Here is a 72,089-nt window from a genome sequence, read left to right on the forward strand (position 1 = left end):
TTCTAAAATATTTATAGCAGTTCTCTTTGTGATATCAAAGAACTGAATATTAAAGGGATGCCTGTCAATTGGGAAATGGCTGAACAAGTTGTGGTATATGATTGTGATGGCATATTATTGTGCTACAAGAAATTATAAGATCAATGATCTTAGAAAAACATGGATAGACTTGCATGAAATAATGGAGTGAAATGAGCAGAACCAAGAGAATATTGTATACAGTAACAGCAACATTGTTGTTATAATATTTTATACAGTTTTCAACATTCTTTTTCTAAGATTTTTAAATCCAAATTTTTCTCCCTTCCTCCCTTCCTTCCCTCCTCCCAAAGCCAGCAAGCAATCTGATACAGGGTATACATTACAATCATGTTAAACATATTACCACATTACTCATGTAATAAGGGAAGAATCAAAACAAAAGGGTATAAAAAAACACAAGAAAGAAGAAACAAAAAACCCCACAACAAAAGTGAAAACAGTATACGTCAATCTGCATTCAGATTCCATAGTTCTTTTTCTGGATGTGGAGAGCATTTTCCATGATGAGTCTTTTGCCATTGTCTTGGATCATTGCTGAAAAGAACTAAGTCTATCACAGCTGATCATCACACAAAGTTGTTGTTCTGTACAGTGTTCTCTTGGTTCTGCTAATTTCTTTTTCTTTTCTTTTCTTTTCTTTTTTTTTTGGACAGGGCAATGAGGGCCAAGTGACATGCCCAGGGTCACACAGCTAGTAAGTGTCAAGTGTCTGAGGTCGGATTTGAACCCAGCTCCTCCTGAAACCAGGGCCAGTAATTTATCCACTGAGCCACCTAGCTGCCCCTGGTACTGCTCATTTCACTCAGCATTAATTCATATAAGTCTTTTCAGGTTTTTCTGAAATCTGCCTACTCATCATTTCTTACAGAAAAATAGTATTCCATTACATTCATATACCACAACTTGTTTTGCCATTTCCCAATTGAGAGGCATCCCCTCTATTTCCAATTTTTTGCCACCACAGAAAGAACAGCTATAAATATTTTTGTACATGTAGATCCTCTTCCCTTTTTATGATTTCTCTGGGATACAGACATAGTACTGGTATGCATAGTTTTATAACCTTTTGTACATGGTTCCAAATTCCTCTCCAGAATGATTGGATCAGTTCATAATTCCACCAACAATACATCAGGGTTCCAATTTTCTCACATCTTTTCCAACATTTATGACTTTCCTTTTTTGTCACATTAGCCAATAGGATAGGTATGAAGTAGTACCTCAGTGTAGTGTTTTTTTTCTTTTTGCAGAGCAATGAGGGTTAAGTGACTTGCCCAGGGTCATACAGCTTGTAAATGTCAAGTGTCTGAGGCCAGATTTGAACTCAGATCCTCCTGAATCCAGGGCTGGTGCTTTATCCACTGCACCACCTAGCTGCCCCTCAGAGTAGTTTTAATTTGCATTGCTCTAATCAGTAGTGATTGAGAACATTTTTTTTAATGTGGCTATAGATAGCTTCAATTTCTTCATCTGAAAACTGCCTATTCATTTCCTTTGTCCATTTCTCAATTGGGGAATGACTTGTATTCTTATAAATTTGATTCAGTTTTAGAAATGAGGCCTTTATCAGAAACACTGGCTGTAAAAATTGTTTCCCAGCTTAATGCTTTCTTTCTAATCTTGGTTGCATTGGTTTTGTTTGTGCAACCCCTTTTTAATTTAATGTAACCAAAATGATCCATTTAGAACTTCATAATGTTCTCTATCATCTTTGGTCATAAATTCTACCCTTCTCCATAGATCTGACAAGATTCCTTCCTTTTCTAATTTACCTATGGTATCACCCTTTATGTCTATATCATGTAACCATTTTGACTTTATTTTGGTATACAGTATAAAATGTTGGTCTATGCCTAGTTTCTGCCATTTTCCAGTTTTCCTAACAGTTTTTGTCAAATAGTAATTATCCTGGAGGTTAGAGTCCTTGAGATAATTACACAGGAGATTGCTAAATTCATTTACTGTTGTGTTTTGTGTGCCTAATCTATTCCACTGATCTACCACTCCATTTCTTAGTACCAAATAGTTTTGATGGTTGCCACTTTATAATATAATTTTAGATCTAGTATGACTAGGCCATCTTCCTTTGCATTTTTCATTAATTCCCTCGATATTCATGACCTTTTGTTCTTCTAGATGAATTTTGTTATTTTTTTCTAGGTTTATGAAATAATTTTTGGTAGATTGATTGGTATGGCACTGAATAAATAAATTAATTTTGGTGATTATAATTTTTTATTTTATTAGCTCAGCCTACCCACGAGTAATTTGTTTAAATCTGATTTTATTTCTGTGAAAAGCCTTTTGTGATAGTGTTTATATAATTCCTGGGTTCGCCTTGGCAGTTAGATGCCCAAATATTTTATGTTGTCTGTAGTTATTTTAAATGGAATTTCTCTTTCTATCTCTTGCTGTTGGGCTTTGTTGGTCATATAAAATGCCGATAATTTTGTGGATTAGCTATAATGTTTTAAGAACAGCTTTGAGTGAATAAGTTATTTTGACTACTATAAATACCCAAATTAACTGTAAAGGACATATAAAGGAAGACACTATCTGCATCCAGAGAAAGAACTGATAAATCAAATATGTATAGAATAATTTCATATATATACATATACATGTGTGTACATGTGTGTGTGTATATATATATACATACATATATATATATATATATTTACACACATATTTGTGCCTAATAGCCATGTGGGGAGGAAAATTTACATGATAACTATATAACATATTTAAAAGGGAATATATATATATATATTTAAAAGGAATAGCACATTGTACATAATAGATTTGTCGTTTCATGTGCAATCATCTTTTTTATTATACTATGTAAGGAAATGCTTGTTTTATTCCATAAATTAAAAAAACAATTTTAAAAAAATTAAACTCAAAGTTCACCCTCTGAAAGAGCCCCTTCCTACTCCCCACTTCCCCTACCTATCCACTGTTAGTCCTTTTCCTCCTTCCATTTACACTGCACACATCTTATATGTACGTAGTCATGTACATGTCATCTCCCATTATAAGAACGTAAACTCTTTGAGGACAGAGACCTGGCTATTGCCTCTATTTGTAATCCTGGTTATTAGCATGGTGCCTAAAATAGAGTAAGCACTTAACAAAGGCTTATTTACTGACCGACTAAAGAGAGTTAAATGATACTAAACATACTTAAACATCAGATTTCCACCTATGCTGAGCTACCTCAGCGGTAACCTTGGAAAAGCCACATTTGATCAGGTCATCTTGCACAGATGAGATTTTATTTACCTTATGAAAAGAGAAGCCAATATTCCCAAACTCACAAAGGACTTGTGACACTCAGATTAGTAGCTTCCTGGAAGAATAGGGCGTTAATAATACAATTAGACATTTTCAGTCTCTCCACATAAGAGTCAGAGCCCTCTGCCTAGACAAACTTATCCTTTAAGAGTACTGACAGGTGAGCCACATTTCTGGTTGACTAATTGTAAAATCCCTTCACTTTCACATAATGTAATATTTCTCACATATTTTAATTTCTTTAAATGTGTTTCAATTTTGGAAAAAAAAAGTGTTAAGTAATCGAGTTTGCTCAAGTTTTCCACTTGCTGATATTGACTGGGTCAAACACTTGAAAATTATATTAAGTGGCTTGGATCAAAGTGAGTCAAATTGATTTGGAGCTTGTTCAATGCAACTTATAGCCCACCTCCACCATACTTTAAGCAGTTTTATGAAAAGATTAATGCTTATAGCAAACTACAGATGCTTCCACTCTCACAACGAATTAAATCTTGGGCTCAGTTTCAGAAGCTAGAGATTATAGTTAGTGAAAATTAAGACATAAAAAAAGCAAAAAGCAATACCTTGGACTGTGGGGAAGACAGATGGGCCAATCACTCAAAAACAGGGGAAGAAGAGGTGTTAGTAACAGTACAACTGTTAGTGCAATTGCTTTGGGGAGAGGACTTTATGGTGCGTCTGGGCAAGGGACAAAGGTCATGATGGGCAGTGAAGGCTGGTCAAAGACTGCTAAGCACCAGGGCTACCGTCTCCAAAAGACACAGGACCAGAGGTCTCTTCTTCCCTGGAGAGGTCATTATCCCCTCCCAAGATGTTGATAAAGACCGGATGGTCTCAGAATAGTTCCATGTGATAAAAGGTTCACTGAAACTATAAAAGAGAATATTGAAAATACTAATTCAGTGGTAGCATACACATTCATTCAATAAATATTTACTGTTTCTTATGGGTAATACATGGTGTTGGTACTAACAGGTTTGGGAGACATAAAAAAGTGTAAGACTAAGTCCCTGACCTCATGTAACTTACCTAATAGAAGTAAAACAATAATACAAATAATTTTAAAACCTAGGAGAATGTGAAAGAAAACAGAAAAGGTATAAAGTACCATGGGAAATCTTAAGAGGTACAGTTTATTTCAGTATAGGAAGAAATCAAGTAACATTGCTAGTATTTAACTGAATACACAGTGTCTAGAAGAAAAGAGTTAAATATAATTAGAACCTTACTACCCTATAGTCAAGAAGCCCTTCCCTGACTGGGAATATAATCTGGTCTACACATCTTATGAGGTTCATGATGTGAATAGCAAAAATTTAGAAGGAGGAAGGGAATGATTTTGGCAAATGACCGAAGAACCAATATCTATGACTTTCCAGGTTTTCAATATTGATTCAGTTCCATATGTCAGACTGCATATAGCACATATTCCCTGCCACATATTTTTGTGGCCCTTTGGTTATAGTTTAAGTCAGAATGACCTATCACATAAAGTCATGTACTCTGATTATTTAGAGAATTTGGGATTTTTTTCTCCCTTTTTGCCTGAAATTTTATGATCTTTTTTTTTTTTTGACAGGTCGAGCAGTTTGACTTTATTAGCCAAAGGCAGGTCTGCCCCACTAAGTGCTCTTGGGTGGGCAGGTTCGCTTCTTCTTCACCACCACTGGCTTCTGGCTCTGCAGGATGGCACTGGCCCGGCGCAGAGTGGTCATGTGCAGATCTTTCTGGTGTTTGTTCTTGTGGATGATGTGCCAGGCGCTGTTGAACATGGCCCGGGTATTTTTGTTGATGGTGGTCCTCACATAGGAAATGGCAGGCTTCCTCTGACCTGCCCGGCACTTCAGCACCACCACGATTCCCTTGCTGTCGGCGGCCGGCTCGATGCCCACCGTCTTCCAGTAGATCAGCCCATTGTAGCGGAAAGAGTTTCCGGGCCTTGAGGTTGTGCTTGGTTCTGTACGTCTGCTTGTTCTGCTTGATGAGGAAATTGGAACAGTTCCGGTGGACCATCCACTGCAGATGGGCCAACATGGCGGTGGCGGGGGCAACCTCAGGCAGCGGGGGCTGCTCTTGCAGTGACTACCGGAAACAGAAAAGCCAAATCTTATGATCTTTAAGGAAAAGCATATCACACTTGTTCTTTACAATGGAATTCCCAACAGCCTTTGGCCAAAAGCAATATAGCTCTGACCTGACATTAGTCTGACATACTGAGAAATATAGAGAATAGAAATTAATAATACTTATCCAGACTGATTTGGAGACAGAAAACATTCACAGCTTTGAGATCATTTTCTTTGCTCACTCCAAGTGGGCATAATTATTCATTAGATGGCATCTCTTCAAGGAGAGCTTAATTTGTGGCACAAGCATTGAGAGATGTGGGCATGGGAGGGGGTTTCCTAGTCATTACTTTCTTAATCCTTGATTACTTCCACTCACCACACAGTTAAAGCATTCTGAGGGCCCATTCCCTAAAATAGAAGAAGCAAATCCTTGACAGATGAAGGCAATGAGTTAAAATTCCACCTATGATAACAATAACACATCTCTAGAGCACCTTAAGATTGAAAAAGTACTTCTCAACCATAAACCAGGAAGGTGGACAAGTACCATTATACCTATTTTATAGATGAACAAACTAAGACTCGCAAAGGTTAAATGACTTATCTAAGGACATGGCACATAAACAGCAAAATCAAGATGCAAACCACTCAAATCCCAGTACTCTTTTACTATATGAGGCTGCTTTTAATGATAAGACTAAAAGGCAATGAAGAATAGTCCAAAATGGGTTGAATTTGGAGTCAGATGAGTTGGGTTTGAATCTTGACTTACTAGCTGAGTAACACTGGGCAAGGTACTAAAGCTCTATTTGAATTAAACACCACCATATAGGTAAAAGAATGTCAATACTTCCTTTGATACTTGCTGGCTCTGTGGCCCTGTGATTAAACTTTATTCAACTCATCAGTAAAATGGAGGTAACAAGAGCATCTACCTTATAGGGTTGTTATGAGAATCAACTGAAACAATATAGGAATGAATATTATCTTGCAAACTATAAAGCACTTTATAAAGTGTTATCATCATCATCATTATTACAAATAGTGGGGATAAACATGAAATGAATACAATGTGGTTATGGGAACAGGGATACTAGCAGTTGAGGGGATGAATACAGTATTAGTCAGTGTGTCTTGCTTCTAATGGTATATCATGACAAGGTTATGGTTAAGATGGCAGCCATTCACCCAATTCCCATTTTGTCATGAGGCACCACTCTGTCACCTGGGCTATCTTAAGGTACATAGATTTTGTTTCCATAGGAAGCAACCCAGAGTCTTCACTGATGAAGGAGATTTTCCAATATTTTATCTTATTTTCCTATCTTCTTGTTACTTAATTCCTTGTTTTCTCCCTGACTGGTACAGCTTAAGCTCTCTGTACTTAACTAGCCACTTTTTTCAACTCCCAGTTCAAGGGCATAAAACTTCTGAGCACCAAAGAAGGGCAGGTTATTCACAATGGAGAGACCCATATATCCTGTGATTTCTCTCCATTTCAGCTGTCCACAGTAACCTGCTACAAGTAAATGTTAACATCATACCTGATAAGGGCTTCTCCCATCATCCCTAGGGAAGCAGCTGAGTTCCTGCATAACCCATCATACCTTATTTGAAAACTGTCTTGAGAGTGGTAAATAGGCCATTTTTTCCACCCTCCTGGGACCCAACCCATCAGTGTCAATACAAATTGGAGAGGAGGGCAGCCCACAAGAATGACAATTATCGGGTTTAAAGATGCTTTATGGGTCAATACTCATAAAATCATAGGTCCCAGGTGCTATACTCACCTTTTATCAGCTGATAAGGAGGTACAGAATTAGTTGGTCAAGGGCAACTCTGTGCTGACCAATGTTTAACAACTGACTCTAGAGAAAAAAAAATGAGACGTATTCATAATAAACCTTTAAGTCTAATTTGTATTATTAACATTTTCTCCACCATTTTTTAAGCCTAGACAATTAAAAAAATTGTACTGTTTGTCAATTTCCAAGGTAAATTTCCAATTTCCAATGAAAAATTTAATAATCTGCACTCTCAACCCACAAGCTGGATCCAGGACATCCCTGATCAGGGGCCAACTCCCACTTCACCTCCCCCCACCTCCTGCCATATGCACAGACATAACCTGGGGTCTCTTTGTTCTACCTTCACAAAATGAAATTCCCTTCCTGGTTACTTCTCCCCTATTATGTCTTCTTATATTAGAATTAAAGCTCCTTGAGGTTAGAAATTTGTCTTTTAAAATTTTTATATCACAAGCACTTAGCACAAGGCCAGGCACAAAGTAAGTACTGCAAAAAGAACTTATTTGTGATATAATGAATTGAAAAAGAAATTATTTTTCTTTTGTTCATTCCAGTTATGCTCAATGGGTTCAAATCAACAGGACTGAACTGCCTATGTCTTAGGTCACAAGTATCAAACTCCGGGATTAAAATGTAAATGGGAAATGATTGACAAAATAAATAAAAATACAATGTAATCTAGATAATGTTAATTTGAAGTTTTCTCAATTAATATGCAGTGGCAGGCATTCATTTCAATTTGAGTTTGACACCACATTCTTATGTTACCACTGAAAAAGTAGCAGATGTGGTTCTGAGACCAGTTTCTGAAAAAACACTGTGATGAATAGTATTTCATGACTGAAGAAAGGCAAGTGTCCCGTTTTTTTTAAAGCAGAAAAAGGTAGTTTTGCAATTATAGGTTAGTGAAATCACCAAGATTTCCTCTTTTCTTTATCCTATATTCTTGGGTGGAATGGTCACTTGTCCACAAGAATCTCATTATTTCCACCCCACCAACCAGTTTCTTGCATTGGCAAAAAAAAAATCAGATACAAAATAGAATTTTCTCTTCTTGTTTCCTCCAACTTTTGAAGGATAAAATTATCACCAAAGCAAATCAAGAGGTTATTAACTATTCTACTCTGGGGAAATAGAAAGCTTCAGCAGATGTCTGGATAACTGAAGTCCTTCATCACTTCTATACCATGCCTCTGTGTCATATGTGATGGTTTCCAAAATCTCAATCTATTCCCTCTTCCTGTCCATGTGGTCTGAATCATAATACAAAGACAAAAATCTCTTCTGAACCTTCCTACTTTTACTTCCATTCAAATTGAAGGGTTACTGGCTGGGTAAAATGACACCACTACAGATAACATTCACACCATAAAGGTGGTAGAGGGATTCTACATCAGGTGTCTAAGGAAGTAACCAAGAGAGAAGAATACTGTCCACTAGCAATTGCAACTGTCACTATGTCTCATCAAGCTGGTTGATAAGGCATGGCACAATAGGAGTGTATCTGAGCTACCAAAAGATGAATTAAAGGCAGTGTTGCACTGGTTTTTGGAGTTGGGGGACATGGGTTCAAATCCTACCTGTCATTTACTTCTTGTGTGATCTTGGTAAAATATCTTAATCTCTCTAGCCTCAGTTCCCTCTTCTATAAAAATGAGATGTACTTAGGTCATTCCTAAGACCCTTTCCAACTCTGAATCTATGACCTTAAGTATGGGGTAGAAAGCTGTCAAATTCATTAAAACCAGCCGTTTAATCCTATTTGTCATATCATTCAGTTGTTTGCCTGCCAATCTACATTTGGACCCAATTTCAACTCAAGTCTCCCTCCTACAGCAGTTATTCCCATTAATGGACTCTATTAAACAAGAAAGTATTATGCTTCTGATGACAGTAGTCATTAACTAAAAGCAGCCACGTGGCAGAGAGGATAGGACACTGGATTTAGAGTCAGGAAGACCTGAGATTTGAATCCTGCCTCAAATATTTACTAGCTCATTTATCCTAATTAAATCACTTAACATCTCCTGGCCTCACAGTATCCTCATCTGTAAAATGGGGATAATAATAGCACCTACCTCACAATGTTATTATGAGAATGAAAATATAATACCTGTGAGATTCTTTGTGAACCCTAAATTGCTATTTAAACGCTAGATGCTGTTATACTAGTAGTTGATCTGAGTTTTTAAGCTTTGGCTCCACATTGACAGATCTCATGCCTCTGCTGTGCTGATAGTCAGCAAATTCCTGCTCCTCTACTACATGTTCCCTAAAACTAACTCTATCCAATGGAAAGAACCCCACTTATAGGACCTGATGTAGCAGAATGATGGGGACCAGAAAGTTCAACTTATTCTGCAGGACTTTTTAAATTACCTATTCAAACTTGATCCACTGTGCTCAAGAAAAGGGCAGACATCTCCAAAAATGATGATAATAAGTTGACAAAGAAAACATGAACCTTAAAATTATCATTCTCAAGAGATCCATACCCTGTTTGATCCATAATACTGAGCTCAGCTTTCATATTTTTTATTAAGAAAGAATGGTTCGGGGCAGCTAGGTGGCGTAGTGGATAGAGCACCAGCCCTGGATTCAGGAGTACCTGAGTTCAAAATCCAGCCTCAGACACTTAACACTTACTAGCTGTGTGACCCTGGGCAAGTCACTTAACCCCAATTGCCTCACAAAAAAAAAAGCCACTTAAATAAAGAGACCAAAAAAGAAAAAAAAAGAAAGAATGGTTCATTTCAGGCTAGAGAGGACAAAGAAGTTCACACGAAACTAAATGTCATAGGAGTATATGAGTACCAAATGAGCAGTATTGATCATTTATCATTCCTGTTACTCGTTTTCATAGCAGTTAAATGACAAATTTGTGTGTGTGTGTTTGTGTGTTTTAGTGAGGCAATTGGGGTTAAGTGACTTGCCTAGGGTCACACAGCTAGTAAGTGTTAAGTGTCTGAGGCCGAATTTGAACTCAGGTCCTCCTGACTCCAGGGCCGGTGTTCTATCCACTGCACCACCTAGCTGCCTTTTTTTTTTCTTTTTAGTTAAATAACAAATTAATACAGTGTTGGCCCTAAACTCTGAATTAGTCTATTACTATTTCTCCAAAGTTCAGGAAAATTCCTATGATATTAGGCCCCTAAGCTGAGCTTCCCAGTTACAGAAGTCCTAGAAGTTCTAGGAAAATACTCATTTTTAAGTGATCATCTGATTCATTAAAAAATAAATTTTCTATTGATATTTCTTTTTTTACATTACCTGCATTTTCTACTATGTAATTCTCCCTTGTGCTATGTAATTCTCCCAGAAAGCCATCCCTTATAATAATAATAATATTTTTTTAAAGAAAGGGAAAGGGGAAGTTCCACACAAACTAACCAACATATGAAAAAATCTGACATTATATGCAGTATTCCAAACCTATAGATTTTCTATAAAGTAGTAATTTTGTGACAATAAGTTTAGCTTATTTTGTTGTTCTCTCCATTGATTTTGTTATAGTTATTATGTATATAATTTTCCTGGTCTCCACTTTCTATTAGTTCATTTAAGTCTTCCTGTGATTCTCTGTATTCACCATATTCATTGTTTCTTAAAGCACAGTAATATTCCACTTAATTCATATGCCATAGTTTGATACCAGTATTTTCAACAGAAAGACTTCTTGACAGTGAACAGACTAATATCAACTGGAAATAGTACAAAGCCTTTGTAAATAAAATCCATATCCTCCTCTGGCTCCATTCTGGGCCTAGGTCATGGTCTATCCTTAGCGTTGGTCCAATATATGGTTTTTAACTGACTAGGTCAATGTATGCATTGATCGATTAATTCACCAAACTGTATTACTAATCTGAACAATATTATTTTTGACAATATGATTTATTTGTCTCTCTCCTGAGAGACCAAGGGTCACATAGGGGAGACCTCATAGAGTTTAAGGCAAGGAGAGTCTTAATGACACTGATGAACTCCCTTAGGACATATAGGGTTCCTTGTTTTATGCCTCACTTGTTGTTAATAGTTAGCAGGTCATTAAACAAAGTTATCACTGAGGTCACATCTGCCATCGAACCTGGTATGACTTTAACAAAAGCACCAGTCATCTTGTTGGAGGAGAGGCTCTAAGATAACATTCAAGTTTACTGAGGCCCAAAAGTAAAGCTGGCCAAGAATAAATCCAGTAGGATTATATGTAGACATAGAGATACATGTGTATGTTTAGATATATATGTGTGTGTGTAAAGGTATAAGTACATATGTATACATGTGTGTACATTTGTATACATGCATGTATATATGTGTATATACACATATATTCTATGCCTCTTGCTCAGTTGTAGGCTGGTAAGAATCAGCCAATGAACAAAAAATATTTGTAAATCCTGGCCAACTTTTTTTCATATTTTCATCAAGGATACCCAAGATACAAAATAGGTCAGCCTCACAAATTCTTTTATAGGGCTGAGATGGCTAACCCATGTATCTGTAATTTCCAATGTCTTCTCACTCACCAGCAAGGGGTAGGGTGGCAGAGGAGTCAGGGGGATTTGGCATGGTTAATGTTACTGTGACCTTTGCCATTTAATTCAATTCTTCAAATATTTTTAAGAGCTTACTACACCAGGTAGTGAGCTAGGCTGAGGGATGCAAATAAAAATGGAACTGTCCCTGACCACAGGAAATTTATTATTTTACTTGTAGCACCTAGGCAGCACAGTGGATGGAGTTCTGCGTCTGGTATTAGGAAGACCTAAGAGTAAACTTCACTACCTGTGTGACTCCAAGCAAGCCATGTATGCTTTCTCAGCCTCAGTTTCCTCAACTAGAAAATGGGGGTTATAACAGCACCAACCTCCCAGGGTTGTTGGGAGGATCAAATGATTTGTAAAAGGCTTAGCATAGTGCCTGGCACATAATTGCTTAATAAAAGCTTGTCACACACACACACACACACACACACACACACACACTCACCTGGGAAAGGGGCAGAAGGTTACAATGTGTACACAGATATGTAAATGCATAATAGAATGTGGTTCTTGAGCTAAGATTTGAAGGGTTCTAGAGCTTATAGTGGAAGAGGCATGGAGGGAGAACCTCCCAAGCATAGGAGAGAGACTGAAACATACAAGTAGCAAGAAATAGAATGTCATGGGTGATGAACAATAAGCGAGTCAGTTTAGCTGTAATGTGGAATACATAAGGTGGAGTAACGTGAAATTAGTCTGGCTGCTGCCAGATTTGTGAAAGGCTTTAAATGACAAACAGAGGAGTTTGTATTTTATCCTAGGGATGTTGTTGTTGTTGACTTGGGCATGAATTAGGTTTCAGCAAGGCCGTTAAACATTATCTTGCCTAACTGGGAAACTGAGGCTATCCTCATTCTCTCTGATTCGGTTACTTAGGGTGAACCACTGAAGCTTCTGGGGGGCAAGGAATGACATTGTCAGACCTATGACTTAAGAATGTCCATTTGACAGTTATGTGAAGGATAGACTGGGGAGGAAAGAAGGTTGTGGCAGGGAGACCAATTAGGAGGCTATTAGCAATAGGCAAGGAAAGAGGTGATGAGGGCCTAAACTAGGGTGGTAATCATATGAGTAAAGAGGATATATATATATATATATATATATATATATATATATATATATATATATATATATATATGTATATATATATATGTATATATATATACACACACACAAACACACATACAAATTATATATATATATATATATATATATATATATATATGTGAATGAAGAGAGACAGAGAGAGAAAGAGAGATGGGAGATGTAGGGGGGAAATTAACAAGCCTTGGCAACTAATTGAATATAAGAAATGAGGACGAGTAAAGAGTTGAATATGACTCCTAGGTTGCAAACTTGGGTAGCTACCAATCCTGAGCAAAAATATAGAAGTGAGGAAGAGAGGGGGGTTGGGGGAGAAAGAGAATGAGTTCTACTTTAGAAATGTTCAGTCTGACATACCTACAGGACAGTCATGGGGCATATGAAGAACAGAAAATTGGTGATGTGGACTGGAACTAAGGACAGAGATGAGATATGTAGATTTGGTAATCATCTTCATAAAGATCATAATTAAACCTATGGGAGTTGATGAGATCACTGAGAGCATATAGAATGAAAAGGCCAAGGGCAGAACCCTAAGACACTCCCTGAATAGGAAATGGAGCACAGATGATGATCCTCCAAGGGAGGAGGCAAAGTCAGACAGGTAAGTGAACCAGGGTAGAGCAGTGTCATTGAAACCCAGAAAGGAGAGAGTATCCAGGAGGAGTGGAATGGCCAACAGTGTCAAACGCTGCAGAAAGATTGAGAAGGGTGAGAACTAAGGAAAATGTCATTGGATTTAGTCATTTAAAACATTGTTGAAAACCAGCCAAAGCATTTCAAGATAAGTGGTAGTGTCAAAAGCTAGATTACATATAGTTGAGAAGTGGGAGGAAATGGAGGCAAGAAGTGGATATAGACAACTTTTTTTCTTAACAGTTTGGATGTGAAAGGGAGAGCAGATATACAGTGGTCATCATTAACCTATGAGGAAAGAGGGTCTAGTAAAACTTGGGGTTTTTCATGGTTTTTAAACTTTTTTTTTGAAGGATGGATGAGATCTGATCATGTTTATAGATACCTGAAGGACTAAATTGATCAACATTAAAGATTAGACAGAGGACAACATCTAGGAAGAGTAGGAAAGGAGGGGATCAAGGGCACAATTAAAAGGGGGTTAGACTTAAGAAGAATAGTTTTGTCTTATCAGAGAATAGAGCAAAGGAAGAGAGAGTTGAGATGACACTGAGATTTAAGCTGTAGAACTGAGGTAGGGGAATGGAACTCATGATATGACTTCATTTTTTTCAGTAAATTATCCTCCATTGATTTCTTCAATTGAATAGGAAAGGCAGAATGGCAGTGCAGGTGACTCGAGAAAAGAAGGGAAGCTTAAAAACAGATACTAGGTAGTAGAACAGGGAGGCAAAGAAAAATAAAAGCCTTAGAGTCAAGAAAACCTGGGTTCAAATCTTGCTTCAAATTCTTACTAATTGTATGACTACAGACAATTCATTTAGCCTCTGTATGTCTCATTTTGCTCATCTGCAAAATAAGGATGTTAGACTCAGTAGCATTGAAGTTTCTTTCCAACTCTAAATCTATCATGCTATGATTGACAATATAGTAGGGAAAGTTCAATGAATATCAACCAACACAAATGTATAGTGAACCCAGTCAATGCATCTCACATCTTCCAGGGATGTTCAGTAATGGAGGGGAGTTGAATAAGTATTTATATAGCACCTACTATGTAGCAGGCACTGGGCTAAATGCTTTACAAATATTATCTCATTTGATCCTTACAACAACCCTATGACATAGGTGCTGTTATGATCCCCATTTTCCAGCTGAGGAATCTGAGGCACCCAGAGGTTAAATGACTTGCCCAAGGTCACACAGTTAGAACAGGTCATCATGATTCCAGGCCCAACACCATCCACTGCACTACCTACTAGTTTCTTTGCCTAGAATAGAGAGGCTATTGTGGGGGTAATCTAGGCCTGGAGCTTGGTGACGTATGAGTGGCAATAGGATAAGAGGTGAGCGATTTCAAGGGAAAGGATAGTATAAAATTCAACTGGTTAATTATAGTATTAAGATTGTAAAGAGAGGGAAATTAAGCCTGGGAATGCATGGTAGACTGGAGAAACAAAAAAGGATGGACAGCCTAAAGGTGGTCATGAAGACAAAATAAAAAGTTTAGGAGGTTAAGACATAGTGAAAGATGGAAGGGCAGGAGGCTGGTTCAGATAGAGGAATCTCACTGTTTTAGCTCATGGAAGTGGAACATTTGCAGGCAATGATTAAATCAGAGGTACTTTCATCCTTGTGGCAAAGATAGAGTGAAGATGTTACTCATTGGAGTAGAGGAAACTGACAGAATGAGTTTGAGGGGCATTAACATCTTATCGAAGTCCCCAAGTATAAGGACAGGAGTCAGGGTGGCAAGAAGACTATAGGCAAGACCCTGAACGCCAGGGAAAAATTATCTAGAGGCTAGTAGAAAACCACCATTATGATATTAGTAGTATAATATATTTGGATGGAGTAGACTTCAAAGGAGAAGAAATTCCTGAGTACCTTTTTGAGAGGAAGAAGGGTCAAGTCCAATTGCTGTACATGGAGGGAATTAATATGAGCTAGGGCTGGACAAGTTTGGTGGCACCATATTGTGGAAGATTTCAACTTCCAGATGAAAAATGTAAACATTACCTGATTAGCAATAGGAATCCAATTAAAAGTTCAACATAGAGGACTGACAAAATTTTCTACTGCTTATAAATTTGTGTGTATCTAACTACTCCCCAAATTAGGAAAATTATCAAAAAGGAGATAGGCTGAGAAAATCTCTTTCGAGAATGAAAGTCTCCTGCAGAACTAGAAAGATGTATCTCACTGGGAATTGTCAGGGCCTGAGTACTCAATATGATAACTGGTGTGAAGAGAGAGAGAGAGAGAGAGAGAGAGAGAGAGAGAGAGAGAGAGAGAGAGAGAGAGAGAGAGAGAGAGAGAGAGAGAAAGAGAGAGAGAGAGAGAGAGAGAGAGAGAGAGAGAGAGAGAGAGAGAGAGAGAGAGAGAAAGGCATTTTCTTTCTAAGGGAGGCAAGGTAGCTGGAAAAGATCTGTAAACAATAACAAAGACAAACTTCATTCACACCAGAGTCAGGATTTAGCCGGTAAAAGACTTTCTAGGAACCTGTAGGTTTCTCCAGTATTTAAAGGAAATGGTAACTGGCAGAGTCAGTGCTTAATTTAAGAAAATCTGAAATATAAGAAGGGGATGTCAAAGGAAGGTCAAGCTATTATCACTTAAAGCCCCAAGGAAGAGACTGGTGATAAGGAATACTTAAAATATTTGACTGTCCAAAGCCAAAATCAAACAATCAAAACTTCTGCCCCCAAAACATATCCAAGGACTTAAGCCATAGGCACTACCCCAACTCATTAGCCATCCTTAGAACCTGCTTTCATTAGCACCTGCTCTGAGTCCCATAAGCAATTAGCACTCCCCTCCAGGTAAGGGAGTGAAGACTGATTCCCCAGAGGTGGCTTAACTTCCTCAACCTACTTTAAAATTAGATTTACTCTGTTACAAATCCTACGTGTTAAATGAGTAAAACTATTAAACAAGGAATGCTGCTGGGCTAAATGGCTGAGCATTTAACGGTTCACCACAGTATTACCATTTTTATGGTCTATTAAGGCAATTGGAAGAATATCAGTTGTATGAAGAAGCAGGTAATTTATGTACAAGTTTGATAAAGAGCCGTATGTCTGAGTAAAAAAGTAAGGTTCCCTTTTGATCTAATACAAGTCAAGATGGGGACTTTTGGAAGAATAAGTCAACATCAGATCCACCTCATGTGCTTTTTATGACTGTCACTCCCCAGATCTGTGGGGGGTTATCTTCTATTTCATAGCTGATGTGATCATAAGGAATGATGATATTTCATGCTCTGATCCTCCGGTGTTTGTAAGCTAGCCTGGGTAAAGCCAGAAAGAGGAAGAGGAAGGACTCTTTTTTTCCCTTAAACTCCCATTCACAACATCAAAGAATTTCAGATTCAACAACCATCTAGTCCAATTCAAACTTACATTATAACATCCCTGATGAGAGGGTCATCCAGCTTCTGCCCAAAGAAGTCCAATGAAGAAAGACCTCCTGGGAAAGCCTGTCAAATAACTGTAATTAGTAGAATATATTTTTCCAGATATCAAGACTAAATACGCCTCTTTGCAACCTTCCCCCATTGCTCCTTGTAATTGTAGTCTCTGGGGCCAAACAGCGCCAACCTAATCTCTCTCCCACATGACAGCTTTTGAAATACTTGAAGACAGCTATAATGTGCCCCCTAAGTTGCTGCCTGAAACTTCTCTACTCAAAACTAAAGCAATACACACTCTTGCAACTTGTGATTCCTTCCATCTAGCACTAACCCTTAATGGAGCCTAAAGAGAAGAATTCACCTTCTCCTTAGTTTTCACTGTGATGAACTAAGTTGTAGTCACTGGTCATGCATTTCTGTTTATGCAAACAGGATGGGGTTTCGAGGGAGGGGGCAGCCCTACATGCCAATTGAAGTCATTTAGAAACACCTGACTTCATTATCTGTACTGGGAATGGAAATTGCATTTGAGGTAAGAGAACGACTTTTCACGGTGTAGTTGTTTCATCACAACAGGGGAGATACAGGCAAATGTCACATGGAGAGCAACAAGGCAGAATCCTAGGTCCCCAAGAAGCTGTATTGTGCACGGCTGCATCAGGGAGTTAGTGAGAAGCAACAAACGGCATAAGCAGATTCCAGGAAGACAACACTATGGTTACAGTCTGAGGACTTCACACTTTGAAAATGGAGCTCTTAGAATTTTTATGAAGCAGAGAGACTAAGGATGTAAAGGGGGGCAGTGGGAGAGGAGGCAACAATCCCCAAACAAACAACGTGGCCATTCATAAAGCTGAGATTCCCCCCCAGGTTGCTAGCATCCGGAAAACTGTGTCTCCTCTGGTGTCAACTAGGCGGGTAGGGGCTACACAGTACCTTCAGGCCCTGCTTAGTACCAACTCTTATTTGTGTCTAATGGTAGCCATTTGTAGGGCTGGGGGTAGGGGGGAGGAAAAAAAGGAATTTACATAATAACTTTATTTTATACTTGCAGTTTCATGTGCAACCATCTTTTAGAAAGTATACATAAATCATGCTTTGTTTTATTCCATAAATTAAAAACAAAATAAATTTAAATTTTAAGAAAGCTGAAAGCCGTAAGCATAAGAGAATGGATGAGTTTCTTCATAATAAGTGCAGTAGGTTCAGTCCTCAAACCTTATTATTGACAGTACTGATCCTCACTGGGCCTGACCCACCCCCTGCTTCAAGCATTGCATATTTTCCTTCAATGATACTATAGGAAGGCAACACATTGTAATGAAAAGACCTGTCTCCAAATCATTACTTTACCTCTCATTTTAATCTCTCTGGGCCTCAGGGTCCTCATCTATAAAATGAGGCAGTGGCACTAAATGATCTTTAAGGTTTCAAATAGTGCTAAAAATTCTACAATTCTACTCCTTACCTAGCTTCTTTGTCTCCTTTCCACTATCCTAACTACTAGTGAGGTCAAAGTTCTGCCCTTGGCTCTTTCTGCTCTTCTCTCTTCCTTGAAGAGCTTTTTCACATTTCTTATCTCAGCTCTTACTTCAATATCAATGGTGCAAATCTATATCTTCATCACCGACATTGCTGGTGATTCCCCATTCCTAAGTAACTGACAGAAATTTCCACCTGAATGCTTCACCATAACCTTAAACACACGTATCAACATGAACTCATCGTGTCTTCTTCCTTGAACCCAAAGAAGAGACATTCCTAACTAACCCATTTTCATTTCTGATTGTTCTAGGCACTCCCATTCTTCAAGCTATGGTATTATGGAGAGTTGTGTTTGGTTTTTTGTTTTATTGGTTTCTGTCTCTGATACATTGGTATTTATCTTCAATGCATTACCAATTTATGTTACTATATCTTTACTTGAATTTAAACCATAGGGTAATTTGGTTAGAAGCAGAAAGGTCTTTTAGAGGTCAGCAGGTCCAATTATCTTTTATTTTTAATTTTTAAAATTTATTTTATTTTTAATGTATGGAATAAAACAAGCATATCTATAATAGTATAATGAAAAAGATGATTGTGCATGAAATAACAAATCTATTATGTACAATTTGCTATTCCTTTTAAACATATAATAAAATTATTGTATACATTTCTTTTTTTTCCTTTTTTTCTTCTTTCCCACCCACCCTAGAGATGGCCACCATTAGATACGAATAAGGGTGTATGTGTATACATCCATATGTGTGTGTATATATACACATATATGTATGCATATATAAACTCTATACACAATTCTTTTTATCAGTTCTTTCTCTGGACATATTTAGTGTCTTTCTTCATACGTCCTTTATGGTTAATTTGGGTATTTATAATAGTCAAAATGAATTATTCACTCAAAATTGTTCTTAAAACAATATTGCTGTTACTGTTTACAATGTTTTCTTGGTTCTGCTCATTTCACTATTCACTATTTCATGCAAGTCTTCCCATATTTTTCTAAGATCATTAAGCCCATCAACTATCTTATCTTAAATATGAAGAATCTGAGGTTCAAAGTAGTTGAGGATTGTCTGTGGTTACACAGATACTAAGTGTCAGAAATAGGAGCAGTTCTTCCTGAATACTCTAGCCAGTGGGTCAGTTTAACAAGCATTCATTAAGTGCTTTCTAGGTGCCAAACACGGAGCTAAATGCCAGGGGTACAAAGAAAAGGGTGGAAAAAAGTCCCTGACCTCAAGGGGCTCACATTTGAATGCAGGAGATAACACACAAACAACTATAGACATAAAAGATACATAGAGTGTAGACAAATGGAAACTGCAAAGGGAAAACAAGATTGGGGGAGGATCATGAAAGAACACTTTTATAAAGAAGGTGGAATAGGAGCTGAACCTTGAAAAAATCCAGGGAAGCTAGGAGACAAATACTAAGAAAGAACAAAGTGGATCAGTATTGCTGGATGGTAGTGTACATGGAGGAGAGTAAAGTAACAGAAAACTGGAAAGGTAATATGAGGTCAAGTTGTGAAGGGCCATACAAACGTTTTTATACTAGATCCTGGAAGTAATAGGGAGCCACTAGAGATTATTGAGTAAGGGAGGGACTTGGTCAGACCTGTACTTTAGGATAGTTACATTGGCAGCTGAGTGGAGGACAGAATGGATCAGGGAGAAACAATGCAGGGAGACCAACTAGCCGGTTATTGCAAGAGTTCAGGCATTGGGTGATGAGGACACTCATCAGAATGCTACTGTGTGAGTGATGAGAAGGGGATAGAAAAGAAATGACAAAGGTAGAAACAACAAGGCTTGGTAACAAGATATTCAATTTTTAAAATATTTAAGTGACTGCTAGGTGCCGTTGATACAAAAAGAGAAAACAGAATGCTTTCAAGGTGATTATAATGCATGTGTGTGTGCATACACAGCCCCACCCAAGCAAGAGTGGTCCATGTATGGGAGGGGTGTGAGGGGGTGGGGGGTATTAAATGTCTCTCCCACTTTACTGTATGCTCATTAGAGAAAGGTAAGTCACCAAGACTTACTTTGCATTATAGTCTCGACACCTTCAATCCAGCCTACAGTCTTGTAGCTAGGTGGTACAGTGACAAAAAGCATTGTACTCAGAGTTAGCAAGGCCATAGTTCAAATTCAGCCTTAGGCACTTCTTACCTTTGTGGACTCTAGGTAAGTGACCCTAAGTCACTTAACCTCTCTCTGTCTCAGTTTCCTCATCTATAAAATGGGAATAATACAAACCTCATAGGATTGTTGTAAGAGTCAAATGAGATAACATGTGTAGAGCATTCTGCAAACCTTAAAGTTACTTGTATTATTAATATAAATGTTACTTGTATTATTATTCCAATAAGCACTTAATGTTTGTTGAATGAAACTAGTACAATATAGTATTTGGAAGTCTGCTGGTCTTTGTAACTTTGACTAAATAAGAGATCTTTGGCTGCAACCACCCTCATCAATTTTCATAAACCTCCAGTAAACTATAAAGTTAATATGGAATCAATTATTTTAATCACAACAATGTCAACTGGCAGCTAATGCATCAATTACAAGTTTTAAGTCTTACCCACCAATAGAAGGGAAAGGTAAATGGGTCTGCTTCTCTCACTGTCACTCATTTCATGTAGAAAATGGGTTTTAATGAATAATTAGTTGAACATAGGTCAATGAGCACATCTGTAAGATAATGTTGAAACTTCTTCATATTCCTCCAGAGTTTAAATGAAACTACTGATTAAAGTAATTTAAACCCGAAATAAACATTTGTGCATTAGCATGCCAAAGACTGCCCTGTGACTATGTGGAAATCAGAAGTAATAGAGTAGTCTAAAGAAAGGAACTCTGAACTGGGTATATTCAGGAAACATGGGGTGATAGTCCTGTCAAATCCACATTAAAAATCACTTAAGCACTTACATTCAAAGCACTTTGCTAAGTCCCTTCACTTCTGGATCTGCGTTTCCTTACAGATAAAATGAGGGTATTGGACAAAATCCCCTGCAGCTCCAAAATTGTATGAATTGTGCTTACCTTACCAAATTATCTGTTATTCCCGCTCCATCAGGCATAAAAGAAAAATGACTCTAGCCCCAGGTGCAGAGGGAAAGTAGACAAAGTTATATTGTTCATAGTTTACCCCCACCCAATGACCGTGTTTCCTCCAGCAGAATAGAATGTATCTTATTCAGTAGAAATAAAAAACGGCAAAAGATTGCCCATTGCCACCTTGTTCGATAGCCCAAGAAAGCACCTTATCTATGTTCTCCATCCAATCATAAACTTAACATGCCAATAAGGGCAGTCCCCTTACTCACTATTCCTCTCGCACACAACACCTATTCCAATCTCTTAGTCATTGTTCAGACTGTTCACCTTTTCTCATAATAATAACAACATTTATATAATGCTTTGAAGTTTGCAAAGCACCTTTCAGGAGCTATTTCATTTAGTCACCCCAACACCCTTGTAATGTAGGTGCCAATATTACCCCATTTTATAGGTGAGGAAACTGAAGCTGAGCTAGTGAAGTGACTTGCTCAGTATCAAACAGCTAAAAAATGTCTCAGGGAGGATTTGAACTCAGGTCTTCCTGACTCCATGTTCAGCATTTTATACAGTATTTCACCTAGTGTGTCCTTTGAAAATATATGGGAGTGGGGGCAGGTAAGTGGCCCAGTGAATAAAGCACCAGCCTTGGATTCAGAAGGACATGAGTTCAAATCATTCATATATCTATATATATCTATATGTGTGTGTATGTATATGTATGTATATGTGTATATATATGTGCATATATATATACACGTATATATATACATATATATAAAACTACTTATAAATTAGAGGCTATAGCACCAGTCTTTGGCATTAAACATTTATTAAAGCATATTAAATGTTAGTAAAGAGAGTGCACTTGGCTCTGAAAGTTCAGAAGCCCTACATTACCTAAGATAGAGAGAGGGGGGAGCTGCTTGGCTTCTTTCTCCAGTGTCACAGCCAAGAGAGTAAGTGTGAGAGTATAAGCTCCCTGTGGCCTGGAGGAGAGGCGGCCCTTACACACTGCTCAAAGCTAATTGGCTAGCATCATTCAAATCTATTGGTATACTGGACTTAAGGGTGGTCTAAATTAAAATGAGCAACATGAGCTGAGGTCAGAGTCCAGAGGACAGACCCTCTGAGGGGAAAAGCTTTCAGGTAGGTGTGCTTTTAATCTCTATTGTGTCTCCAATTTTACTGACTCTGGGCTGGCTCTGAAACAGATCAGGCAAGGCTCCTGATGGGGGGGCGCCGCTGGGAGCCCCCAAACCCATTATTTTCTCACACTAGTTACCTCTACCTGGCCAGAATCCTTCAAGTCCCACCATACAGTCTCCCCATAAAGCGTTCCACTTAAATATACAGGGATCTCTTCCTCTTCAAAACTAATTTCTCTTACTGTCAGCACTCCTGTTTCACTCTCTAAAAATGCTTTTTATGTTCCTGCTTTGTGCCCCCCCCCCATCAGATTGGACACTCCTTTACAATAGGAACCAGATTTCCTAGTCTGTGATAGTGATAGCATAATATGATGCCAAGCACACAGCAGAACTCCATAAATATTTATGAGATGGAATACTCCAGTAAATGAGACCCAGTTGACCCACACATCTCAACATCATCACCCAACCCTCTAGGAATGAAGATGAAATGACAAGGATATCTCCAGACCAATGATTATAAAAGCTTTTCTCTACTAAGTTCAAGAATAGAGGGCATAGGATGTGGTGTAGAAGTGTCGAACATACAACCCCTAAGATTCCTGAATGGAGCTCAAAGCAGTTTAAAATGTAATTGGGGTGGGGGTGCAGCTAGGTGGCGCAGTGGATAGAGCACCAGCCCTGGAGTCAGGAGTACCTGAGTTCAAATTCTGCCTCAGACACTTAACACTTACTAGCTGTGTGACCCTGGGAAAGTCACTTTACCCCAATTGCCTCACTAAATATAAAAAATGTAATTGGGAAACAGTTCCTAAAATAAATAAAATTACAATTAGCGATCATATTAACGTGTGCTTTTCTTTTTTTTTTTTTTTTTTTTAGTGAGGCAATTGGGGTTAAGTGATTTGCCCAGGGTCACACAGCTAGTAAGTGTTAAATGTCTGAGGCCGGATTTGAACTCAGGTCCTCCTGACTCCAGGGCTGGTGCTCTATCCACTGCACCACTTAGCTGCCCCAATGTGTACTTTTCTAAGTCAATATGCAACCCACAGGGACCCTTGTGTAAAGTTTACTGCCCTCCATTTCTATTCAAGTTTAATCCCACTGTTGTGGAAAGAACACTAGATTTGGAATCAGAGAAACAAGGTTTGGATTCTGCCTCTTCTACTTGCTAGCTTGGAAAAGTCACTTCAACTTTCTAGACCATATTTCCCTCCTAAATAAGATGACGGGCAGACATTCTCAAAATAAGTTCCAAACTATTTCCAAAAAGTCACTTAACTCTGCAGACCCTTTTACCCATTGATATCACTACTAGGCCAATTCATCAAAGGCATAAAAGAGGAAAAGGCCCCTTGTATTTATCAATATTTATAGTTGCTTTTTTGTAGTTGCACAGAACTGTAAACTAAAGGGCTACCTATCATCTAGGAAATGGCTGAACAATCTATGGTATATAGCTTTAATGGAATACAGTTATCCCTTACATGTTACAACTTTCCCTCATCATAGTTTTGCTACATCAGGAGTCAGCATAAGAAATTAATTGGGAATTTCTGAGAAGTTCTGCAGAAGGCACCGATGACACTGGAAGGTCAGCAGACAGAACAGAGCTTATGATCAAATACTTAACCCAAATTTTACAATAATGTATGTAAAAACACCACAAAAGAAAAAGGACAAAAAAAAAAAAACAAAACAGTCTTCTCTGGTACAAAGGGAGCACCAAAAAAACATAAGAAATAAGGACATGGCCTTGGAGAAACTAGAACACTCATATGAACTAATGCACAGTAATCAGAGATCAGAGAACAATTTACATAATAAGATTGTAAAGACAAGCATATTTTGAAAGATTTAAGAAGAACTCTGATCAATTTGATGGCTAACTACAAGTCCAGAGGGCCAATGCTGACCCACCTCTGGGAAGAGAGGTGATCGACTCATGGTGCAAAATGAGACACTTTTTTTTTTTTTTACTAATGTGGAAATGTTTTGTTTGACTGCATATTTGTTACCAGGGCTTTGTTTTTTCTTTTTTTTCTCAATGTTTGGAAAGGGAGAGATAGATAGGTAGTAAAGAATATAAATGTTTGCTAATTGAAAAAATAAATGAAAAACAATTAAATGAAGGAGTTGGATTACAATACCTAAGGTTGCTTCCAGTTCTAAATCCTGTGAGCCTATTGACAGAATTTCCTTGTCATTTTAAAATTCCTAAATATCTTATTCCATGGGGCAGCTAGGTGGCTCAGTGGATAGAGCACCGGCCCTGGATTCAGGAGTACCTGAGTTCAAATCAGGCCTCAGACACTTAACACTTACTAGCTGTGTGACACTGGGCAAGTCACTTAACCCCAATTGCCTCACTAAAAAAAAAAAAAATTTAAATCTTACTCCATGGGGAAAGTTCCCTAGTTTATGATCTTGTGCTTGTGTATTGTTTTATTCACTGGCTAAATTTAAATTGAGTACTATGATGTACTCAACAGCATACCCAGAATATGGTATCTCAGTGGCCATGGAGTCTAACCTATTTTTATGATTCATTTATCTGTAATTTTATCATTGTGGGTACTTCCTTCCTCAATGTGGATCACAACCCATCTACATCCTAATAGCTCATCTGTGATGAAAAAATAATTTATCATTCAGTGACCAGTCATGTGGTGATGAACATCTCCCCAGTTGGCTAAGTTGGGCTGCCTCAGATGATAGACATACAGTCTACCTCTAGGCCATTACTTAAAGCCTTTCTAGCTTAATTAGAGCTGAAGGATGTTGTCATCTGTTGGCATAGCCTTTAAGAATGCAAGATTACCTCCAACACACACACACACACACACACACACACACACACCATGATGAAGAAGCATTAGAGTGAAAAATATGGAATATATCAGCAGGATGTAGAATTATTTTAAATAGTAAAAGAAATAAATACAATTTTCAAAGAACTTACAGTCTGGTTCAGGAAACAAAATTATCATACTTGAAATAGTTAAATACATGACAGTACATATAAAATAGAAAAATTACCTTATGTAAGTCACTTTACCTCTCTAGATGTGCATTTCTTTTTCATCATCATCATTTTTATTATTAGAGGGAGCTGGGTGGCATGGTGAATAGAACACTGGACCTAGAGTCAAGAAGACCTAAGTTCAAAAATGGTCTCAATTATTTACAGGTCATGTGACCCTTGACAAAGCACTCCATCTGCCTCCATTTCCTCATGTATAATATTGGAAATCATTTTTTGTTTGTTTTTTCCCCACTGCTGAGAATTTTATTGAGATTCATCAGAAGGCAGGGATGTTTGGCGCTGGTACTTTCATTGATCTGATGCCCACCAATGAAGCCATTAGCATGAACAAAATTGCAGCCAGGGATCCCAATAATCTGGTCTAGGGCCTCATCTCAAAGGCCTCCATTGCTCAGGCAGGGGTGGCCTGCGAGCAAAGAGAGCACACTGGAGGTGGAGCAAGGGAGAACTTAAGGAACAAAGGGGTACCCAAGAAGAGAATGACTGTGATAATGGGAAGAACTGGAAACCGAGGCAGTGTCCATCAGCTGGGGAATGGCTGAACAAGTTATGGTTTATGAATGTAATGGAACACTATGATGAAGGGGATGGTTTCGGAGAAACCTAGGAAGACTTGTATGAACTGAAGCAGAGAGAAGTAAGCAGATTCAGGAGAATGTATTACTAACATCACTGTAATGGCTTAAGAACCTTTAAAAAAGCAACAACCAATCATGATTCTGCAAGGCTGATGATGAGGCATGCTGCCCACCTCTTGGCAGAGCCTGCGCTCAAGATGCAGAATCACCAGTCCATTTCTGGACATGGACAACAAGGGAACTTCTTTTGCCTGACTATACACATTTGTTAGAAGAGTTTGGGCTAGCTTCCCCCCACCCCTCCCCAGTGGGGTTATGTGAGTAGAGATAGAAAAGAATTAAATATTAATCAAAAAAGATAAGCTAAACCAAAGAAAGGATAGGGGGAAGTGATGGGATAGAGTGTGTTTGGAGGGGAACAATTGAAGTTTTCGGAGCTGTAAGGTTGGACTGTGGAACTTGGGCCTTGAAGGACTGGGAAAAGAACTGAGGGTCTGTGGGGACTTACCTGCTCTCAAAGGAGTAAAGTTCTTTTGGTGAACACTGTAGCCGTCATTGTCCATTCTGGTTAGGGAAGAGTAGGAATGCAATAGGGACTAAGGGGGTCAGCCAAGGTACAGGGTCAAACAAATGGTCCTTCCAGGGCAACCACCAAGAGACAGCTTTATAATTTCTCCACTTGGGTCCACCTGGAATCGATTTGCTAGGGCTTCTTCCACAAGGGCCCGGGCAGGTAGCCAGCTGCGCTTATAGAAATCTAGTCTCTCTAGAAACTCCTCACGTACTATCTAGACGAAAGTCGGCCTCGGAGTCCTGGTTTGGCTGGTTCCGGGTTGGGTTAAGCCTGGCCATCAAAGCGCTCAAGGCAGTGGTTGGCTTTTCTTCCTCCCACTGGGAGATTCCATTGTCCATCACATCTACTTCCTCCACAAAATATTCATACATCTTGTCATATAGAGTATCCACAATGCGATCATCTATACTGGTGTCCAGCAGCTGGGCCAGGAACCTCTGGCCAAAGTGCAGATAGACCAGTACCGGGCTGCTCAGTTTTGTGTGCCATGGCTTCCCGGGCTGCAGGGAGTTCATGGACTGGGTGAAAGACCTCTGGTAATGGTCTTAGCTGTATCTCTGCGGGCCGTACTCGCCGCCCAAGTTCACCACAACGTCGCACATGGCCAGCAGCGCCATGGCCGGAGTGTGCAGGATCTCCTCCTCCTCCTGGTCCTCAGCAGCGCTCACGCTGTGGGGCTGGGCCATCGCCATGGGCTAGGTGCGGGGCCGCTTGGGGGACGGAACTGGCTCCCCAGCCTGGAGAGGCCCGCAGAGGCGTGGAGAGGAGCACCAGGAAGAGGCATAACACTGGAAATAGTAATAGCACCTTTTCCTGCGATTGTGGTAAAGATAAAATGAAATGATACTAGCTTTTAAGTTTTATTTAATTATTTTTAAAGAATTTTGGGGTTCCAAATTCTCTCCCTCCCTCATTCCACTTCCCTCCTTCCTGAGGTGGCAATCAATTTGATACAGATTATACACTTGCAGTCATGCAAAACACATTTCCATTTTAGTTGTGTTGTAAAAAAAAAGAGACCTCCCCCCAAAAAAATGAAGTGAAAAATAGTATACTTCAAACTGCATTCAGACTCTCTCCATTCTTTCTCTGGAGGTAATGGCATTTTTCATCATAAATCCTTTGGAATTGTCTTGGATCATTCTATTGCTGAGAACAGATAAGTCACTCACATTTGATCATCCTACAATATCACAGTTGCCTATAGAATGTTCTCTGGGTTCTGCTCACTCTGCAATACTTCTTGTTAGTCTTTCCAAGTTTTTCAGAAAGCATCCTGCTCATCATTTCTTCTAACACAAATAGTGTTTCATTGCAATCATATATCACAACTTGTTCAGCCATTCCCTCAATTTCCAATTCTTTGATACCACAAAGAGTTGCTACAAATAGTTTTGTACAAATAGGTCCCATCCACCCTCCCCCTTTTTAATCTCTTTGGGATATAGAACTAGTAGTGATACTACTAGATCAAAGGGTACGCATAGATTTATAGCCATGGTTCTATATTTATAGCCATAGTTTTATAGGGCATAGTTCCAAATTGTTTTTCAGAATGGTCAGAACAGTTTACAATTCCACCAGCAGTGCATTAGTGTTCTAATTTTCCCACATCTCCTCCAACATTTATCATTTTCCTTCTCTGTTATATTAGCTATGAGGTGGCTTAAATTTGCATTTCTTTGATCAATAGTGATTTAGAGCATTTTTTATACGACTATAGATAGCTTTAATTTCTTCATCTGAAAACTGCCTGTTCATGTCCTTTGACCATTTATCAAATGGGGAATGACTCGTATTCTTATAAATTTGATTCAGTTCTCTATATCTCTGAGAAATGAGGCCTTTATCAAAGATACTTGCTGTAAAGAAAAAGAAGAAATCCCAACTTTCTGCTTTCCTTCTAATCTTGGATGCATTGGTTTTGCTTATGCAAAAGAATTTTTGCATATAAAAAACCTTATAATTTAAATTATCCATTTTACATCCTATAATGCTCTCTATGTTTTGTTTGGTCATAAATTCACCACTTATCCATAGATCTGATAGGTAAATTATTCCATGCTCCCCTGATTTGCTTATGGTATAAACTTTTATGTCTAAATCATGTACCCATTTTATCTTATCTTGGTAATATGGTGTGAGATGTTGGTCTATACCTAATTTCCGCCCAATCATTTTCCAGTTGTCCCAGCAGCTTTTGTCAAATAGTGAGTTCTTTTCCTAAAATCTTGGATCTTTGCATTTAACAAACAACAGATTACTGTGGTAATTTACTACTGTGTATTGGGTGCCTAATCTATTGCACTGATCCACCACTCTATTTCTTAGACAGTGCCAGACTGTTTTGATGATTACTGCTTTTTAATACAGTTTGAGATCTGATATGGCTAGTCTACTTTCTTTCACCTTTTTTGTTGATTCTCTTGATATTCATAACTTTTTCCCTTCCAGATGAATATTATTATATTGCTAAATAAAATAGTGCTCTATAAAATAATTTTGGTAGTTTGAATGGTATGGCATTGAATAAGTATATTAATTTAGGTAGAATTATCATTTTTAATATATTGGCTTAGCTTACCCACAGAAATTAATATTTTTCCAATTGTTTAGATCTGACAATTTTTGTGAAAAGCATTTTGTAATTGTGTTCATATAGTACCTGGGTTTGTCTTGGAAGGTAGGATCTCAAGTATCTTGTATATAATTATTTTAAATGGAGTTTCTCTATCTCTTCCTGCTGAATATTTTTGGTAATATGTAGAAATGCTGACAAATTTTATATCCTGCAATTTTGTTCAAGTTAACTTTTCAACTAGTTTTGATTCAACTAGAGTTGATTCTCTAGGATTCCATAAGTATATCAATGTGCCATGTGCAAAAAGTGATACTCCTGTTTCCTCATTGCCCATTCTAATTGCTTCAATTCCTTTTTCTTCTCCTATTGCTATAGCAAGCATTTCTAGTACAGTATTAAATAATTGTTCGAATAGTGAGCATCCTTGCTTCACATCTGAGCTTACTGGGAAGGCTTTTAGCTTGTCCTCATTATAAATAATGCTTGCAGGGGGCAGCTAGATGGTGCAGTGGATAAAGCACTGGCCCTGGATTTAGGAGGACCTGAGTTCAAATCCAGCCTCAGACACTTAACACTTACTACCTGTGTGACTCTGGGCAAGTCACTTAACCCCCATTGCCCCAAAAATAAACAAATAAATAAATAATGCTTGCTTTGCATTTGAGATAAATGCTACTTATCATTTTAAGGAGTGCTCCATTTATTCCTGTGCTTTCTAGTGGTTTTAATAGGAGTGGGTGTTGTATTTCATCAAAGACTTTTGCTGCATCTATTGAGATAATTATATAATTTCTGTTGGTTTTGTTATTGATAAGGTCAATTATTCTGATAGTTTTCCGGATATTGAACCAGTCTTGCATTTCTGTTACAAATCCCACCTGGCCATAGTTTATGATCTTTGCAATATATTGCTATAATCTCTTTGCTAATATTTTATTTAAACTTTGTGAATAAATATTTATTAGGGAAAGGTCTGTACTTTTCTTTCTCTGGTTTTGCTCTTCCTAATTTAGGCATTAACACCATATATACATCATAAAATAAATTTAGAAAAACTCCTTGTTTGCCTATTTTCCCAAATAGTTAATATGGTATTAGAATTAATTGTTCTTTAAATGTTCAGTAGAATTGACCTGTGAATCTATCTGGTTTTAGGGATATTTTTTTTTTCAAAATGAGCTCATTGATGGCTTGTTCAATTTCCTTTTTTTAAGATAAGGTTAAGTAATATTGAGGGGGGCGGAGCCAAGATGGCGGAGGAGAGGCTGTGACTCCCACAAGCTCCAGATAAACCTGTCCTTTCACGCCCAAATAATGCGGTAAAAATCAAAACCCAGAACAGCCTAATGCACATAAGAACAGAGTGAGACTGTTTCTCCGCAAAAGAGGGCGATTCTGATCACCTACTGATCAGGCTGAACAGCTCAACGCGCGGTCGGGACCCAGCCAGGGACAGTGCTTCCAACACTTCAGAGTCTTCAGCACCAGCAGCTTCTGAGGCTCCCATCACGGACTGGTGAGGGGGTTCGGAGGTAGGCTGGGGTGAAGTGGAGGCAGTATCTGCTGGAGTTGGGGCAAAGCGCCCTGGGTCTGAACCAGTGGGCTGAATCGAGTGGTGGTGGCCCAGTGGGGGAGGGGTAAAAGCACGCCAAGCTTCCGACCATAGAGAATCAGAGTTCAATCAGACTTCTGTTTCTGGGTCAAAGAGAAAGCGGCTGTGATTACTCACAAGCCAGGCAGGCTGAGAAGAAGCCCAATCACCCCCTGGGCCACACTGTAGCACCAACTGTGTGTCCGGGAAGCAGCGCTACACTTTAAGGAGTAAAAAGCCAAGAAACAGTAAGCCAGGATGAGTAGGCAGAGAAAGCAGAAGACCATCGAAAACTTCTTTGGGGGAAAGGTAGACCACAATACATCCTCAGAAGAAGAAGATAATAATAGGGTCAAAGCTCCAACATCCAAAGCTTCCAAGAAAAATATGAACTGGTCTCAGGCCATGGAAGCTCTCAAAAGGGACTTTGAAGAGAAAGTAGGAGAGATAGAACGAAGATGTAGAGAAAGAGAGGAAGGAATGGAAAGAGAAATGAGAGCAATGCAGGAGAGTCATGAGAAAAAAGTCAACAGTTTGAAAAGCCAAATGGAAAAGGAGATTAAAAAACTTTCTGCTGAAAATAATTGCCTAAGAATTAGGATTGAACAAATGGAAGCTAGTGAGCTTATGAGAAACCAAGACACAGTAAAGCAAATCCAATTGAATGAAAAAATAGAAGGCAATGTGCAATATCTCCTTGGAAAAACAGCTGACCTAGAAAATAAATCTAGGAGAGATAATTTGAAAATCATTGGACTACCTGAAAACCATGACCAAAACAAGAGTTTAGACACCATCCTCCAAGAGATTGTGAGGGAAAATTGCCCTGATATTCTTGAAGCAGAAGCTAAAATAGAAATTGAAAAAATCCACCAATCACCTCCTGAAAGAGATCCCAAAAGGAAAACCTCCAGGAATATTATAGCCAAATTCCAGAACTCCCAGGTCAAGGAGAAAATATTGCAAGCAGCTAGAAAAAAGGAATTTAAATACTGTGGAGCTCCAATAAGGATAAAGCAAGATCTAGCAGCTTCTACATTAAAGGACCAGAGGGCATGGAATATGATATTCCAGAGGGCAAAGGAACTGGGACTACAGCCAAAAATCACGTACCCAGCAAAACTAAGCATCATCTTTCAGAGGCAAACATGGAACTTCAAGGAGAAAGAAGACTTTCAGGCATTTGTTATGAAAAGACCTGAACTGAATAGAAAATTTGACTTTCAAATACAACACCCCAGAGAAGCATAAAAAGATAAACAGGAAAAAGACTTCATGAAGGATATTAAAAGATCAAACTGTTAACATTCCTATATGGGAAGATAATACAGAGGACACAGGTCTGAACTGAATACGAAGGGAAGTTATGTTTTGTTCTTTGTGGGGTGTCTTATGTATGGGGCCGGATTTGGGCTTGTGGCCTCCTGGGTCCAGGGCTGGTGCATTGTCCACTGTGCCACCTAACTAACCCATAATGACATCCTTAAAATAGGGTTGAGGTGTAGGAGAAATAGACTGGGGGAGGGGGAAGGGGAGAGATGGTCTGGGGAGAGGTTATTCATATGAAGGAAACAAGAAAAAAGCTTATGGAGGGGAGGGGAAGAGGGGGAAGGAATTGGGGAGTGATTGAACCTTAATATCATCAGAATTGACTCAAAGAAGGACTAACATACATACTCAAGTGGGTATAGTAATATATTTTGCCCTGAGGGAGGGGAGGGAGATAAGGGGGGGGAGGGGAAGGAGGGAAGGGCAGATTCTGGGAGAGAGTAGTAAAAAGCAAAATACTTTCAAGGAAGGTGAAGATGTTCTGCATAATGGCACAAGTATGAAATATTGAATTGCTTGATTTCATAGGGAGGGTTGAGGAGAGAGGGAGGAAGAAAATTTGGAACATAGAATTAGCTCAAAGACCTTAAACTCATCAGAGTTGGCTCATGGAGGGAATAACATTCACACCCAGTTGGGAGGAGTAATCTATTTAACCTTACAGGAAAGTATGAGGGGAAGAGGATAAGGAAGGAAGGGTGGGAAAAAAGGGAGTGTAGAGTAGGGGAGGGGACAGTCAGAAGTAAAATACTTTTGAGGAGGAATAGTTTAAAAGAAGATGGAAAATAGAGTAAATATCATGGGAAGGGAATAGGATGGAGGGAAATAGTTATGATGACTTTGCTGGGCTAATATGAAGAAAATTCTTTGTCAAGTTTAAGGTACATTATTTAGGGTATGATGAACAGGATACTATTAGAAAAACCTGGAAAGACCTACATGAACTGAAGCAGAGTGAAATGCACTGTATACAAAATAACAGCAATAGTGTAAAATGATCTGCTGGGAAGCATGTGGTTATTTTCAGCAAGGCAATGGTCCAATATAACCCTGAAGGACTATGAAAATGGCAACCCATCTACAGAGAAAGAAGTGATAGTATCTGAAATAGTTGGAAACACATTTTTTTTTCTTTTCTCTCTTTTTTTTCTTTTTTGGTGAGGCAATTGGGGTTGGGTGGCTTGCCTGGGGTCATGTGGCTGGTGGGTGTTGGGTGTGTGGGGCTGGATTTGGGCTCGGGTGCTCCTGGTTCCAGGGCCGGTTGTCTGTCCGCTGCACCACCTAGCTGCCCCTGGAAACACATTTTTTAAAAAAATGTTTTTTCTCTTTGACAATTCCTCAGTCTGAAGTTTTGGGAGTTTTTTGACTGTTTTTTCCTCACAACCTAGCTAATGTGGGAATGTTTTCCATGACTACTCATGTATAATTTATTTTGAAATGCTTGAGTTCTAGTGGGTGGGGGTGGGAATAGAGGAGGAAGAGAAGTTGGAACAATTTTTTTTTTTAAATTGATGTTAAAATTTGTTTTTACATATATTTTGGAAAATAAAATTCTATTCTAAAAAAAAAAAAAAGATAAGGTTAAGTATTTTAGGTCCTCTTCTGTTAATCTGGGCAATTTGTATTTTTGTAAATATTTATCCATTTCACTTAGATCGTCAGTTTTAGTGGCATATAATTGGGCAAAATAATTCCAAATAATTGGTTTGATTTCATCTTCATTGGTAGTGAATTCATTTTTATGTGAGTAAATTGGTTTTCTTTTTTTTTAAATCAAATTAACCATTGATTTGTCCATTTTGTTGTTTTTTCCCCTTAAAACCTTAGTTTTAAAAGCTCTTTATTTATTAGTTCAATAGTTTTCTTTCAGTTTTATTAGTTTCTCCTTTGGTTTTCAGGATTTCTAATTTGGTGTTCAATTAAGGACTTTAATTTGTTCTTTTCCCAGCTTTTTTTAGTTGCACACCCAATTCATTGATCTAGTCTTTCTCTTTTTTATTGTTGTAAGCATTTAGAAATGTAAATTTCCCCCTAAGTATTACTTTGGCTGCATCCCATAAATTTTGGCATGTTGTCTCACTGTTGTCATTCCCTTTAGTGAAATTATTGATTGTTTCTATCATTTTTCGACCCACTTGTTCTTTAGGATTAGATTTAGTTTCCAATTAATTTTAATCTATCTTTTCATGGCCCTTTATTATTCAATGTAATTTTTATTTCATCATGATCTGAAAATGATGCATTTAATATGTTTTTCTGCATTGGTTGTAAGGTTTTATGACCTAATATATGGTTAAATTTTTGTGTAGGCACCATGTAACATGCAGAAAAATGTTATATTCCTTTCTATTGCCATTTCATTTTCTCCAGAAGTCTACAATATCTGATTGAGTAAAATTTTATTAATTTCTTTAATTTCTTTCTCATTTTTTTTTTGGTTAGATTTATCTAGTTCTGAGAAGGGCAGGTTGAGGTCTCCCACAAGCATTGTTTGACTATTTCCTCTTATCACTGATTTAACTTTTCCTTTAAAAGATTTGATGCTTTATCATTTTGTGCATATCTTTTAAGTATTAATATTATTTCATTGTCTATGGTACCTTTTAGTAAAATGTCATTTCCCTGCTTATTTATTTTGATTAGATCTATTTTTGCTTTTGCTTTGTCTGAGATCATCATTACTACCCCTGTTTTTGTTTTTGTTTTTAACTTCACTTGAAGCATAACAGATTCTTTTCCAGCCTTTTACCTTTACTTTGTGTTTGTGTCTCTGCTTCAAATGTATTTCTTGTAAACAACATATTGTAGGATTCTGGTTTTTAGCACACAATATTATCTGCTTCCATTTTATGGGTGAGTACATCCCATTCATATTCACAGTTATGATTACAGTTTATTTCCTTTCATCTTATTTTTCTCCTGGTTTCTCATTTCATGGACCACTTTTATAATGCTTTTGTACCCCTTAGAATGTTTTAAAATAAATAAAATACCTATTATCTCTATCTTCTCTATCTCTTCTCTGTCTCTGTGTGTGTCTCTGTCTTCTGTCTCTGGCTGTCTGTCTCTTTCTCTGTCTCTGTTTCTCTCTGTCTCTGTCTCTGTCTTTGTCTCTCTCCCCCCTTTCACCTTGTCCCTTCTCAAAAGTGTTTTGCTTCTGACCACCACCTCCGTCAATTTACCCTCCCTTCTTTCAGTCCTCCTCTGTTCTCTTCTTTCCTTCCCCTCTTATTTCCCCATAAAGTGAGATAAATTTCAATCTCCAACTTACTGTGTGTATTATTCCTTCTTTGAGCCAATTCAAATGAGAGCAAGGTTCAAGTGTTCCTCCCCACTTCCCCATCTTCCCCATCCATTGTAAAAGTTCTTTTGTTCCTCTTTTATGTGAGATAATTCATCCCCTCTTCTCCCAATGAATCCCTTTTTATCATCCCTTAATTTTATTTTCTTGGATATCATCCCATCATAGTCAACTCACACCTATGCTCTCTGTCCATGTACACTCCTAACTACCCTAATAATGAATGATAAAGCTCTTAGTTACAATTATCATCTTCCCATGTAAGATGTAAACAATTTAGCCTTATTAAATCTCTTATGATTTCTCTTTCCTGATTATCTTTTTATGCTTTTCTTGAATCTTGTGTTCTAATGCCATATTTTTTTATTCAGTCTGAGTCTTTTCATCAGGAATGCTTGAAATTCCTAAATTTCACTAAATATTCATTTTACTCATGAATGATTATACTTGGTTTTTCTAGGTAGGTGATTTTTGGTTGTAAACCTAGCTCCTTTGCCCTCCTGAATATTATATTTCAATTCCTCTAATCCTTTAATGTAGAAGCTGCTAAATTTTCTATGATCCTAACTGTGGCTCTATAAGAATTGAATTGTTTCCTTCTGGCTACTTGCTATATTTTCTCCTTGACCTAAGAGGTCTTGAATTTGGCTAGAACATTCCTGGGAGTTTTCATTTTGGGACCTCTTTCAGGAGGTGATAGGTAGATTTTTTCAATTTCTATTGTAACTACTGGTTCTAGGATGCCAGGGCAGTTTTCCTTGGTAATTTCTTGAAATATGATGTCTACGCTCTTTTTTTTTTTTTAAATCATTGCTTTCAGGTAGTCCAATAATTCTTAAATTATCTGTCCTTGGTTTATTTTCCAGGTCAGTTATTCTTCTGATTAAATATTTCCAAGCTTTTTCTATTTTTTCATTCTTTTAATTTTGTTTTATTGTTTCTTTGTATTCATGGAGTGATTGGCTTCCACTTGCCCAATTCTAATTTTTGAGAAATGATATTTGGCCAATTTTTCTTTTTAAAGAATTCTTCTCTTCAGTGGATTTTTTTGCCTCATTTTCCCATTTGGCCTATTCGGTTTTTTGTTTGTTTGTTTGTTTTTATTGAGGCAATTGGGGTTAAGTGACTTGCCCAGGGTCACACAACTAGTAAGTGTTAAGTGTCTGAGGCCGGATTTGACTTCAGGTACTCCTGACTCCAGGGCCAGTGCTCTATCTACTGCACCATCTAGCTGACCCCTTGTTCTGTTTTTAAGGTGTTATTTTCTTCTGCGCCACCTAGCTGCCCCAAGGAAGAGACTGGCGCTCGGTCTCGCTCTTTCCTTTGGACTCTGGTGGAGAGCGGAGCTAGAAATGTGCTCTCCTTTTAATAGATAGGAATCTAGACCTTTCTCTCTCTCTCTTTACCAAATTCTTATTCTCCTTAATAAACTCTTAAAAGTATAACTCTTGGGGCAGCTAGGTGGCGCAGTGGATAAAGCGCCGGCCCTGGATTCAGGAGTACCTGAGTTCAAATCCGGCCTCAGACACTTGACACTTACTAGCTGTGTGACCCTGGGCAAGTCACTTAACCCCCATTGCCCCGCCCAAAAAAAAAAAAGTATAACTCTTGCTAAAGCTTATAATTTATTGGTGACCACTCATTGGATATTTTGGACAGTTTAGCTAGAATTTTAGCCTTTAACATCTTATTCCATGACTGACATAAATAATAAGTGCTTGAGAAAGAAAGAGAATTCAACCTGCTCTAGCATAGTCATATGACATCATCAAGATAAAAGATAATGTATGTTTCACGAAACATTCTCTCACAAACCCTTTAAAGACAATTAATAAATGCAACAATTTTTTTTCCAGGGTCTGCTATATTCCAGGCACTATTAGCAAATGGGAATATAGAGGCAAAAATGAAATAGTCCCTGTCCTCAAGAAGCTTATATTCTACTGAGGAGCTTACATTATGTTAACAATGTCTAGTAAAGACAATTTAGTCAGATGTGCCGTGCTATGAATTCTTTATCAGGAATCGGTGGGCTTGCTGGCCACTGAGGTCCCTTCCAATTCTGAAATGGCATGATTCTCTGATTCTGATGGGTTAGAATATCACACTTACTATGACCCTATCAGCTAAGCCAGAAAACATAAGGGAAAGACTGTTTTCCTTTGGGTGATTATGCAGGCCACGATTCCAACTCATTACTCTTCTGGTACCTGTCCCTCTCTAGGGTCCTCTGAAAACTCTGGGGGACAGACCAGCATTAGACAGACCCTGGCAGCCTTTTCTCAATTCAGGATGAGAAAACTCCCTCCTGAGCAATCACATTCTTTGGGGATGTGCCTTTTTAAACTCTGGTTTATTAATTCTCTCCAGGGAGGAAACAAAACCCTCACCACCACCCACAGGGAGACTGCTCTCTCCAGAGCTTGTTGATGCTGTGGAGTCCCTGGAGAGAGCTGCTAATTTTTCAGAAACCTCCATGCCATGATGTTCCCTGATGACATATAAATCTACAGCATTGATATCAGGAATTGCCATGTTCTTGGGGCCTACTGGGACAGCACAGTCTTGGCCTTTTTGCTCCAAGATTCTGCTGTTTAGCAGAATGTGGAGGACATCAGCAAAGGGAGGGTGCTGAAAGATGTGGCTTGCAGTCCTTAACCCTTTTTTGCTAGCATGGAGAACTCCCCAGTAGGAAGTCTCCTAGAATAATAGAAAGAAAATTTGCCTGTGAATCAGGATACCTGGGTTCCATTCATGTCTTTTTTATGGTTAGTTGCATGACCGTGAGTCAAACTGATCTCAGCTTCTATACACTTTAGTTTCTTCATCTATAAAAAAGGCTTATCTGGAATTGGGATTTTTTTTTGCAAAGAAGGATTGAATAGCAAGACAATAAACATTTTTAAGTACCCCCTACTTCCAGTATAGGCAGTGTGCCAAGTAGACCTGAGAATCATCAGGATAGAGATAATAATTGAATGATGATGAGATCACCAAGTGAAATAGTACAAAGAGAAAAGAGCCCAGGACAGAGCCCTGTGAGACAACCATCATCATTGGGGGGTGACCTGAGAAATGTCCAGAGGAGACTGAGAAGGAGTAATCAAATAGGTAGAAGAACAAACAGGAGAGTGAAATGTTCTGAAAACCCAGAGGGTATCAAGGTAAAGGGAGTGATCAGCAGTGTCAAAGGCTGTAGAGAGGTCAAGAAGGATAAGGCTGAAAGAAGGCCATTAAAATCATCAATTAAGAAAGAGATTGTTGGTAATTTAGGAGAAAGATAAAGAAACTGAAGCTTAAAGAGTATCAGGGTCTTGTCCAAGGTCACAAAGTTTGTTAGTGGCAAGGATAGGACTTAAAGCCCATGTCTCTGACTCCTGGCACAATTCTTTTTAATTGTACCATCAATCAATCAGTAAGCATTTAGTAAGCATCTACTACATGCTAGGCATTCTTTGCTGAGCACCGGGAATATAAATAGAAAAGTGAGACAGTCCCTGCCTTCAAGGACTTTCCATTCTAATAAACACAATGTCCAATGTTAGAAATGAAAACATATTCTACTAGAGTAGCCTTTCAGTAACTTTAATAATTCAGTAATAGAAAACAATAATTCCTTTTCAAGGGAAGGAAGTGGGGGCATATTGATATCAGATTCAGTTCTTAGAACATAAAAATTAGTTTCCTGCTTTGAATCAGACTGCTGAATCCGAGAGCTAGAAACTTTGTATTTCGCCTTTATCAGGGCCTTGTCTCTGCAGCCAGAGTACTGAAAATGAAAGGTGTATTAAATCTGTATTCATTTGTCCTTCATTCTGTCTCCCACCCATCCCTGAATCTCTTCAATGCATTGAATAGTCCAGTTATGTGAAACACAAACATTAGCATCATATTTTTCAGGATGCTTCATCCTATAAAACTGAGAACTAATTATGCAAGAAGGTTATCCTGACCTTCTCATGTTTTCAACATACTGAAAATGAGAATTATATGTTTAAACTGGGAAGTGGGAGTACCTTACATGGAGGTATCAGGAAAGGCCAAAAGTCTGAAGAGGCAATTGGTGTTGATTTATCAAATGTCAGAGGTAATGGGAACCTCTCTAAAGTTATAATGCTAAAAATAGGGGGTGGGGAACTAAATTCATTTTGCAAAGTTACATCTCTCTCTCTCTCTCTCTCTCTCTCTCTCTCTATATATATATATATATATATATATATATATATATATACACACATCTTCCAGGTATATGGAGGAACACTTGTAACACATTACCTTAGCACTGCCAAGGTGCCTTGGATGACTTGTTTTTCTCAATTTCCCTTAACTTTATTGTCAATTTAAGTAATGTCAATGATCCTGAAAAGAACAGAGACCACAGCAACTGTATTTCTCTTGGAAGAAAAAAATATATCCTTCTAATTTTCTCCACTCTCCCTTGTTCCTTAAGCCTGATGCAATGGAAAGATCAATGGGCAAGGAATATAAGAGAGTGAATTCTAGGTCCCCATTCCTTTTTACCCTGAGCTTAGGCAGGTCACAACTTCTCTGGCCTTCCCTCTACTTTACTTATCTTGTGTATACACATTTATTTATATGTAGCTACTCCCTTTTTCTTCCTTTTCCGAATGAACTTGCACATTCTCTGCCATGCCTCAGACACTAGCCCTGGAATTCACACCTTGGAAGAACCCTCTGCCTCTGTGGCTTCTCCCTCTGATTGGATGACTGCTAACAAACCTTCTTTAACAAGGGTTAGTGTGAGACAAGCCAGTCAAATATCATTACTTGCCATGCCTTACTTCTATAATTTATCTACACTTCTCTACTATCCTTCCCCCCCTTTACAGCTTTATTTGTGGTCTTTCCCGCATTGGACTATAAGCTCCTTGAAGGCAGAGACTGTCTTTCCTTCTGCTTCTAGTTATATTCCTGGCACTCACCACAGGACTAATAAAAGATTTATAAATGTTGGTTTGACTGACTTGCTTCAGTTTTCTGATCAAAAGATGTAAAATATGTTAAGTCCTTTGCAAATAATAAAGTGCTACATAAATATCAGTTATTATTTCCTCATTCATAAAAAGAGTCCTAGATTATCTTAGCTCCACATTCCTTCATTTCTAACTCCAAAATTCTATTAAATAAATCCATTTCTCCTTATTCTTGACAACTTACTTTCCACTGAAAATGTACAATTATCCTCTCCATAAATTTGCATGCTTACATAAGCAACCACTGACTGATAACTAGGAGTGGCTCCTGGAAATCAAATCAGGCATAGGGGTCATAAAATTCAAATCTGTCCTTCTCCATTTTTGTACAATCCAAAGATGATTTTTACCTTTTAAAATGAAGTTTTATTGTTTTTTAAAATGTAAAAAAAAATATTCTTAGCCCACAGACCATAGTTTGTCAACCCCTGGTCTAGAGAAAATAATTCTTAGCCTTCTTTGTGTCATGGACTTCTACTGGCAGTATGGAGAAGCCTGTGGACCCCTTCTCACAATAATTTAAAAAATAATATCTTACTTTTTCTAATTACATGTAAAAATAATTCCTAATATTCATTTTTTAAAATTTTGAGTTCCAAATTCTCTTCCTCCTTTCCTCCCTTCCCTGTTCCCTGAGACAGCAAGCAGTTTGATATAGATTACACATCACAATATTTTAAAATGTATAAAATACAAAGGATTATCAAGGAAACCAATTATGTTGAAGTTTGGTACAGTTATCAAAATGTGGTGTTGTTGTTTTTAATAAATTCATGAAGCCTAGGTAAAGAGCCCCTGACAAGAGACAAATCTTTGAAAAAATCATAAAATCATAGATTTAGTATTGGACAGGATCCTAGATGTCATCTAGCCCAGCCCCCTCACTTTATACCTGAAGAAACTCAGATTTTAAAAAGTCACAAAATCACAGAGGCCCAACCATAGTATCTTCAATTGGCCATCCAGCCTCTACTTAGAGACTTCCAATAAGGAGGAACCCACAGCCTCTCAAGTTGGCCTGTTATTCTTTTGAACAGCTCTAACTATGAAGAAGTTTTTCTTAATATCAAAACTGAATATTCCTCTTTGCAGCTTCTAACCATTGTTCCAGATTCAGCACTCTAGAGTCCAACATACTTGTTCTTACATGGGTAAGACACAGTTACACAGTTGGTAGGCAACAGAGCTGGGATTTGAATACAGATCTTCTGACATCAAGCCCACTACTCTTTTTACAACACATACCATGACTCATAGTAAGTTGTTTTTGTTGAGTCATTTCAGTAGTGTCTGACTCTCCATGACCCCATTTGGAGTTTTCTTGGCAAAGATACTGGAGTAATTTTGCCACTTCCCTTTGTAGCTCATTTTACAGATGAGGAATTGAACCAAATAGGGTTTAGTGACTTGCTCAGGGTCACACATCTTACCACACAGGATACCTCTGAAAAATGCCAAAAGTGTCTGAGGCTAGATTTGAATTCAGGTCTTGCTGACTCCAGTGTCAGCACTATCCACTGTACCACCTAGATGCCCACCAACAGTAAGACTCCAGAAATAATGGTGTAATAGTAAAGCAAAAATGCCAGTTCCATTTGGGGGGGGGGCTTAATAATGTTTAACAGAGATCAAGAAAAACTTTGAGACTCTCCATCAACCCCCTACTTTTCATTATAGCTTAATGAAAATGATAATCACCTAAAAATGATAATATTTTTAAATAACAGCAAAAACAGAACTCTGCCATTGCAACCTACCATAATAGAGATTTGGAGTGAATTTCTTCCTATGTAGGTAAGCTCAGTTGCTTCCATCCATTCACATGGCACCTAGAATCCCATTCCTTCCAAGAAGACTCCTTGTATTCTCTTACAACCATCCAAGGTAGTTCCGTGTCAGCCTTTAATTTTACACATTTAAGAGGCAGGAAATCATCTCTGTTCAATTTGCTTTGTGCCATGGCATGACAAGTGGGAGCTTAAATATTTGGAGGGTGGAGAGGGGGTTGATGCTGCTGCTTAATGGCAGTCTTCGTACCTAACAACTCCCTCCTGAGGACTGTAAAATCCTGTGACCTTTCTGCAGCAAGTATCAGAATATGGCTAATTGAGACTGTAACCCACACCATCCTCATCTTGAGCAGTAGTAAATTGGATCCTTAAGTCTGTATGAACATGACTTTTTTCCAGTTTAAATGTGGTTTAATTAAACAAATGTCTTATGAGAGGATTCAAATCCCCATGTAGATTAAACGAGTCCATTTAAGGCCCACTAGGCCTTTGAAAGCTTTTCTTCTATGGTAGTCCTGTTTCACAGAGGGATAAGAGGGAAGCTCAGAGACAAAGAATCACAGCAACTTACAGCTGGTGGGGTCTAGGGAGATTATCCTGCAAATTGCTCAATGTAAAGATGAGGAAGATGGGTGTCTTAGATGTTTCCCAGTCTCAATGTATATCTTACCACTTTTGTGATCTTGGGCAAGTCACAGTTGCCTCATCTGCAAAATGTGGGAGTTGGACTAAATGACCAAAGAGGTCCCTTGCTTTCAGCTCTCATTTTATGACCCTACTTCCGATTTTGCAAAAATATATCATTTTTAAGTAACCTAATCACATCAAAGGGGAAGAAAATGATCATGCCATTCTCTTACCACTTAATATTTGATTGAATGTACATTGGCACCCTAGCATAAAACTACTCATTATAGCATAGGTTGTAGAATAAGGTAGATCTGTCTTGGGTCACATCTAGGGGGTGTTAGTTATCAGAAAGTTCTCACAATGATTTGACTTTACCTATTTCATAATCCTGAATCATGAACCCAAAAATTTTAGTGAATTTCCTGTATAGTGCTATTTTTTTTTTTTGCGGGGTAATGGGGGTTAAGTGACTTGCCCAGGGTCACACAGCTAGCAAGTGTCAAGTGTCTGAGGTCGGATTTGAACTCAGGTACTCCTGAATCCAGGGGCAGTGCTTTATCCACTGCGCCATCTAGCTGCCCCTGTATAGTGCTATTTTAAGAGAAATTGTAAGAATTGATAAGATTGCAAAAGTTACAGAAAAAAAGAATATGGAAAAGATAAGACTAAGCCTGGCAGGTATGGATGAATAATATAAATTGTAGAAAGCAATGTACTTGGAATCAAAAGACTTAGATAATCTCAATTCTGTCATTTACTACACATGTGACCTGGTGGTCAGGGGAAAGGAATTAATTAAACTAATATCTTAAGACCATAGATGTAGAGATAGAAGGAATATCATCTAGTCCAATCTCCTCACTTTACAGATGAGGAAACTGAGGCCCAGGAATGCACTCAAATTTTCTGGATTTTACTTTCCTCATCAGTCAGATAGGGATAATAATCCCTACCCTAGGGCTTCATAAGGTGGACCTGGGGATCAAATGAGATAACATATGTGAAAGTTAAAGCAGCATATGTGAGATATTATTGATAACAACAATGGTGCCATTGATGATTATGCGATTTTGATAATAATGACAGTTGAGGAGGGAAGAAAGAGTAGATTTCTCATAAACCCTCTATGGTTGGGATGGTAAATAAAAAGTTCCTATGGAAGAACAGTGGAAATAACATGGAATTTAGAATTGGCAAAGAGAAAAAAGGGGGGCACCTAGGTGGCACAGTGGATAGAGCACGGCCCAGGATTCAGGGAAACCTGAGTTCAAATCCAGCCTCAGACACTTGACACTTACTAGCTGTGTGACCTTAGACAAGTCACTTAACCCTTGCTGACCCATAAAAAAAAAATAGAATTGGAAGACATAGCTTCAAATTTCAGCTTTGCCACTTTCTACTTGTATGACCCTGGACAAGTCTTTAAACTTCTCTGGATCTCACTTTCCTTATCTGGAAAATGAGGGAAGTGGACTACATAAGGCTTTTTCTAATGATAAATCTATCATCTATTACCTAGGAAAACAGATGAGGGCAGAGCCTAAACGAGATGTACAAAAATGGCAGTCAGGTCATGAACAGATTTCTTCTGGTCTCCATTGAATTATTTTAGAACTTATGGAGAGTAATGTCATTGTTTGTCTTTCTGTTTCACATTCTCTACTGTCTCTTGAGCAGCTTTAGAATGATAAGCCTATCACTATAGAATTCACCATAATAATTTTAATTGCCCTACTTTAATTTTTTTCCTTATACAGATTTGGTGACTGCGATCACCCTTCATATCAAAGCAAATAAGAGTACTGTTTCCATTTTCTTGGATTATACTTACAGCAGCTGAATGGTGACAAAATATTCTAGCTAGTTAACACAGATGGTGATCCTTTAACCATTAAGGTGTCTCGTCTGCTTTTCTTGCCGCAATTCCCCTACTATTTGCTACAATTAAGTACTGCAGCCATGAGCCCCACAGGCTGGTTTATGTTGTGTTCAAAAAGTTAATTAAATTGCCAAGTTGTTAAGTTGTTAAATTTAAAGTTAAAAATTCCATTAGCAAGTTTCCTTCTGATTAAAGTAGGGAGACCCATGTGTTAGATTTCTATATAGGCCTCTCCTGCAATACACAATCAAACTAAAGCAATCCAGCTTTATGGAAAGCCTTCCACACAATATTACTTATAGAATATTCAAAATAAAAAATGGGAGTTCCATCCTGATTTTATAAAGGTGCAAAATATTCTAGACAGTGTTTATTGTCTTTGGGGGGGGGGAAATTGGAATAGAGCACTTAGAACACTATGATACAATATCTGGTCATTTCTATTTCATTATTTATTCATATTAGCTGATTAGTTGCCTCCCAGAACTAAGACTGGGAAGCGATAATGAACTAGTAGGTTCTAGGATCATAGATTTAGAACTATGAGGAACCTTAGTCCCACCAAGTACTACTCCCTTGTTTTACAGAACGGAAACCTAGCCAAGAGATCCTAAATGACTTCCCCAGGTTCACATACCCAGTATATATGTGAAACAAGAACAGAACCCAGGTCTTCCTAACTGCAGGTCTGTTATTCCATCTACTATGTCAAGTTTCTTCTAGAATATTTGCTGATTTTAAGCAAAGCAAAGGATACCTTTCATAAAACACCAAATATTTTATCATGGGGAAAGTACTTTTCAAAGGAATATTATTTTTGTGATCACTTATTAAATATATATGACTAGCTTGAAGGTGTTTTAATTTGTTTTTAAATAGATTTCTACAGATGTCTTTTGTTTTTATATCACCTAGATCTCCCCCTGTAAACAATTCCCTTTCCCAGAGAACAATAAATATCTGATAATAAATAGTTCTTTAAAAGAAGAAGAAGAAAATAAATTCCACAAAACTGACTGTTGTTTAGTTGTTTTTAGTTGTATACAACTCTCTTCATGATCCTATTAGGGGTTTTCTTGGCAGAGAGAATTTGCCATTTTCTTCTCCTGCTCATTTTACACATGAGGAAATTGAGGCAAACAGGGTTAAGTGACTTGACCAGGGTCATACAACTAGTCATTGTCTGAAACAAGATTTTAACTTGGGTCTTCCTGATTCCAGGCACTATGCTACCTAGATGCCACAAAACTGATTAACAACAACAACAAATCTGATGTTATACACAACATTTCATACCCATTCTCCATGACATTTATAGAGGAGAAAGGGAGTGGAGTATACCTTCTCTTTTATCTTTATGGAGCCACATTTGTTCTCGATAATTCTATAATATTCAGCTTCAATTATTTTGTATTTCCATTTATATTGTTGTCATTGGATATACTATTTTCCTGGCTCTACTTACTTAACTTTGTATCAATTCATATAAGTCTTTCCACATTTCTCTATATTCATCATGTTTCTCATTTTTTATAGCACAGTTCATTACATATATGTCGTAAAATTAATGTAGCCATTCCTCAGCGGACTAACATCTACTTTGTTTCTGATTCTTTGCTACTCCAAAAAGTGCTGTTATAAATATTCTAGTGTACCTGCACCCTTTCTTTTTTCTTTTTCTTACTTTTTTTTGGATGACTTCCTTGGTTATATTGCTAGCAGTTGAATCTCTGGTTTGGGATGGATTTTTAAAAATGCTTACCCTAAAACAGGGCATCTTAACCTTTTTTACATCAGGGACTCATTTGGCAGTCTGGTGAAGACTATAAATTTTTTCTCAAAATCATGCTTTTAGGGGCAGCTATGTGACACAACGGATAGAGCACCAGCCCTGGAGTCAGAAAGACCTGAGTTCAAGTCCGGCCTCAGACACTTGACACTTGCTAGCTGTGTGACCCTGGGCAAGTCACTTAACCCCAATTGCCTCATCAAAAAAAATAATGCTTTTAAGTGCATAAAATAAAACACATAGGTTTGTAAAGGAAATCAATTTCATTGAAAGTCATCAAAACATTCAAATAACAACAATTTGTTAAGCATTTGCTCTATACCAGGCACTTGGCTAAGCTCTGGAAAATCAAATACAAGCAGGAAAAAAAGACAATCACTGGCCCAAAGGAGCTTATATTCCCATGGTGGAAGAAATCATACAAATGGATATTGAAAGGGGGTACTAAAAGGGAGAAAAGAGTGAAAAGATAAGGAGAAGGGCATTGTAGAGAAAAGCTGGAAGAATCAGGTAAAGACATGGCTGGCCTTGACAACCTCTTTAAAATGGTTCATGAGCCCCACATTAAGAGCCCCTATACAATGTCTTCAAAGATGTCATCGTTTCCTTTGAATATGGGAAAGTCACTCAGTAATATTAAATGTAACTTAACCACTAAAATTTGGTAGTTTCCTAATATATGAAAGGTAGTTTCCGAATTCTCCTCATCTACAGAGGCTTGAATGAAGAGATATTTTGAAAGATCTGTGATCTCATTCATGGGGTCTTTCCCTTTAATAGTGCAGAGGGAAATTAATTCATGCCTGTCCATTCTGTGTAATTCTTGTCTCTATCATCCCTTAAATGTTCCAGTGAAGGCTCACTTAAGGCACTGAGAGTTTTTCTCTAGGTTTCTTGCCATTGTGTGGCTACCAATGTGAGCTATCCTATACCTACTTTTCGCTGTGTAACCCACCTACTTTTTTTTTCTGGTCATCCACCATTCTGACATACTTTGTGCCACTTCTCTTCCACAATTAGTCATTAGAAGTGTGTTGTAGCCTACCCGTGTCTACTATGTACTTCTCTATCACCCTTTGGGTGACAGTTAACTTTAACTCTTTAAGACCTTTGGAGTCTATAATTTGCTTTCATACAGCAGCATCACTGGAAAAATATTGTTGTTTAAAAGATGGGCTTCGGTTGCAGGGAGAACTTTGAGGGCCATCAAAAGCTCAGGGTAATTTCCCAAAGGTGGTCCCACACATTCTTCTCTCTTTGTTTTCCTGCCTGCACTCTTGACTCTCCCAGACTTTATAATTCCCCAGAAACCTCTTTACGCTAGAGGCTCACTCCACCATGGATTTTACACATTGGAACTTTGCCCTCTCCTTCTGCTTGTCTAGTTATAACCTCCATTTTGAGGAGGGGGCCCAAGCCAGCCACATCTTCATTTCCCTCCAGTCTGTACTTCTTAATTTCCCTGACTCTTTCTACAATGATTCCCCCATTCTACCCCTGCTACCCTCATCCCTTTTCAGCTTCCTATTGTATTCCTGATGTATTCCTCCATTTGAATGTAATATTCTTGAGGGCCCAGACCACCTTTCTGTTTTTATTTATATTTCCAAAGCATAGCACATGGTCTGGCACATCGTCCATGAATAATAAATGTTTGTTGTTGATTTGTTGTTTTCTATACAACTATGAGCCCAATTCTATGCTCATATGCAATGCCTGTCCATGATTTATGTACCAACAGATGAACTCAGTGTTCATCAAACTACATATCGTAGTCTGGACAATAGGCAATCTTCATGAAATGAAAAAAAAAAACAGAAATGGAAAGAAAGAGGCTCAAATTGAAAGAGAGGGTTTGGTTAGGATTAAGGAGGGGGATCACTATTTTTTATTTCTTCACTAGCATAGTTTTCCAATCCATACTATACTGCAGACAAGTAAAGTATCTAAATTTTCTATGTCTAAACTTTCTGCCTTCAGTACCAAAGATCTAAGTATTTCAAGGGTTAGAAACAAGTTAGCAATCAGAAAAAACAATATCCAGGGGAAGGAATAGAAGAAGGTAAAATAAGTTATTTGTGTTTGCTTGTTTACTTTCAATATTTAAGCCTTTTAAATTAAAAACTTTGGGTACTAAGAGTTTGAAAACACAAAATTTATTCTGGACCAGAACTGACTCATGGACTGCTAGGTAGACTACTATATCTTAAAGGACTTCAATGGATAACTTAGAGTCTTTGTTTATGAAGATCCTCAAGAGATTAGAGAGCCTATGTTCTGAAAGTCTTTGTCATTCATTTGCCTAAACCTAAGGATGCTGATCACCAAAGGTTTCCTCCAGAACTCAGTCTCAAATTTGTAACTGATTACCCTCTTTTCAGGGTAGGGACAGCCCTGGGTGGGGCGGGGAGGATGTGATACTATTAAATTTAGTCAATCTCTCTCAATACAATTTTTTAAGAGTCCTGCATGTGGAAAAAAAAATGCATTCTCTGGTTTTGCTCATTATTACTTGTGAAACTTTGGGCAAGTCACTTACTCAATGGACTTGAGTTTCCAGCAAATATAAAATAAGGAGGTTGGACTAAACTACTAAAGTAGCTATGAAGCCATAAACCCATCTGGAAATTGGGTGGTTTAAGCTATGAACCTTTCATGACCCAACCTTCTCTCAGGGTGAGTCCTATCTGTCCTCTCCAAGTCCTATATGTCCTGTGTCCCATTTCTTCAAAACTGTGCAAGATGGCTGATACTTATATACTAATGTGGGTTAAGAAGGTGAGATAATAATGGCTTCATCCTCCTACATAATCTACTTGCATTTTAACATATAAATAAATGTATGTGTTGGGGGTCAGATGGGGAGAAATTTTCAATACCTCTTGAATCATGCTGTATTCAGGTGGCTTTATGTTAAGCTACTGCTAAGATCAGCTCTTCACTGCTTTTCATTTTATGTCTTATGTGCCTCCAAGTTCCCTACATTCAGCTTAGAAGGATGTTCTCTTCTCTAGTTTCTATAGTGCCCATAAGCAACCTAAGAAAAATAAATAAATAAAACAAATAACAACAAAACATGTAGGCCTTAATTTCCCAGGATGAATTCTATCTCTACTCCTGACCCTGGGAGATGGTTAACTACAGATTTGTTGAATTTGTAAATCCCCTGAGAAGGAAGGGTTGGGTTGGTTTGTTTAGTTTTTTTTCTCTTTCTCTCCACCTGTTCATCAGAGGCCATCAGGACTGAATTGATCTTGGACGCTTGAATAAACACTCAGAACTCCACCAAGTTTCAGGGGATTAGAAGTCAGAGAAAAAGGGATCCTCCTAGACACAAAAGAAGTAAAAAGTCTATGGCCAGTGAAGGTAGCTATTTCACACTCTGTTTTCCTGGGCTGGCTTACATGAAGGAAATGTTCATTCCTCATTTGTGTGAACAGCCAACTGTAGCAGCACCAATGTCTGTAACTGGATTTCATTATGGAAATTTTGCTAAGGAGGGCCACAGGCACCAAAACCCATTAAAATGTTTTCTATTGCTTTACATATTCTTCTGTGATAAAAATAGCCCTATATTTGAATTTAAGAAGCCTTTGCCTAAAGGGTAACAGATGGATATTAAGAAGATTATAATAAAGAAGGGGATTATCAAAAAATAAAATGGCAGTTGGGGGAAGGATAGTTCTTACACTTCAGGCAAATCAGTATCTGGGGTAACATGCTTTCCAGATTCTGATGCCTCCAGCTTGGGAATCTGAACCCCTGAGCCTGTTGGTCACACCAATGGAACTCATACCTGTTGGTTTTATTTGTGGTTCACTCTTGAAAAATGCAATTAGCATGGCAGGGGGAGTCCAGTTACTATAGTTTCCAACTCTGAGAAACTTTCCCAACAAGTTGGATCATCTTGCTACTTTTGAAGGGAACCTCTCCAATTCAGGGGAAAGCTAGCAAACACCCACACCACACAGGCAGGGCTATGTGAAATATATCTGGGTACCCACATGGAATGAGTACCTGAGCCCATGTGCCTTTCTATCCAACCTAATTCTGTGCCTGAGGCTATTGCAACACAACCTGTTTTTGAAGTGAAAAAATGTGGCTGACAGTCACCTAGTTGTCTTGAGAAGATGCCAATTTGACTGACTCCCCCCTCCAAAAAAAATTGACTATATCAGTTGGCTTTTATGGCATCTGATAAGTACAGGTAAAGTTTATTTTTCTTTTGCAACTCCCTCAAGATAAGTGATGAATGGCTTTCACAGAACCATAACCTATTTCACAAAAAGCTTAGAGGGATAGATTGATCCAATATGCAAATTCCTAGGAATAAGGCTTTTCTTCTAACTCTCATTCCATTTTTGAAATTCTGACTTCATAGGTTTGTGGGGGAAAAGTATTATGAAGAGATGGGGGAAGAAGAAGAGAAATGCAAGTAATATTTACAAGTAGACTTGATGTGGTTTAATGTTTTCAAAAGAATAGCAATCTAAGAGCCAGTGTGTTGAGGAAGGGAACGAAACACAATCAATTTTAGCTAGCAGTTCTTCGTATATATTTCCTCATTCCTTTAGGGAGTTGAAGAGGAAAGGAAAGTTAATCTAGAGGGAATAGGTGGTCTGTTCACTAGGAGAGGAGATACAATAAAATTCCTCTTGGCAACATATTTAATCTCTTAAGTCATTCCAGTAGGAGACCCTTTTTATCTCTTGCCTTCATTTGGTGTCCATGAGGAAGGCATCTGAATGTATGAGAGAGAGGAAATTGTTAAAAATCTGCAGTTTATGGCTTTTATTTCCAATATGTCTTGGTTAGAGTATTCCTTTAACAATGTTCAAAATGCTGTGTGACTATTTTGCATATTTAGGTATTAATATGACAAATTACAACTAGATAAAAAGTAGGGTCTCAGCTTTGGGTACATGGATTCATGCTTCCAACTAAAGGTGGTGATTGGAAAACCTACCCTTTATCTTCAGCTCTAGCTAATTCATCCTTCTGACTGCTCTATCCACAATCTAAGGGAGACAGTGTGGGACAGTGGAGATGATACTGGCTCTGGGGTCAGAGGACCTGACTTTAAATCTATTTTTCCTGCCATTTAATACCACAGTGAGTTTGGGCAGTTCAGTTGACCTACATGGGCCTCTGCTTTATAAAAATCTATACAATGTTGATTAGGCAGTCAGTCAACAAGCACCTACTATGTGTCAGACCCTGTGCTCAGCACTGAGGATACAAAGAAAGGCAAAAGACAGTCTCTACCCTCAAGGAGCTCACAATTTAATGGTGAAGACATGTACAAATAACATATATACATATATACATACACATTATATATATATATATATATATATATACATATGTGATATGGTTATACACACATACATATATATGTATATATATGCATGTGTATATACATATATATATATATATTAATTCATTCACTTATTTATATGAAGTAAATGGGAGATAATCAACAAAGGGAAAACTCAACTAGCACTAAGGGGAAATCAGGAAAAACTTCCCATAGCCTAAACCAGGAGGCAGAAATGAGAAGGGAGAGTATTGCAGGTATGGAGGTCAGCAAGGCCAGTATCACTGAATTATACAGTGTTTGGAGTGGGGAAGAAAATATATGTATGAAGACTAGAGAAAGGGGAATGTTGTGAAAGGCTTTGAATGCCTAATGGGATTTTATGTTAGATCCTGGAGATTCTAGAGAGCTGTTGTAGTTTACTGAGTAGGTAACATGATCGATCCTATGATTTAGAAAGATTGATTTGTGGTATGAGTGGAGGATGAAGAAAGATGCTTTAGGCAGTAATATCAACCAGCAGGTTATTGTCATAGTGTATATGTAAACTTATGAGGGCTTGTACAAAGTAGATGGCACTGTTAGAGGAAGGAAGGGAGATATGTATGAGAAATGTTAAGAAGGTAAAATTGATAGGACTTGGCAACAGATTAGATATGAGGATAGAGAGGTGGGAGAAAGGGAAGAGTCAAGGATGACATGAGGTTGTAAACCTGGATGAGTGGAAGGATGATGTAATAAGTGTAATAAGGAAGTTCAGAAGTGGGGAGGAGTTGATGTTGTTGCTCAGTTCTTTCAGTCATGTCTGACTCTTCATGAACCCATTTTGCATTTTCTTGGCAAAGATACTGGAGTATTTTTCCCTATTCTTCTCAAGCTCATTTTACCATTTGGGGTTTTCTTGACAAAGATACTGGAGTGGTTTTCCATTTCTTTCTCCAGCTCATTTTATAGGCAAATTAGGCTAAGTGAGCTGCCCAGGATCACATAACTAGAAAGTGTCTAAGGCTAGATATGAACTATGCAAGATGAATCTTTCTGACTTTAAGCCTGGCACTCTATCTATTGTACCACCTAGCCTGAAGAGTTGATGGAGGTAAGATAAATATGTCAGTTTTGGACATGTTGGATTTAAGATATCCAATTTGAGGTATCTAATAGGCAGCTGGAAATATGAGTTTGGAGGTTAGCCAAAAGCTTTGGGCTGGATAAATAGATTTGAGAATCATCCACATAAAGATGATAATTCAATCCATTGGAACTGAGATCACCAAGTGAAATAGTATCAAGAAAGAAGAGAAGAAGGACAAAGTCAGAGGCTCCTGTGGGACACCCATGGTTAGTAAATGTGACCTGGGTGAAGATTCAGCAAAGGAGACAGGCAAGAGGAGAACCAGGATAGAGTAGTCTCAGGGAAAGTTAGAGAGAAGTGAGTTGGACTATATGACTTCCAAGATTCCTGTTAGCCCTATATCTAAGATCCTATGTGTTTTATTGTATTTCTTCCTGAGACCTGTTTTCATAAGTATAGTAAATTCCCAGGGAGGAATTTCCCTTACCAAAGAAGAGAGATCTGAACCTTCCATTCTTAAGAAATTGCCTAAAGCAGTGAGAACTTAAGTGACTTGCCCCAGGTCACACAGCCATCATGTGTCAGAGGTATGATATAAACCCAGGTCTTCCTCAGTCTAAGACTAGCTACCTACCTACTTTACGATATTAGACCATTAATAAATGTTTAATGAAAAAAATGAATTTCCACCTCCATGCCTTCATTCATACCTACCTTTCCTCTAACTTTAAATGTCTTCAGATCTTTACAATTTACCTGTCTTTCAAGGTCCCCTTCCCTTTTCCTCAACTCTTGTCAACATTGATCTCTTCCCTGATTGACCTAGTTACATATTTTACCTTTAATTTTACTTTAATTATTTATCATGTATGATCTAATCAAAATAGCTTGTTTTAACCAAGTATCGTCTCCCCACCAAATATCTAAGATTCCTTAATGTTGGGCCTTAGCTCCTTTGCATAGGCTGTCCCCCATTTATAGAATGTTCTTTCTCTCCTCTCTGACTTAAAATCCCTGACTTTCTATAAAATATAGTTTCCCTTCCCCATTCAGAAGATTTTGGTCTCCAATTCTCTTGAAGTTACTTGCTGTTTCTTAATACACAACTTAAGTTTACTTATCTGTGTATATGTTGAGTAGAATGAAGGTTCCTTGCACCGACACAGGGATTCTTTGTTTTTTGTCTTTGTATTCCATTGCCTGTCACGTAGAAGGTATTTAATAAATGTTTGGGGGCAGCTAGGTGGCACAGTGGAGAGAGCACTGGCCTTGGATTCAGGAGGACCTGACACTTGACACTTAGTAGCTGTATGACCCTAGGCAATTCACTTAACCCTCATTGCCCGACAAAAAAAAAGAAAAAAAGTTTGGTGAATTGAATATAGATTTTATAGACTCATAGAGTACTTAGGATATTATATTGCTAGGTGTTGAGCAGGTGCTTAATACTTGTTGAATTATTGTTCATATGAAGAATGAGACAGATAGAAGATCAAACTCAAGCCTAGAAAGGAAATAATTTGTCCAAGGTCACACAACCAGTATCAAAACTGGGCTTCAAATTAAAATTTCTTGACTGAATGTCTAATGCTCTTTCTGCCTTGTCCCAAATGCCTCATTTATTACAATTACTGTTTTTACCTATAATCAGAAATACTCAAATGCCACACACATAAACACACACATACCCCTCTACACATTTGCGGTCTCAATTAGGAAAGGAGGAAATCACTCTTCCTAAAGATTCTGGGCTTACAGGTGGGTCTTCATTTCTAAAATGAGGAAGCTGGATTTATTAACAGATTAGATGATCTCTAAAATGCCTTATAGTTCTAAAGCCTACATGCCTATTCTCAGGTCTAGGACCTATTGTTAACAACTAAATAAATTAAAGGTTATCACCACATTTTTTTTATCTGAATTTGTAAATGTGAATTAGGCCTAAGGATTTAGGTACCAGTTTAGGGATCTTAACTCAGAGTCTAATCCAGTTTCCAATTTAAATCTTATTTATAAGGTGTTATAGTTTTAATAGTATCTTTAACTGCCTTATCTTATTTTCACCCTCAGAATAACCCTTTAAAAAGGTTTTTTATAGACAAGGAAACAGAGAGTTTCTGAAAGTGTTTGACCCAAGTCCACCAGGGTGAGTGTCTGAAGCACAATCTGATCCCACATCATCCTGACACCAAGTACCCCTCTCTATGCACTGAGATGCTTCTTTCAAATACTTTGCTTTTAGCCAGGAAGGAGACAGTTATGCTGGGATATTCATTACATGGGACATTTATGGTATGATTTTTCTCCTCTACGGCATGCAAGCCCTTGAAAGGAAAGCTGGAACAGCCCAGATTTACAATAAATTTATGGATTGGCCCCTGCCTTTGAAAATTCTGCCCTGTTTGATTTAACAGTGAAGTTAATTTTCACAAGGATGAAAAGCAAGAGAAAGAACTAAACAACAGTGGATCTCAACTCCCTCTAGGAAGGGTTAAACAAAGAGGTGGCTGCTTTTACACCTAAATCTTTGTCACCCCTTTAATGTAAAAACCTTTTCATCTAAGGTATCACTTCAGAAGTCCCATCTCACCAGCCTCCCTTTGAGTTCTAGACTTGCAATGGGGGCCCTAATTACCTTTCTCAGTGACTGAGATGGCTCTCGTCTTGGATTTTTTTTAAGTGATTCTCTTTCCTCCCCCCTCCTTTTTTAAAAATATTGTCAGATTTGAGTCTTTTGTTCCTGGCACTCTCCATATGCTACTGTTTAATATTTAATCAGCCCCCACCTCATCAGAAACACTGCTGGCCTCATTAGATAATTAATGGTTGCCTGCATCTCATTTGCTTCAGTTGATACATCTGCAGCCAGTAATTAGAGCAGGAGTTTATTAGTTGCAGTGGCTTAGTTTATTGGTGAAGCAATCTCTCCTTTGATTGAAGCCGCTGGGATTGGCATATGCGGACAGCCTGCTCCCTGTTCAGTAGGGCTCTTTTGTTTACATTTTTGCTACAGTTTTGCAACACTGCACATCCTGGCAGTTTCAGGAACAGTTGGTGGTGAAGATTTGCCTTTTATAATTTAGAAGATAATTGGGTAATTCAGTGCAGTAAAGTTACCGCAAAGCAATTCTCCAACTTTGGGTGGGGCTGGGCAGGGGAGTGAGGGAGGGATCTTGTGACTCATTTGTTTATTTGTATCATTGGTAATTTTTTTTTTTTTAGCTGCTACCCCCACTCTGAGGAATGTCAGTTTGGAAACAGGGCATGTGGAAAAGACTTTCCCTAATGTGTAAGGCTGATGCTCCAAGTACAATCTATCTGCCTGGCTGTGAAATGACATTCCAAGCAGGAATGAGCTGTAAACCCTTCATCTGTAAACTCTGGTTTTCCACATCCTGCCCCCTTTCTCGCCTGCCCTGTTGTACAGGTGTAATGGTGCCCCTGTCACTCACTTTTTAGCTGTACTTTCTGGTGGGTGACTGGGCACATTGTTGGTGTAATCCCGGCTAGCAAGACTACTGGCTCATTACTGAGGTCTGATTGCTTCTGCAGCCAAACCAGCTTCATTCATTATGCCAAGAACTGGGGAAATGATCATTAAGAATGCAGCAGTGCTTAAGGGATATTGGAATAAAGGTGATGAAGTCTCGAAAATATATTAAAGATAGGCATAGGGACCAGACCTATAATTTCATCGGCTTAGTGAGCTTCCACAAAGAAATTTCACTACCGAAGGTCACTCTCACCTTCTCTGCAATTTATAGTCTTAGAGAGTGGCCTATAGCAGTGGTCTCCAAAATGTTTTGATTGCACAACCCCTACCAGTAAAACAATTTAATATGTACTCCCAGCATGTGGTTGTTTATTTACAAATGATAAATATCTATACAATTCACTGTTTCTAACTCAAAACACAAAGGGGAACACATGGGCCTTTGACTTACCAGTCATTGTCAGAAGAGCTCACCCTGCTGCATCCACTAGATGATCTGTGGGTAGGGAATGTTTCCAAGGGCATCTGAGTAGCTTGCTACTGTCAGTCCCCAGTATTAAGTGTATTAAGACTTCTTTGAGATGATAGTCAGGGGGTGGCTAGGTGGCACAGTGGATAAAGCACAGGCCCTGGATTCAGGAGTACCTGAGTTCAAATTCGGCCTCAGACACTTGACACTTACCACCTGTGTGACCCTGGGCAAGTCACTTAACCCCCATTGCCGCCCCCCCAAAAAAGATGATAGTCAGGATCAGAAGACAGAACTAGGAAGCTTACATAGGAGGGGAGTATGGTGGTGGTGGTTTGTCCTTTGTTCTCGAAGAGGACCATAATATCAAGGTAATGTCATGACTTGCAGTGAATTGAAGTGAGGGAGGACTGTGCAAAGTCACCAACCTCACTCTCTGCTCCAGAACCATTTGGGTCCGGTGGCAAGAAAGACATCAGGACCACTTGAGATGCCCCCAAATGTTTGTGGCATTTGGGGTTAAGTGACTTGCCCAAGGTCATACAGCTAGTAAGTGTCTGAGGTCAAATTTTACCTCAGGTTCTCCCAACTTCAGGGCCAGTACTCTATCCACTGTGCCACATAGTTGCCCTCATATGGGGGTGGGGGGAAAGTTGGGAGCAGAGAACAGTAGAGGTAAAGGATAGGTGTGGTTGTGTTAAATAATAGCCTAATGACTGGCTATAGTGGGGAGGGTGGGATTTGTTTCATTTGGACCTCTGGATCCAAGACACCTCTTGCAGTCATGCCAATCATCTACTTGGGGCAGAGACCTATGGACTACAGCACTAAGATGTTATGTGACTCACCCCAGGGTCATACAAAACATATCAGAAAAACGACTTGAACCCAAGTTTTTCTGGCTTCAAGGCCAGATCTCTCTAAGAAGTTAAAATTAAAAATGGGGAGAGAAGAAAAAGCCTCTTTTTAATAAGGGAGAAGAAACAGCAAAGTATATTAATAGAAAGTTTGAAGTCACAGATCTAGACCTGATAAGGCCCTTAATAGGCCATCTTTTTCAAACACCTTATTTTAGAGTTGAGGAAACCAAGGTCTCAAAATTTATTGAGTCCAAGGTCACACATCTCAGAACCAGGATTTCAACCTGGTCCTTTAACTAAAGATACAGTACTCATTTCACTGGGCCATGATTGTAAAATGAGAATCCTTGAAATATCTGAATCTAACCAACATTTTTCAGCTGACACACAATTCACCACAATTCACCACACAAAGAACCAAATAATTCTCTGGGTGCAGCCTGAGGAGGACAAAGAACAGAAGGATCCTCTTAATTCCAAACATTATGCTTCTTTTTTAAGTTTTACATTCCCATCAGCTACTCTGGCTCTCATGGCCCACCACTGATTCATGTCGAGCTCCCAGGTTTGTTTCATATTGTTTTCTGTAAGTCAAAGGAAAAAAGACTAATTGTAAACAAGACCAATACCAATCTCTTCAATAGAAGTAGAGAAATGAGCTTCAAAGTAATCACTGAACACTGAAGTTAAAAAGTAGCTAGATTTAGGTTTGGGTCACAATATATAGAGGTCACCCAGAGAAAACAACCAAAAACATTTGACAGATGAGGGGACTAAAGCCCAATGCAGTACTGTGTGATTTGAAACCAGATTCTTTGGCACAAAATCCAGTATTCATTCGATGACACCCCACCAATAGCTAGGGGGCCAGATGAACATCACCCCATTGAGATCAATTAATGAGCTACTGAATTCTGTAAGCCTTGGAGATTTAATTGGAAGACTTTTTACCCCCAACAGCACCGTGTAGTGTAAAGAACCCTGGATTTGGAGTCAGGACAGGATTCAAATCCTACTTTTATTCTTTACTGCCTGTATGACTTTGGGAAGTCACTTCAACTCTGCATCCTTCCATGAATTCTCTATATAGGCTTCCATCTAATGTACTAGAACCTATATTCTACATCTTATAAAATTATGTCGACATCACTTGAACTGTTGCAATACTCTCCTGATCGGTCTCGGACTCAAATCTTTCTCCTCACAAATCCATGTTCCACATAGGTGCCAGTTTGATTTTCCTAAAGCACAGGTTTGATCATGTCACTTCCCTAATCAATCTCCAGTGATGTCCTATTACCTCTAGGATAAAATGTTATGTCATCTGCATCATATACTTTTTCATTTTTATTTTTGTATAAGTTTTATATGGTACTGTTAAGGGCTAAAATTCTAGCTAAACTGTCTGAAATATCTAATGAGTGGTCACCAATAAATTATAAGCTTTAGCGAGAGTTAGACTTTTAAGCATTTATTAAGGAGAATAAGAATTTGGTAAAGAGAGAGAAAGGCCTATATTCCTATCTATTAAAGGGAGAGCACATTTCTAGCTCCGCTCTCCACCAGAGTCCAAAGGAAAGAGAGTGAGACTGAGCACCAGTCTCTTCCTTCCTCCTCCCACTAGCCCGCGTCACTTCCTGACGCCAAAGAAAAGACTCCTGGTCTTGCCAAGACCTTCGCTTCATGGGCGGAACTCTTTTACAGTAAGTCTCCAGCAGGTGGCGTCATTCCAATTGTTACAGTACATAATTATTAGTGAAGTAGCACATGCATATAACATAAGTGAGAATACTCACATGGGAGGGTGCTCAAATTATTTTACTTGTTTGGCGTCTACTCTCCTAAGTGACATCTTTAATCCCATTTCCTATGCTCATCATAATTAAAAACAAGTTGCAGCCCATTTACACCCACTATGTAAGTCTTCATTGCTCTTTGGAGGCAAGGTGTTCCATGCCTTGCAGTCATATATTATTCCAGTATTAAAAAAATAATAATTTTGTCTGCTTCAGGAAGTAGCTTGCAGTCATTGAAAGTGCTGGACAATTTCCACAAAGTAATCTCTACTTCTCTTCCTGAATATCTGTAGGTCCAGAAACACCTCCTATTCAAAATATCTACACTAATGGACTAGTACAAATCATACAACCTTCCCAAGCCTTAGTTTCTTTTTTGTTTTGTTTTGTTTTGTTGTGTTTTCAGGGCAATGGGGGTTAAGTGACTTGCCCAGGGTCACACAGCTAGTAAGAGTCAAGTGTCTGAGGCCAGATTTGAACTCAGGTCCTCCTGAATCCAGGGCCAGTGCTTTATCCACTGCACCACCTAGCCACCCCCCCAAGCCTTAGTTTCTTAATCTGTAAAACAAGAGGGTTGAATTAGATGACTTCTGAGATTGCTTCCCACTCTAGATATGTGATCCTATTAACTGTCCATAATCTGGACAACAGGAATTTTTCGTCTACTATTTTTTTTTAATTTGAAAGTATTGTGAGACCAAACTCTTTTGAGTGGTTATGGGTCCCATTTAGGAGATCCTATAGGTTTCCAAGACTAAAGGTAATTCATATAAAGGTCATCCACATATTGGAACATCTGGAGTGCCTCACCAACCACAATATGGCTTGGTAGATGGGGCACTGGACTTGGGAGTTGGGAAGCTTGGGTTAAAATCCTGACATTATGATCTGTATGATCCTGGGAAAGCAATTTAACCTCTCTGTGTCTCAGTATTCTTATCTGTAAAGTGAGGCCTCTAAGGTCCCTTCCAGATCTAAATCTATGATTCAGATTTCCCTCTTCCATTTTAACTCTGTACTTCACATATTCTAGGAGAACAAGAATTAACTTGTCAATCTCCAGCACAAAATAAAACACATGGTAGGATGCATGCCATATGAGTGCTACAAAATGCTATGGAAGTGCCCAGGGAAGCAAGCAAATATTGCTTATGTTTTAAGTATCAACAAGAATGTGACATTTAATTATAATATTTTTGTAGTGGAAGGCAGGCTGAATGAGGAATCAAGAGATGCTTTTAACTCTTGCTCTGTCATTAGCTTTCTATATGACTTTAGGAAAGTCATTTCACCACCTTAGTCTTGGATTTCATTCACACAACACTGATGCTCCTTAAACCATCTACCACACAAGAGTGTGATGAAAATAAAGGGAGATAATTGATGCATATTTCTTTGAAAAGGTTAAAAGCACTATCCAAATGCAAGGTATAATTATTAATCTCATTTCGTACTTGGACAGAACCTACTTTCTAGGCTGAGAAAATTTTCTAAAGCAATTTCTATAATTAAAAAATCAATTTCCAAACACCAGAAGCATGTGGTTTTATAAAAAGCTAATGACACTTAACCAGATGGAATCCACCTTATAGATAAAATAGGATTAAAAGCAACTTTAAGGGGGTAGCTAGGTGGCACAGTAGATAAAGCACTGGCCCTGGATTCAGGAGGATCTGAGTTCAAATCCAGCCTCAGACAATTGACACTTACTAGCTGTGTAACCCAGGGCAAGTCATTTAACCTTCATTGCCCCACCAAAAAAAAGCAACTTCAAGACATCAAGACTAACTACTGGTATATCTAAAACACTTTTTAGTGTCTTTTCCTGGTATCCTCTCCCCTCCCCCCAAAACCAACTCATTTCTTCATCATCTTCCATGTATACAAATAACAGAGTAGGAGAAATAGTGCCTGAGATAAGTAAGTACTCTCCTTCCTCTCCACTAAGAAGAGGGAGGTACATTTGCTCATCTGTTCTCTGGTGCCAAGACTGGTCAATTTAATTATACAATATTTGGTTTTATGAGTATTGTATTTTTTTAAAAAATGATGCCTTTTAATTTCATATCACATTTATGCCTGAATATGTTCCACCTACCCAACCAGCAAAACTTGTTTTACAACAGTTTTTAAAAGAAAATACTGTTCAACAAAATCAACCCTAAAACATGAACTTTGCCCCTTCCTTCTTCAAAAAACATAAATAAGGCTCATTTTCCCAACTCTTCTCAAAAAGGAAGGGTTTAAGCCTAGTCATAATTACATGGTTTTCAACTTTTAAAATTAGTCTTTCATTTACACTAAAATGGTTACTCTCCGTTTTTTCCTAATTTTTACTTCATTCTGAATCATTTCATACGGTTTCACAATGTTTCTCTGAATTTCACCTATTCATCATTTCTTATAGAGCAACACCAAATATTTTATTACATTAAGCTACCAAAACTTTTTGCCATTCCCTCATAAATGGGCACCCACTTTGAAGAAAATAACACTTTCCCTGCTGTGCAGTTTTATATCTGTAGTCCTGAGGGTTATGTCATCTCAGAGCTTCTCATCTAGGCTTATGAGGATCAACTCTACAGAAGAACAATTTGGTCAGACAGGCTGGATCAGTTAACCCAAATCAGTCAGAAGGCCAAGGGTGAAGATGACTAGTCCTGGTTCAAGAGAGCATTCTGAAGTTCTACAGGGTAATGGTAGGGAGATATCTAAGGGTTAAAATAGCAGTGCCCTCTAGAGCTTGGGGAGCAGGGTGGCAGGTCATATCAGATAGAACAGGATGATGGAAATAGCTAGCTAGCCTGATGCCTTCTATGGCCTTTTAAACTAGAGAAGTTCAGTCTATCCATTTAGTGCCATTCTGGTTGTCCAGACCCTGTGGAATTTTAGAACCCTTGCTAGTGTTCATAACTATCTGTCCCTTCTTTTTTTGATAACAGACATTTATTTAATTTTTTCCAGTTATATGTTAGGGTAGTTTTCAACATTCATTTTCATAAGATTTAGAGTTCCAAATTTTTCTCCCTCCCTCTCTCCCTTTCCTCCCCCCTCCACAAGACCACAGCCAGGTTATATATATATGCAATCCACAAGTTCTCTTTTTATCAGTTATTTCTATGGGGGTTCATAGTAACATTCTTCATTAGGCCCTTGGATCATTGCATTGCTGAGAGTAGTTAAGCCATTCACAATTGCTCATTGAACAATACTGCTGTCACTATGCACAATGTTCTCCCAGCTCTGCTCACTTCACTATACATCAGTTCATGAGCCTTTCCAGGTTTTTCTGGGATCATCCTGATTGTCATTTCCTATAGCACAAGCCTATTCCACCACAATCATATACCACAGCTTCTTCTGTCATTCCTCAATCGATGGACATTCCCTTCATTCTCAATTCTTAGCCACCACAAAGAGTTGCTATAAATATCTTTTGTACAAATTTTCCCCCTTTTCTCTTTTTCATGATTACTATTGTTAACGGTTTCCCTTCCATCCTATTCCCGTCCCCATGATATTTATTCTATTATCTATCCATCTTCTTTCATCCTATCCCTCTTCAAAAGGGATTTGCTTCTGTCTGTCCCCTCCCCCAATCTGCCCTTCCTTCTTTTGCCCCTCTCTCTTTGTCCCCTTTCCCTCCTATTTTCCTGCAGGGTTAGACATATTACTCCACCCAATAGAGTATATATGTTATTCCCTCCTTGAGCCAATTCTAATGAGATTGAGGTCTTTGAGCCAATTCTGATGAGTGTTAAACTCATTTACTGCCCAGATTAAATAGATTACTCAACCCAGCTGTGTGTGTGTGTGTGTGTGTGTGTGTGTGCTTGTGTGTGTTAGTTCCTCCTTGAGGCAACTCTGATGAGTTTAAGGTCTTTGAGCCTTTTCTGATGAGTGTAAAATTCATTTACTGCCCTGCTCTTCTCCCATCTATTCCCCCACTCCATAAGCCTTTTCCTGTTTCTTTCATGTAGTATTTCACCTCTGCCCTTTCCCCTCCACTAGCACATTCCCCACACCCCTCAATTTAACCTTAAAGATGTCATCATGGGGCAGCTAGGTGACACAGTGGACAAAGCATCCAATGTGGACCCAGGAGGATCTCAGCCAAAACCCATCCTCAGACACAAGACAGTAACCCACTGCATGACCCCAGGTATGTTCCCCAACTCCAATTTTTTATGGTTCTCTAGGGTCTTATATTTGAAAGTCAAATTTGCCATTCAGTTCAGGTCTTTTCATCACGAGTACCTGAAAGTCCTCTTTTTCATTAAAGTCCCATTTTTCTTCTGAAAGATTATGATCAGTTTTGCTGGGTAGGTGATTCTTGGTTGTAATACCAGTTCCTTTCCCCTCTGGAATATCATATTCCATGCCCTCAAGTCCTTTAATGTAGAAGCTGCTAGATCTTGTGCTATCCTGACTGGGGCTCCACAGTATTTGAATTCTTTCTTTTTGGCAGCTTGCAATATTTTCTCCTTGACTTGAGAGCTCTGGAATTTGGCTATAATATTCCTAGGAGTTTTCCTTTGGGGATCTCTTTCTGGAGGTGATTGGTGGATTCTTTCAATTTCTATCTTAGCTTCTACCTCTAGAATTTCAGGGCAATTTTCCCCAAGAATATCTTGGAAGATGATGTCTAAGCTCTTTCCTTGATCATGGTTTTCAGGGAGACCAATAATTTTCAAATTATCTCTTCTGGACCTATTTTCCAGGTCAGCAGTTTTTCCCAGAAGATATTTCACATCACCCTCTATTTTTTATTCATTTGGATTTGCTTTATTGTGTCTTGATTCCTCATAAAGTCACTGGCTTCCATTTGTTCAATCCTCATTCTTAGGCAATTATTTTCATCAGAGAACTTTTCCATTTGGCTTTTCAAACTGTTGACTTTTTTTCTCATGTCTTTCCTGCGTCACCCTAATTTCTCTTTCCATTTTTCCTCTACCTCTCTAACTTTATCTTCAAAGTCCTTTTTGAGCACCTCTATGGCCTGAGACCAAATCACATTTTTCTTGGAAGCTTTAGATATAGGGGCCCTGATGTTGACATCTTCCTCTGAGGGTGCACCTCGATCTTCCTTGTCCCTAAAGAAACGTTCTATGGTCCTCACCTTTCTCTGTCTGCTCATCTTGCCTTTCTTTTACTTGGCTTTTAGCTCCTTGAAGTGGGTCACTATTTCCAGGCTGCAGTATCCCAAGCTTCAGAAGTCCCAGGTGGTATGATTTAAGGAGGATCAGGTTCTTCACTCCCCTGGCCTGTTCCCTGGTCTGTAGATGACTCCAGACCAACTTGCTAATCAACCAGCTTTGTGTGTTGTGATTGTCAGCTCTGATGAGCCTGTCCCCCTCCCCCACCTGGGCCACTGCTACTCAAGCCTACCTCCTTGTTCCCAGCAGGGGCGAAAAACCCAAGTTCTGCCTCAGCACCAGCATAGACTCCCGTAGTCTCCCCCCTGCCAAGGGCTCAGCGCTCTCACCAGACTGTGAGGTTAGTTCCAGATGACACTGGCCCTTCAGCTGATTCAGAGGCTCTGGAGGTCTCCTTCTCTGGTGAGGCCTTCCTGGGACTGGATCTGTGTCAGGGTGACTGGGGGGATGGGCTTGACTCCTGTATCAGCACAGCAGCTCCCTCATTCTGACCTTCCCCATCAGTCCCTTCTTATTAGGGTAACTTTCTTCAGAGATGGGAAGACTCCAGAAGAGGATATAAATGGCCCAGGGACTTTGAAACATTGGCTTTCTTCTGACTATTGTCATCCTTGAACTTTGGGCAGAGGTACTAGATAGAACAATGATCAGAATTTAGGAGATATATTCAACTTTTATCTCTCTTTGGCATCCCCATAACAATCTAGGGAAATCTCTTTATTTTATACATATAAATAAAACTTACCCTGAGCGAGGTTATGGTTTGCCCAAAGTCACACACATAGTAAATACCAATGTTATTATTCAAGCTGAGGTGCTCTGGCTTCAAATTGAGTGTGCTTTCCATTACAATAGATCCATTAACAGTAGATTATTATAAAACAACATATTGCATGTATTTAAGTGATAACAGAGTGGGTACCTATATTAATGAAATCAAAGATCCATTGAATTGGAGTGCTGAAACATAGATATCACATGAGTGAAGGAGTAAGTCCCTTCTTTTGAGCTTCAGAGAGCACAACCAAGGACCAATGGGGGAGACACAAGGAGAAATAATTTTGACTCATTGTATAACAATTTCCTAACAATTAGAGCTCTCCAAAAATGGAGTAGTTTGCCCCAGAAGGAGTGAATTTTAGGTCACTGGAGGTCTTCTAATGAAAGCTGGAAGATTACATATTGTGGACTGAAGAATTCATGCTTTAGTTGAGGATAGATGACATCTGAGGTGACTTCCAAATTTAGAACTTTATAATTCCAGGGCATAGTGAATTGAGAAAGAATTGCACAGGTTCAGAAGATCTATTTTCTTGTCCCAGTCTTTATATCCATTAGCTATGAGATTGCAAGCAAGTTATGACCTCTGAAATTCAGATGTAAAATAAAATGTTAGTGCTTATATCAACTAATATGGTGTTTAGGTATTCCATAAACCACAAAGTTATTATTAATGTGCTACTATATTTCAAAAGACCATGAATGGCTTACAATGTGATTACTCTGTCCATTTATAATGCCTCCTTTCAAAAGATGAGTGAACATTTATCAGCCAGAATTGTTATATTCCTATCCTATAGGAGGAACAATATGGTAGAAAATTACATGGAAGATGTCACTACACCTGTTCTTACTTTGTATTAGACTTTAGGGTAGTTTCCATGGTTTCTGTTATCATTCATATTAAGATAGCAATAGCTAGCAACATAGCTATCTATATAGATATAGACAGACAGACGCAGATACAGCCATAAATATAGCTATAGATATAAAAATATATAGCGTAATCTCTCTCCTGAGTTCCAGTCCTTCATCACCTACTTCCTACTGGACATTTTAAACTAGATATCCTCTAGGCATATCAAATTTAGTGTTTTCAAAACTGAATTCATCATCTTTTCCCAAAAACCCACCTTTTCCCCTATCTCTTTTTTATTGTTTTTGAGAGCAATACCATCCTTCTAATCACCCAAGTTCGCAATCTTAAATATTTCCTACTCATCACACTCTCTTATACCAACAAATCAAATCACTTGTCCAATATTGGACTTTGTACCTTTTAAACATCTCTCACATCCATCTCCCTTCTTCCACTCATAGAGCCACTCTCTGAATTCAAGCTCACCACACCTCTTACCTAAATTACTACAACTGCTTCCTAATTCATCTCCCTGACTAAAGGACCCTCTTTTGACAACCCATGTTTTGCTCAGTTCCCAAAATTATATTTAAAAACAGTTGTGGTCATGTCACTCCTCTAATCAAGAAGTTCCAGTGTTATTACATTGCTTCAAGGATCAAATCAAATTTCCTCTGTTGTACATTTAAAGTTTTAAAAAATCTGGCTCCATACTCCCCTACCAGGTTTATTATACTTACTACCCTTAATTCTCTCTAGGGCCCAGTCAAACCAACCTATTTGATGACCCTAACACCTAACATACCAAGTCTTGCTTTGACTGCTTTGCACGAGAGACAAGTTGTCACCAGTTATCAGCTCAAATGCCAGCTCCTTTATAAGGCCTTTCCTAATCCTCTAGAAGCTACTGTCCCACACAATCCCCCCCCCATTATTTTTATATACAATATTTTCTTATTTGTATATATTGTTTCTTCTGTTATACTGTAAGCTCCTTGAGAGCAATGACTTTCATTTTTTTTAAATGTTCTACTCCCAGTCCCTAGCACAATATCTGGCACATAATACTTGTTAATTAACTGGGTTTTTTTCTTTCTTTAATTTCCTAGGAATTTGGCATGATAAGGTCGTGTGTGCTAAGTTTTTTATGTCTAGTGTCTGTACACCTATAGCAAGAGAATCGGGACCCTGTATCAATTAAGTACAGGTAGAGTGAATGATAAAAGAGGATAGAGATATCACTCTTGCTGAATGACACTTAGTAGAATCCCTTAGAACAAGTTCTGTGCTCATTTCTCTTCTCTAGTCTCTCTTTACTTTCTCCAGCTGAGAGGAGAGAAGGAAGGAGCACTTACTGCTTCTCTTTTCAGCAGGATGTGATGATAAGATCAGACCCTAGTAAAACTGGGAATCCATGCAGGTTGTTTGCTGGAACACTTTAAAACACATCTTTTCCATCTCCCCATTCTTCAATTCCTCGGTGCCTTCATAAAGCCCCTGGCATGCTCAAAGGCCCTTGGCATGATGTACTACTTATTCTGATTTCTAAATACATACTGTCCCTGTCTCTACTACCGCCTGGAATAAAAACAAGAGGGGACCCTGTAATCTTAAGATTCCAAGTTATATACCCTGCCAAGGCATCTGATAGCATTTAATAACTCTTTTGCACTTATCATATTCTACTTTGCATTAAATTTATTTGCATACATGCATACTTCCCCTACAAGACTGTAAGATCTTACTAATCTTTACTTTTCCTTGAGAACGTTACACTTTGCTTTGTATTTAAGTCATTTAAGAAATGTATATTGAGAGGGCATCTAGGTGGCACAGTGGATAAGGCACCAGCCCTGGATTCAGAAGGACCTGAGTTCAAATTCAGCCTCAGACACTTGACACTTACTAGCTGTGTGATCCTGGGCAAGTCACTTAACACTCATTGCCCCACAAGAAAATGTATATTGAATTCCATTGAGGTAGTTAGCTACCTATTCCATCCTTCCAGAGAGTCAAATCTGGAAGTACTTTCAAACCCATTGCCATTTTCACTATAAAATAATAAATGATGTATCTGCTTTGAATTGGTTAGTATGTAGTACAATTTTATAGATTATGTCTTATTAGAGATTTTCTTCCAATACTTGAATTTTTAAAAAAAAACTAACTCCAAAAACTAAAAATTTTCATGTTAACAGGGCATGTGAGTTCTTATACATAGTGTATACTAATGTTTGTTGACTTGAGGTCTGACATATTATGCCAAATTAATTGTGCCATGTTAGAAGTCTAATGAGAGTGCAAATATGTTATAATTGTTTTTTAAAAGACTAAATCTTGCCTATTGGTTTAAAAATTTCTTGGAAGAATGTGTAATACATTCAGAATATCTTAAAGTTATTTGCTAAAGAAACTGTTATATAATCATACAGTGCTGAAGCTGGAAGGGGCCTTAGAAATTATCTAGTGCAATCCTTTGAATTCAAATAAAGGAAAGTGATGTGAGCATTGCTGGTGCCCAAATTTATTAGCAAATACTTGATAATAATTTTCTATGCATAGAACACTATGCTAAACACTGGAGGATATAGTCTCTCAAAATGAGTACTGGCTTTGGAGTCAGGAGAGACCTTATTTGAATTCCACCTCTGGCACTTACATGGGCAAACTACTTAATTCATCTGAGCTTTAGTTTCCTCATCTGTAAAACGGAGGTAATAATAATACCTATAGTGTCTATCTGATAGATTTATTGTGAGTTATAAATGAGATATTATACGTAAAGTACTATATCAATACAAGTTATTAGATATGACACTTCCTCTGACCTCATGGAGTCTATACTCTAATAGAGAAATGACTAATACATAAATAACCATAATCAAAAATGAAACACAAAAACATATTAGAGATGTAATGCAAAGTGCATTACATATTACATATTGGGGTAAAATTATTTCTGACAGAAGGGATTAAGGAATAGTTCATGGTAAGCATCGCATTTTACTTGGGCTTTAAAGGATGGAAGAAATCACAGGTGGAAAAAAAGGAATAAAAGCATTCTAGGAATAGGGATGAAAAAAATAAAGCCCAAAGTAGCAAAGTGAGTTGTCTAGGGTTATGCAGCTGGTTTGTGGTAAGGTTGTATCTAACACTCACCACGCCTTACTTCTGACCCAGTGCTCTTTCCACAATTCTGCTTCTTTAGCACCATGGACAGATACCATCCCTGAAATTAGCACCAGAAACTACAGCTGTTTGAACAGCTTTGAAAAGATAAGACAAAGCACCCCTGTACTTTTCTTTCCAAATCGAAGAAGCCATTTTCAGGAGTATTCATTTGGTTTAAGCACTGATTAGAGAAGCTTGGCAAGGCTTAAATGTTTTCTGCTAGATGGGAAGTTGGTTTCTTACACTTTTATATAAGTTAAATAAGTTTAAAAAAAAACAAACAACGACTCAAATCTAGCTTGTGGAATAACGATGGATGATTTAGAACACTGGAGATATATCTCTAAACTCAAGTTACTATAAACCTTCTCTGAGCAGCAACTCCTCAAATAGAAGGAGTGCTATAGATGGGGCATGGCTCCCTTTGGAATAATCAAATAGAAACATTCCTTCTTGGCTGTTGATTTTTTTTATTGGGCAAGGGGGAGAGGGAAAGGAGGGGTGACAATATTGAGCTGATATGGCATAGAAAAGGCTAAGGTTTGTTCCTTGTTAAAATTTTCAGTGAGTCTACCTGTCATCTTGAGATACATAATCTCCAGTTTTCAAGTGTCTAACCTGTGAGTAACTGTCCAAATTGCTAGAGGTCACACAAAGACTTTCTATGATTAAAAACTACTTTTGGATTTTTTTACTTGGATATTTAATATAATTATTTGTAGAGTACTGCTTAGGAATTGGTTCCAATCTACATATTTTGTAAACTGATCTGTAAGAACTAATAAACAGAATATTTGTGTCTATGAACATACTTACATCCCTTTGGAATGTCATTATAAAATAATAACACTGATGTGTTTGTTTTTTTGGAATAAAATAAAACCTCCTTCCTCAAGGTGCTAACTTATAGGACTCAAGAGTTGGAAGGACCTTAGAGTTCATCTAATTCAAAGACCATTATTTTAAAGATGGTGAATTGATTTGCCTACTGTCTCAAAAATAGTAGGTTGGAAATCTAGAATTTGAACTCATTTTTTCTGACCAAAATCCAGTCCCCTTTCTCCTACTTCTTCACATCTAATAGGAAAAATAATGCATGTATACTAACCATAAACTATGCTCTTATGGTAATATTATGTTATGCACCAAATGTGTAAAAGAGCTAATAGACATTCAAACAGAAGAATAAATAATCATCAGTTGCAGTAAAAGATAAATAGATTAGAAAGAGAAAGAGAGAGTCAGACAGGCAGACATGATAGGACAGCTTATATAAACCATATATGAAAAGTTAATTCATTACTTAGTATATCTTGCTTGTGTGACTATGAAGTCTCCTTATCCCCTCCGCCCTGAACTCTCATCATATTGTATATACCATTCATTTATCGTATATTCCTCTATATTTTATAGGATTATACATGTAGAGCTAAAAGATACATTAGAGATCATCCATTCCAACCCTATTAAGGAAACTGAGGCATAAAGAGATTAAGTCACTCTCCTAGGGAGGAACAACTAGCAAATAACTAAGATATCGTTGAACCAAGGTCTTCCATGCTTTGTCTACTATTTATTTGTGTTTCTCTTATCTTTCCTATAAGATTATAAACTCCACTATGACAAAAAAGATGTTTTGGACTTTTTGTTATCCCACATAGTGCCTTGCACATTGAAATAATTAGATGAGGATGTGATCTAGTTAATTAATATATACATGAACCTTCCACAAAATTCCTCATCTGGGCCCTGTCTCCAAAGGGCCACAAAGAGACTCCAGGTACTTGAAAATATGTGACCCCATTTTACCAAAAAGAAATGCACACCAAAGGTGGCATGAAAAGTCATCAAAAAGTTGTACAACCAAAAGGAGAGGCAGACTTGCTAAATAGAGGGACTAAGGGAAAATAGGTAGGTGGTTGTTAGGTGCTTCAATGAATAGAGCAGTGGACATAAGGTCAGGAGGACATGGGTTTAAATCTGTTCTCACACACTAGCTGTGTGACCTTGGACAGGTCACTTAGCCTATTTATCTGTTTCCTCAATTATAAAATGGGTAAAATAATAGCACCTACCTCATAGGACTGTGTTAAGACCAATTGATATAATGTTTGGAAAGCACTGAACAAAGTGCCTGGCACTTAGTAAGTGCTATATAAACATTGCTGTGATTGTTGTTGTCATTGTTGTCATCATTGTCACCCTCACCAGTCAATGATGATGATATTGATGATGATGATGATGATAACAACCCGTGCATACATGATAACTACTTTGATATAATTGGTTTTTCATAATCTTATATATTTTATTTTATGTATTTAGAAACATTCTGAGAAGGGGTACAAAGAATTAACTAAAGTGTCAAAGATGCCCATCACACATACATACACACACAAA

General features: G+C 38.2%; 2 pseudogenes; both read right to left on the reverse strand.

Moving 5' to 3' along the window:
* Positions 1-4,961: 4,961 nt before the first annotated feature.
* LOC122736216 lies at positions 4,962-5,373 on the reverse strand (annotated as a pseudogene).
* A 20,513-nt stretch (positions 5,374-25,886) lies between these two features.
* Positions 25,887-56,672, reverse strand: LOC122752405 (annotated as a pseudogene).
* Positions 56,673-72,089: the final 15,417 nt, after the last annotated feature.

This window comes from Dromiciops gliroides, chromosome 1, assembly GCF_019393635.1.
Source record: "Dromiciops gliroides isolate mDroGli1 chromosome 1, mDroGli1.pri, whole genome shotgun sequence".
Lineage (NCBI taxonomy): Eukaryota > Metazoa > Chordata > Mammalia > Microbiotheria > Microbiotheriidae > Dromiciops > Dromiciops gliroides.